The sequence below is a fragment of the Dermacentor variabilis genome, chromosome 2 (assembly GCF_050947875.1).
Source record: "Dermacentor variabilis isolate Ectoservices chromosome 2, ASM5094787v1, whole genome shotgun sequence".
NCBI lineage: Eukaryota > Metazoa > Arthropoda > Arachnida > Ixodida > Ixodidae > Dermacentor > Dermacentor variabilis.
This window is the reverse complement of record NC_134569.1, coordinates 243,336,817-243,388,088: the sequence shown is the minus strand read 5'-3', so window position 1 is coordinate 243,388,088 and position 51,272 is coordinate 243,336,817. Positions and strand designations below refer to the sequence as shown.

The following is a 51,272-nucleotide window of genomic DNA, read 5'->3' as shown; positions in this document are numbered from 1 at the left end:
TATATATATATATATATATATATATATATATATATATATATAAATATAGATATAGATAGATATATATATATGCAGATGCTATAGCTCATCCGTACGCATAATATAACGATTGGTTTGTGAAATAGCATATGGACATCGAATGCGTTACGGTAACAAAATTCTGCAAACGTTTCGCAATGTTTTGTAGAAGTTATTCGAAAAGTGATGCTTGAAAAAAGAAAGACGCGAAAACAACGTAAGACAACACAAATTCAATCAAAAGTATATCACGCGGTTTTTTAAACGTAGTGGAGAAATGTCGAGGCCACTATCCCTGAGCATTTGATTTAGCAATGAAGGTAAACAAAATTTGAGCTTTTCTTGGCGATAATTAATTCGGCGCGTATTAGCTTCCCGAAATTCAGATTGACGCACTTTGTAAACTAGGCTGCACTGCAGTAAGGAAGACAGTCTCAGTAACGTGCCGTTATTCTTAATTTTAGCCAGACCTATGCAATTGAAGAGGCTTACAGTTGAACAAAGAAGCGACTTTCATAACCGTCAGGCTTTATAGCAGAGGAGCTGGCTTGGAGAGATACGGTACTTTTGAGACGAACGTGTTGCTGCCGTCAATATATCCATGTTTTCAACTGAAGTCATCTCGCGACCAAGAAGTTAACAATGAGTTAGAACACAGAACATCGAATTATATAAAAGCGTGTAGTAACGGATGTTCAAATATAGCTACAGTGACGACGCATAGCACCATTATAGCTCTAGACAGTTTACTAAGTGACCAATATGGCAGTCTCCTTTCATAGTGTCTGAAATTATACAAGGAGTCACATTGAAGATGTAATTACTTCTATTTAAATATTACTTATATTTATATGAGACCAGTCCAATTTTTTGTTGCGATAGGGACATGAAACGACGCATTCATACATTCATACTCAAGTACACACAATAAAAAGTAAATATAATGTGTTTGGTTGAGGCCAGTGTCTATGAAGAAGGCGTTAAGTGACAAAGCGCCAAGGCTCCAGACATGAAGCGGATGAATCAGGGCTGAGAAGCATATGCAATATGCAAAGGCAATTCTGGTGCGCTTGACGTACATTCTACTGCAACACTTCTTTTTTCTATAAGGTAGCGAGCGCCTATAGCAAGTTCTAAACTTTTGTAAAAGCGAGACCACAGTCAAGACGGCACTGATTTGCCATCAAAGTGAAGCAGGGCACGTAGGTTCTCTCATGTTTTTCGCAGAACTACACCTACAGCAGCATCCATTCAACAGCATTCGCTGCTTTAAGTCGACCAAGCAGTTTTTATTAGTGTGTGGTCTGTGTAAGAGGAGTTATTGCAGCAGAACTTCCAAGGGGGACTGCCTGTGACCGACGATGCACACGGTACAAGGGTCATTGGCGCCTCTTCCCTAAGGAAAAAAAAAAAAAAACATTAAAGTGACTTGAAGAGCGTCCAGTGCTAATTGTTCGGTGATGATTTGGGCTTCTCTGTTTTGCCTTAGTTAACATGTTTGTGAAATTGTGGAGCTTAGTTTAGACTCCGACATGTTTGTAAGTGCTAAATACACGAACAACAGCTACGACACGGGCGCATTGCCACCAACCAATCAAGCGGATCGGTAGCTGAGCGTAATTTCATCATTGCTCTATTTTCGAGAAGCGCACGTTGTCGTAGTATCACTCGAGAAGCACCAAATAGAAGGTTATTTTTTTTTTCTGTAAAACGCTCATCAACGCTGCGGCAGCAGATGAGGCAGCGATGAAAAGGTTTACCTGCGCCGGGTGTTCTCCATTGCACCACTCACAGCATGAACCTTGACGCGAGGGAAGCGTGCATTGAGCTGTGCAGCGTGCTTTTTCCCTGTAAATATTTTATCGGGAAACGTGCCGAATCCGTAGGAAGTACTTCTGCATTGAAAAAAAAAAGAACGAAAAGAAATTAAGGGACATGTGCGCCTTTTGCCACAGCCTTCTCGAAAAGTGCCTCATGACATGCATTTTTAAATTATTTTTTGTACTGCGAGTGGCGTGGCTACTCCGTGTACTTGGAATTTACGGTTCCTTGCCTGGGCTTATAACACGCACAGAAACTAAAGTTAACTTTTTGTGGCCTTTCGGGAAAGCTTGCGGTGCAAAAAAAGAAAGAAACTGGTAACTCACGTGGATAACTGTTCGGAGTAAACATACAAATTGGGCCCAAATATGTGGCAATGCTGACGGCGTATAAGTGGAAGAATAGGTAGATTTTGTCAATCAGATATCGACGTTTATAGAATTCGTGGATTTGAAGAAAAAGAAAGCGCCTGCACGTATGTTTCGTAGCTGCAACGCTGCGCTAAACTGGGAGCGCCGAGTTGACTGTGGGAACTTCAGTTCCAAGGCAGTAGCAGCCCTAGCACATAGGCGCGCGAGGAGGCATCGTCCCCTCATCGGTCTAGACTCGGCACAGAAGCTTCTGCGGACATGAGGTTTCGCGTCGTCAATAAATAAGCCGATGGGCCTCCAGAGAGAATAGGGTGAGGCGAAATTTTACACGCACCAGCATACTCGCTTCGGGCTCAGTTCGGCTCGCCACGTAAGCGGGCGCATCGCTACCGGCGGTCAAGGCGGCTGCCGGACAGCGGCGCAATAACGAGCCGCGCCGCTTGATATCGAGGGTATACAAACAGCGAGCGCATTATGTTCCGCGTACGCGTACGTCCCCTCTGCAAACTACGTAACGCGCCAACGAGGTGCGTCACACTCTCCCAGACGGGCGGATGCCGGCGGTGGCGCGGGTCGGCTTGAGGTTTGAAAGGTCAATTACGACGGCGCTTGCAACAGGCCGCCGCAGCTGACCGCCGAGCTCGCGGCCACGTCCGAGCGGGCGGAGCTGCGCGAGGAGCGCTCGTGTTTCCCTCATTTCCATGGCAGGCGGCCAACGAGGCTCGCACGCTCTTTCTGGGCCCAAGGTCGGGGGGGTCACTCGCCGCTCTTTCGGCGGACCGCACGCGCGTACGTGGGAGGAGGGAAATCACACGCGAATGATCGAGCGAAACGAAAGCGAGAGTCTCGAAGGAATCGGGTTCCGTGTTTTGCACGGTCGCCTCATCGACGAGCGCACGCGCGCTGGAGAGTCGCACACGTAACCGCAAGATGGCTTTTATGCGAGCGCGAGCGAACTGCGCGTAACAAACACGCCCGGCCACTGGCTACTGCACGCCTGCTTTGAGCGGACGCAGCGCGTTTGGAACAATGCATTCGCGGGTGCGTGGAGCTCTGTGCGGGACCGAAATACGAAGGATAAATGACGGCGCGAGATTTTCGTGCGGAGCTGCACGTTTTTTTCTATATGGTGCTGGGATAACCTTTCGCCATTCGAAATATTTTCTTAATTTCTATTTTTTTTCCTGCATTGGCTGGCAAAAGAAATGAGAACCTTGCACCGGCTTTCTTAGAGCTGACAGAACATTATGCGGTGCCTGTGTCAATAGATTGGGGCGCACGTTTCTTGCATCTAATTATTAGGCGCCGCATTGACCAACACAAAACAAACTTCCTTTTGAAAAATCTAAACGTGGACTATCATCCGCTTAAGAAGAAGTACTGCTCTCGTTTCCCTGACTGTAACATAATAATACGAAGAAAAGTTGCACCAATTGCACAAAAATAATGAGCCATTCCACTCTCTTAGAGTGCATAACCAGCGAAGCTCTTTAACGAACAACACAGAGTTTTGAACAAAGGTGCGAACATATTTATTGCCCTCATCTGTTTCGACGGTATACATAGGCGCAAACATTTGCGTATCGCCTCTGCTAAAATAAATTATGGGCTTTTACGCCATTACTTGCTTATGAGGCACGCTATAGTGGGGGACTCCGGAATAATTTAGAATACCTGGGGTTCTTTAGCGTGGACCTGAATCCAAGTGCACGGGTGTTTTTGCATTTCGCCCCCATCGAAATGCGACCGCCGTGGCGCGGAATCGATCGATCCCGCCACTTCGTGCTTAGCAGCCGAACACCGTAGCCACTAAGCAACCACGGCGGGCACCGCTGTCATTTAACTGCGCACGTCACGTAAGGTAATGAACGGCTCATGCCCCCGTGAACGCGGCCTCCCCGTTACGACGACAGAAATGAAATTCAACGCCGGAACCACCGGTGGCAACGGAGCCAGCTGTGCAAGACGACGGAGGCGCTCGAGCCGTTCCTGGTGACGACAGTTTGGGCCACAGGTGTGACAAGAGTGTAGATAGTTCGAGGGCGCGTCACAGGCACCCGAGCTCACAAGGGTATGTGCCATTGAGCTTGGACCCTTTCTCGACCACTATACGAGGATCGACTCACATGATTAGTTTCTGCGCACAGACGCCACGAAACCCCACATCTTAGCCCTAGACAGTTACCCTGCAAAAATGATCCCGGTTAGAGAATTGAAACGCGTACTTTGACTTTACGCATGCGTTTGTTAGCTCTCGAAATGGCCACGAGCTGACTTGGCCATCTTTTCGCACTACTCCGGGACGCGCACCTGGGGATACGGTATCACCGCACGTCATTTAATAAAAAAGAAAGACGTAAATAAAGAGATGACCAGAAAACAGGCAGTTCACTGCGACTGGGCAAATTGCTTAGAATATGCAGCACCCAATGCTGGAACAATTAATAGCCTCTATTTAAATGCGCATTGTGTAGGTGTGTTGGGACAGCTGGATTGCGCGACGTGCGATAAAGTAGTTTACCAGCACATTAAAAACTTAAATTCTGGTCTTACGTGCAAAAATTACGATATAGTTATGAGGCGCACCGTGGGAGCGACTCCACATATCTTTTTTTTTTTTCGACCAGCTGCGGTTCTTAAACGCACAGCTAAATCTGAGTAAAGGAGCGCCTTTGCATTTTGCGCCCCCATCGAAATGCGGCCGGCGTGGACAGGATCGAATTCGCGACCTCTAGCTCGGCAGCGCAATACCATAAACTAGGGCTCTCCAAATGTTCGACATTGAAATTAGAATCGAACAATAATTGATGGAATAATTTGATTCGAATTATTCATAAGTTCTACTAATCTTCGAATTTACGGATTCGACGCGATGGATATCCAGAACGCTGCCAATAGCGACGCCGTTAGGGTGGCTAGAACTCACCCTAACATGGTTTTATAGGCCTTTGATAAAACCTTGACCGACATTCCGATTCAAAATCGCACACAATGTTTACCACAAAGAAGCTTATCTTTTTTTATTTGCACCCCTCATGGGCACACGATTTGGGTGCACCGAAAGCACGCGAAGTTTCTCTGTTGTTAATGGTCGGGGTACATAACGGCCGCCATATTGTGACGGCTGCCACTAACACGCTCGCTCAAAGCAAGCAGCATGCTGCATGTTTACTCGATTGTAATGCAGGTATATTTTCATAATGTTCGTTGCTTGAAGTCGACCATCTCGTCTCCCGGCTTTTTATCGTTACGTTGGCAACGTGAACTTTTCAATTCCGATCCAATCCATAGACAAGTCTATTGAAGTGAAAACCTTTTTTTAGACCGAAGCTGTATATAGCTACCCTACGGCGGTGGTTGATGTCCGTCTGTCTACGCGTCGCGGCGACGACACGAATAAATTTTCGTCCCCAATTGCTCGAGAATGCTCTGTATCTCTCAATCTAATGTCGGTATCTTGGAAAAAATTATACTGAAATTGGGCGCCTAGACGGCTCTATCATTACGCCGAGTTTCATTTACTTTTTCTTGTCATAATTAGTTTGCTCACACTGAAGTTGTAAACGTTACCGAATTCCCGTCTGCTGTCAATATATGGGGGTCTACGGAAGGAGAATGGTTAAAGAAAACGGCTGCAACCCTTGCATTATCCAGACTATACCAAAAGAAATTTATAAATATTAGCCGCTAAGACGATTCTAACGTTACGCCGAGTTTCACCTATTTTTCATAATTACGTAGTGCACAGTGAAGTTGTAAATGCAGGGCAATTCTCGTCGGCCATGTGGCGGTACTTGCACACGTACCTACGTCATAAAAGAATAAACCACTCCACAGTCAAAAGATGTATTCGTTGTCTGTTTCCAATAATAATAATAATAATAATAATAATAATAATAATAATAATAATAATAATAATAATAATAATAATAATAATAATAATAATAATAATAATGCCTATATGCATAAATATATATGCATCGATTGAACTAAAGACCACCACAGCTTCGCTGCTCGTCCTTCACAGAGTGGAAGGGCTGATGATATTTTTGCCATAATCGAAGTCATTTCGCTGTGTTTGTGGATAGTGTAACGGTTGAGGCGCCCAGTACCCTGCCACCTTTCGTGCTTTGACTCCATATGTTCGAGATATTATGGCGACGCAGCGACCTCGGTATGACGCCCGCTTCGAGAGACGAGACATTTTGATGGCAAAGAAGTTGGAAAACTCCGCCTCGCTCGGCGGCTCGACGTCGCCAAGTCGGCCATTCGTGGACGGTGGGGGCGGGCGCGAGAACTTCTTTAAATTCGAGGCCGATCGGAAAGGCACTGCGGACCTCGCCCTGGTCTGGTACGGCATCCCGAACGAAGTGGCTGGGATCGATCACAAATGAGCTAAACGGCACGGAAGATGACTTGATTGTCGAGCGATCCCTTTGACTGAGATGGACGACGAAGACAGTATTGCTTTCGTGAGAGACTGCCTATCTCGGCACCAAAGCGCTCGAAGCATGCGGCCGATAACGCGCTTGGCATTGTGCGAAGGTAGCCAGCTGGGCACAGCGTCAGAAACACTGTTGCGGTCGCGTTCGGTGCCGAGTCACGCGAAACTTCGTGAAAGTAAAACTCGCTCAGAAGTAAGAGTGGGAGAATATCGCCCAAGTGAAAATCTGCCTCAGACGACGACGATGACGAGTGAAGAGAACTCGTTTTCGATTTATGATTTCTTGAATAAGAGTATATATATATATATATATATATATATATATATATATATATATATATATATATTGTGCCGAAGAAGATCGGCAGGCTGAAAAGCCCCGTTGCCGCGTTGGTCGCTGCTTCTCTACGACTCGAATAAACCCCCTTTACAATTGGTGGAGCTGCTGGGTACAACCGAAATTCTGGAACTTCGCAACCGGACACTGCAGCCTGTCTTCATTATGCCGGAAGAAGGACATCCGCATCCACAACCACTGGGACGACACCAAAAAACTGAATTACGTATCGCTTTATTTGAGCTGTGTCGCCAGCATGTGGCACCGCAACCATGAACGTGATGTCACGACGTGGACAGCCTTCAAAACTAGCGTGACGGAAGTATTCGGGCGCCACGCCGTTCGCAAGCTTCGCGCCGAACAACGTTTGCCTGGCCGTGCGCAACAGTGCAGGGAGACATCTAAAAGTTATGTAGAATATGTTGTCCAACCTCTGCAACCGCGTTGACGTCACAATGGCTGATGCCGAGAACATCCGCCATATCTTAAAAGGCATTGAAGACGACGCCTTCCAGATGCTGTTGGCGAAAAATCCGGCGACATCTCTGAACTCGTCAGTCTCTGCCAAAGCTTCGACGAACTCCGCACACAACGCATAGCCACCCGTCAATCTCCTCCTCAGGCGACTTCAATGTCGCGCTTGGCTGTTTCCCCGGATAACACGTCGCTGGTGTTGCAGATCAAGGAGTTCGTCCGTGAAGAGGTGGCTCGTCAGCTTTCTCTGATTCCCCTTACACACGGCCAGTCGAATTCTCCGTTGGCGCCCGCTCTCCAATCTGTCATCAAGGAGCAGGTAGCCGACCACATTCCACCTTCTCTCCAGCAGACTCCGGTTGCCGCTCCCCAGACGGACGCCGAAGTCGCTTCAAGGCCTGCACCACAGACCTACGGTCACCTTCGCCCGCCTTTGCGCCCGCCCGTATCCGCTCCAGTCCGGCCACTGGTGCAGTATGCACGACCACAAGGTCATTGGCGCACGGAAGACAATCGCCCGGTTTCTTTTTTTATTGTGGCCGTACTGGACACGTAGCACGTCACTGTCGCCTGCTTACACCGAACGTCCCCAACAATGTGCGTCCATATGCGCCACGTTTCCAACAACGCCGCAACTATTCGGACGCCTTTGAATCTCCTCCATCGACACCGCATTCTCCGCCGCTCGCCGTTCACCTTCTCCTCGCCGCCGCTCGCTTTCCCCCATGCACCGACGTCGGAGCCCTTTGCGCCAGGAAAACTAAATATCGGAGTTCAGGAGGCGAGAACTACGGTACCAGCGAAATGTATAAGGCCTCACACTTCCCCGAAGAACGTTATTGAAGTCGAAATAGGAGGAACATTTACGCTAGCACTTGTCGACACTGGCGCTGCACTTTCAGCGATAGATGCCCGTATTTGCCGCAAGATAGGAAAAGTCACGACGCCGCTTTCTGGACTGTCTCTTCGAACTGCCAACGCGCAGCACGTCGAGCCATCCGGCGCCTGCACTGCTCGTGTCGTAATTCAGGACGCCCTCTATATCATAGAATTCATCGTGTTGCCATCATGTTCACACGACGTCATATTAGGTTGGGACTTTCTCTCCACACATCATGCGATCATTGACTGCGCCCGCGCCGAAATCGAGCTGTTTCAGTTTTCGACCGATATTATCACTGACCATAAGGACCATTGTCGCAAAATCTCTGTTTCAGAAGACACCGTTACACCTGCCTGGTCTTCCACTCTTGTCAGTATCTCTTGTGACTATGTAGAGGACGGCACAGTACTCTTCGCTCCGTTTGAACTCTTAGTTCGCCGCCGTTCACTACCACTGCCGTTCGCCGTCCTCGAGTTCAAAGCTGGCGCCTCTCTCATGTGTGTCTCAAGCTTATCGGCTGAACCAATAACTTTACGCCGCCGTGAAAGCCTTGGCAGAGCAGAGCCACTGACCTCATCTTCAATATTTGACACGATGGACGACTTCACTTATATTGCTGCTCTCGAGGCATCGCGTCCTCAGTCACTGCCGCGTTCTTTTACGCCAGTCATTGCCAGTAACCTTACGACGACGCAGCGCGACGAACTCCTTTGCTTGCTCCAAGGCTTCTCTTCCTCTTTTGATTGCCAAGCAACATCACTCGGCCGCACAACGACTGTTTCGCACACTATCGACACTGGGAGCCATGCACCAATTCGACAGCGTCCCTACCGAGTATCGGTGACTGAAAGACGCGTTATCAATGACCAAGTGAACGATATGCTCAATCGCGGTGTCATCCAGCCTTCTAGAAGTCCTTGGGCATCACCAGTCATCCTAGTTAAAAAAAAACACGGCACCATACGATTTTGCGTCGATTATCGAAGGCTTAACACGATTTCCCGAAAGGATGTATACCCGTTGCCACGTATTGACGACGCACTTGACTGTTTGCAAGGAGCGGAGTTTTTTTCCTCCTTAGATGTCCGCTCTGGCTACTGGCAGGTGCCCATGGCTGACGCCGACTGTTCTAAAACCGCGTTTGTAACACCAGATGGCTTGTATGAATTCACTGTAATGCCGGTCTGTGCAATGCGCCCGCCACTTTCGAACGCATGATGGACGGCATCCTACGTGGCCTGAAGTGGCATACTTGCCTCTGCTACCAAGATGACGTTGTCGTCTTTTTTGACCTGTCTCCGGAATGCTGGTCTCCAGCTTAACTTAAGAAAGTGCCGATTTGCAGCTCGAAAACTGGCTATATTAGGCCACGTTGTCTCCAAAGACGGCATTCTTTCTGATCCTGATAAACTTCGCGCCGTATCCGAATTTCCAAAGCCCACTAACTTGAAAGCACTATGCAGCTTCATTGGCCTATGCTCCCATTTTCGACGTTTCGTTCGCAATTTCACTACTCTGATCGCACCACTTAACTAAGTTCTCCAAGGCGACAATGAACTTTCTGCTTGGTCGGAAGCCTCTGATGATGCCTTTACGACTCTTTGTCACCTACTCACGTCTCCGCCAGTCTTGCGCCATTTTGCTCCAAGCACACCTACAGAACTTCACACTGACTCCAGTGGTGTCGGCCTTGGTGCCGTGTTCGCACAACGCAAGAACACTAATGCCGAATACGTTGTCGTTTATGCCAGTCGTGCCCTCACGAAACCTGAGGCCAATTACTCATTCACAGAATAAGAGTGCCTGGCTATCGTATCGGCTCTTCAAAAATTTCGTCGATATCTATACGGTGGACGTTTTGACTTGGTGACGGATCATCACACTCTCTGCTGATTGTCCAACCTAAAGGACCCGTCGGGCCGCCTCGCTTGATGGGCCCTCCGAATCCAGGAATATGATATCCGTGTCGTCTATCGTTCTGGACGCAAACACTCTGACGCCGATGCCCTCTCGCACTCTCCAGTTACTTCAGATAGCCGCACTTCTACCTATACACATGACATCTCACCACTTGACATCCTGGACATGGCATCGGAGCAACGAAAATACCCATGGATCGTCTTGATATTCGACTTTTTGTCAAATCCTCCGGCAAGTTCGGCACCTCGAGCGTTACGCCGACAGGCGCAGCATTTCGCAATCCGCCACGGACTTTTATACCGCCGCAACTACCACAGTGACAGCCGCAAATGACTCTTAGTAGTGCCTCGCCACCTACGACAAGATTTACGCTCCGCTTTTCATTCTGACCCGCAGTGTGGTCACGGCGGAGCGTCAAAAACATACAGATGGCTTTGCCTACGATATTATTGGCGAGGGATGTACACCTTCTTCCACAAATACGTACGCTCCTGCATTGCCTGCCAGCGACGCAAATTTGTCCCGCAACTCTCCACCGCCCCTCTCCAACCACTTCCTTGCCCAGCTCAGCCATTCGACCGTGTCGGCCTTGATATATACGGACCTCTTCCATCTACTGGCGCTGGCAACCAATGGATTGTTGTCGCCGTAGATCTTTTGACACGGTATGCTGAAACCGCCGCCTTGCCTGCCGCATCAGAAAAAGATATCGCCTCGTTAATTCTAAACAACTTCGTTCTTCGCCATGGCGCCCCTCGTGAACTGTTCGGGGGCCGCGTATTCCTCTCGGACGTCCTGCAGTCACTCCTATCTGAATGCCAAATTATTCACCGCACTACTACTGCTTATCATCCACAGACCGATGGCTTAACAGAACGATTCAACAGAACTCTTGGTCACATGCTATCAATGTATGTTGCATCTGACCACTCCAACTGGGATCTTGTACTTCTGTTCGTCACTTACGCATATAACACTGCCTCTCAAGCCACTACCGGATTCTCACCATTCTTTCTGCTTTACGGCCGCCATCCCTCCAGCACTATTGATACTGTTCTCCCGTACCGGCCGGACCCTGCTGAATGCTCACCTGTTTCTGCGATTGCTCAGCACGCGGAGAAATGCCGACAACTGGCCCGTTCTTTGACGTCTGCTCAACAGTGCCGCCAAAGAGAGCGCCATGACCTCAATCCTCCTCCTCACCTCTTCCCCGTCGACTCACTCGTGTGGCTTTGGGTCCCGCCTGTTGCTGCTCCTGTCCTTTCGTCCAAGCTCCTCCCGAAGTACCACGGGCCCTACCGCGTGGTTGCACAAACATCACCAGTGAACTACATGGTCGAACTCGTATCGCCATTGTTACGTTTCGCCTACAACGCGCGGTATAGCCGGCGCGGATGCAACGGACGCCGGGGCTTCGTTCAAAGCGGCGGACATTTTGGCCCGTTCGGCGCCGCTGCTACGCCTCCCCGCCAAGCGCGTCCAGGCATGTTCCAATGCCACGTGTCTTCGTGTGTGCGTGTGTGTGTGTGTGTGCATGTTGGTGCCCACGCTTGTCAAAGCGCGGCAGCCGGGGAGAGGAGCTCCCCCAACTGTGAAGCGAGAGGTCTGACCGGCGCAGGCCCGCGGATGCGTCACCTACTCGTCTCAACGTGCCCGAGCGCCGCATCACGTGCCCCTCTGACGAGGCGTTCCTTCTTGCCCTCAACTGCGAGAGTATAAAAGCAGCTTCCCCGGACGCCAAGAGAGAGGCTCCGATTTCTTCTGTTGAGTAACGTGCTCTCCCGTCTCTGCACTTCGGTCGACCTGACCGCCCGCTCTTTTGCGATGCTAGAATAAACAAGTTGTTCTGTTACCAGTCGACTCATGCTTTGCCGGGACCTTCGGATGCTTCCAGTTGTGCCCCAGGCCGCCAGGCCAACGCTACCCTTGGGGCTTGCGACCCAGGTGCAACAACGGGTGACAGCCCTGAGGTTCCAACAACTGTCTGCCAGCGGTGAGATCGCTACAACGGAGGCCAGCAGCGAAGATATCCAGTTGACTGTATGCTGAGCAGCACAACGACCATCCGGGAGCAGTGCAACGAGCCCTGTGTGATGACTGGTTGCCTGCAGCGGAACGACTGCGCTGAATTCTTGGCTGCGAGGTTTGGTGAGTGCGGGACTTTCTTCTTCTGAGTTTTGCCAGGCTTTTGTTAGTGTCAGAAACAGAGCTGGTAATTGTGGTTGGCGTTGCCGCCGGGTTAGTTTGCGGCAAGACAATAGTAGGCAGTAGAGAAAGCAGCATTCAGAGCAGCCATGGATTTGAAGTCGTTGCGCAAACCGATATTGCTGGAGCTTGCAAGAGAGTTGGGTCTGGATGTCTCAGACAAACTCAGAAAACCAGAACTGCTAAGGGCTATTCTTGAGTTAGAAGCTGAGGATGACGAGCTGTCGGAATGCCTTGAGACCATTGAGGAGAGGGAGACGGCAAAAAGACAGGAGCGCGAACGAAAAGAACAAAAAGAAAAAGAAAAAGAAGAGCGCGACCACGCTTTGGAAATGAAGCGTCTCGAGGTAGAGATGGAACGCGCTCGTAATGGAAGTCAGGCACACGGTGCAGGAGAACGAGTATCGTTCAAAATGACTGACCTGATGCGGCCGTTTAAGCTTGGAGAGGACATTGGTTTGTTCCTGGTTAACTTTGAGCGAACGTGCGAGAAGCAGGGGTTCTCTCGGGAAACGTGGCCACAGCGCATGCTCACTTTGTTACCCGGCGAGGCGGCCGACGTAGTCGCTCGCTTGAAGAGAGAGGAGGGAGAGGATTTCGACAAAGTGAAATCGAGTCTGCTAAAAAAGTACAGGCTGTCAGCGGAGGCGTTCCGTCGGAAGTTTCGGGAAAATGAGAAAGGCAGAAGTGAGTCATATACAGAGTTTGCCTACAGGCTTATGTCAAACATACAGGAGTGGCTCAAAGAAGAGAAAGCGTTTGGTGACCACGAGAAAGTTCTGCAGTGTTTCGGGCTGGAACAGTTTTATAGTCGGTTACCTGAGAACGTGCGGTACTGGGTCTTGGATAGGCCAGACGTTAGTACAGTGGCTAAAGCCGCTGAGCTAGCCGAGGAGTTTGTGACGCGTCGGGCTCGCGGAGCTAAGGACGGTCAAAAGGGTGAATATGGCTCCAAGTTTGAGAGGCCGAAGTTCACACCCATGAGAGCAAAGGGGAACACACTTAGTGCGGATGCGAGTGAAAGCAGTCCGACCGAACCTAAGGAGACGGCGGCAGCCGAAGCCGAACGCAGAAAGCGGTTCGAGACGAGGCAAGCGCGCGTGTGTTATACGTGCCAGAAGCCGGGTCACTTTTCGGCGCAGTGTCCGGAAACAAAAACAAAAGTCGTGTTTTTGTCATTATGCAGCACTGACGAGAACATGAAGCTTCTCGAGCCTTACATGCGAGACCTCCTCGTGAACGAGAAAGAGTGCCGAGTGCTTCGCGATTCCGCAGCTACAATGGATGTAGTTCACCCCTCTTACGTAGAACCCGATATGTTCACGGGCGAGTGTGCATGGATCAAGCAAGCCGTGGAAGCTCATAGCGTGTGTCTGCCCGTAGCAAAAGTGCTTATTGAAGGACCTTTCGGAGCGCTTGAGACGGAGGCGGCAGTGTCATCTATGCTGCCCCCGCAGTACCCGTACCTATTTTCGAACAGGTCCGATCACCTCCTGCGCGAGAAGGGGCTTTTGTTTGGTGAGGCTAGCGTTCAGGCCTTAACCAGATCGAAGGTTCGGGAGCTCGCTGCAAAGGCGGTAGTTGCGGGGCCGACGTTGTCGAACACTGAGAAAGGGTCAGAGGCGCAGCAAGCTGATATTGAGAGCACGCCCGAACTGTATAAAATTGAGCCTGTAGCGTTGAAGGCACCAGATACTGGAGAGGAAATGCCCGACACGGGAAAGTTGGAAGAGCTATCTGCAGATTTGCTCATCGCGCCTACGTCAGACGGACTTAATAGGTTGCTAAAAGTCAGTCGGTCGGCTGTGATAGCCGAGCAAAAAAAGGATGGCAGCCTAGAAAACATACGCCGCATTGTCAAGGAAGGTATCGCCAAGAAAAATGCTCGTTTTGTGGAAAGAGGTGGGGTCCTGTACCGGAAGTATCTAGACCGCAGGGGAGTGGAGTTCGATCAGCTGATCGTGCCTCAGTGCTACCGTCAGGATCTGTTGCGCTTGTCGCATGGAGGTTCGTGGTCCGGACACCTAGGAGTTAAGAAAACTAAGGACCGTCTCTTGCAAGAGTACTATTGGCCAGGGTGTTTTCGGGACGCAGACCACTTTGTGAAGACATGCGACACCTGTCAGCGGGTGGGCAAACCAGGGGACAAATCGAGGGCGCCGTTGAAATTGGTACCTATCATTACGGAGCCTTTTAGACGGCTCGTTATTGATACAGTGGGACCTCTGCCGGTAACAGCCACGGGGTACAGACACATTTTGACTATGATCTGCCCAGCGACAAAGTTCCCTGAAGCAGTGCCGCTTAAAGAACTCAGCTCAGTTGAGATAGTCAATGCACTACTGTCCATATTTGCGCGAGTTGGTTTTCCTGCGGAAATCCAATCAGATCAGGGCACATAGTTTACTAGCGCTTTGACGACAACTTTTCTCGAAAGGTGCGGGGTAAAGCTGTTACACAGCTCAGTGTACCACCCACAGTCGAATCCCGTTGAGAAGCTGCACTCCGTCATGATGCGCGTGTTGAGAGCAATGTGGTTTGAACGACAAACTGACTGGGAGCTGTTTCTGCCTGGGGTGATGTTTGCATTGAGGGCCGCGCCGCATGCGGCTACGGGGTTTTCGCCAGCTGAGCTAGTGTACGGTCGCTGGCTGCGATCTCCGCTTCGCATGCTCCGAGACGGATCACTGCCCTCTCCAATGGCTGCAGACTATCTCTTTCACAAATGGCCGCCTCCTGCGCTGGAGCCTCGCTTTGCAGCAATATTCCTTTGAGGTGCGTTACAAAAAGGGGAGTCTCAACGGTAACGCGGATGGCTTAAGTCGAAGCCCCTAACGTGGGAATCAGCCTCAAAATTGTTTGTTATTGATGTTTTTCTTCCTGAGGCAGGATTTTTAACATATTGCTTTTGTTTAGTGTTTCAAAGTGATGATGTGCTTTCTAGTGCAATTTTCCAATTTGTGGACGCGTTCTGAGTGCTCCTAGACTACTGTAAGGAACTAGGCAGTGGTATAAAAGGGGAAAGAGCCTGGCAGGGCTTAGTGAGGGTTGTGCCGTGCTTACTGACTGAGCGGTTGAATTTCGGCGTAGTTCTAACGCTAGCTGGGAACGAGAAACAAAAATGGCAACTCTCCCGAAGTCACTTTGCAGTGTCCTGTGTGAACCTGAACGTGAGAACGAGGCCTTCACGGTGCGCTGCGCTCAAGAAACGCCGAGGGACGACCGACTTCGGTTGCGAGCATCGTCGAGCGACATCCCTCCGGACAGCGGATGCAGTCCCCTGACCATCGGCATCTCCTTCCCCCGGCGGGGCGGTCTGTTACGTTTCGCCTACAACGCGCGGTATAGCCGGCGCGGATGCAACGGACGCCGGGGCTTCGTTCAAAGCGGCGGACATTTTGGCCCGTTCGGCGCCGCTGCTACGCCTCCCCGCCAAGCGCGTCCAGGCATGTTCCAATGCCACGTGTCTTCGTGTGTGCGTGTGTGTGTGTGTGTGCATGTTGGTGCCCACGCTTGTCAAAGCGCGGCAGCCGGGGAGAGGAGCTCCCCCAACTGTGAAGCGAGGAGATCTGTCCGGCGCCGGCCCGGCGGATGCGTCACCTACTCGTCTCAACGTGCCCGAGCGGCGCATCACGTGCCCCCCTGACGAGGCGTTCCTTCTTGCCCTCAACTGCGAGAGTATAAAAGCAGCTCCCCCGGACGCCAAGAGAGAGGCTCCGATTTCTTCTGTTGAGTAACGTGCTCTCCCGTCTCTCCACTTCGGTCGACCTGACCGCCCGCTCTTTTGCGATGCTAGAATAAACAAGTTGTTCTGTTACCAGTCGACTCATGCTTTGCCGGGACCTTCGGATGCTTCCAGTTGTGCCCCAGGCCGCCAGGCCAACGCTACCCTTGGGGCTTGCGACCCAGGTGCAACAACGGGTGACAGCCCTGAGGTTCCAACACCATCTCCCGATCTGCGTCGTCGGGGGCGAAAGACTGTGCACATTGACCGGCTGAAGCAGTATTACGATCCGCCCACCTCTTCCTAGGTCGCCAGGATGGCTACTCTTCAATTCCGGGGCTGATTGTGACGACGATCGGCAGGCTGAAAAGCCCCGTTGCCATCGCGTGGCTCGTACCCCGTTCGTTCGCTGGCTGCGCCCTACCTGCTGCTGTCGCGTTAGTCGCTGCTTCTCTAAGACCCGAATAAACCCCTTCTCCAATATATATATATATATATATATATATATATATATATATATATATATATATATATATATATATATATATATATATATATATATATATATATATATATATATATATATATATAGTTATGTATATATATATATAAGACATGCAATTATTTGAGAAATCAGCTCAATGCTCTGCAGCTTGCAAGCAACGCGGTTCGACCTTGAAGACACCATCAAGCATTACAATCCCGCTCGTGAATCATCTTACAGAATCAAGCGCCACGCGCAATACTTGCAACTTCAACAGTCATTTTAGGAAAGAAAGAAGCCTAAGTAACGAAGTCAGCGAACCTGGCTGACTCGGGAAAAGTCAGAGAGAGAGAGTAAAACTTTATTCAATGTAAATAAAATAAGGCACGATGGTTGGAGCCCCTATTCCAGGGCCCCACTGGCACGAGCGGCTCGCTGGGCTTGGTCCAGAAGAGCCAACTGGCTCTCCCGACCCTCGTCCGCAAGCCATGCCTCCCACTGCCTATTCCTCATTAGTGGATGTTGGTGTAATATGGGACTGTCTATGTGCGGAGGCCTCCTGGGGCATTCCCATGTGATGTGTTTTAGTGTGGGTGTGTCTGTGCACCACGGGCACTCGTCAGAGAACCTCGTGGGGTGTATTCTGTGTAGGTGGTGCAGGTTGGGGTATGTATTCGTCTGAATACGACGCCAGTCCCTCTCCTGTTCGCTGTTTAAATCGGAGTGAGGATGTCCAAAACGTCTCCGCTCCTGCCTTTGCTGTAGGAGGATGTCACGAGAATTCGGTGGAAGGACGTCGCTAGGCCATGCCGTTGCTCGGACGTTCAAACCTCGAACAATACGGTCTGCCCTAGCGTTTCCTGCCAGTCGCTCGTGTGCCGGACACCAGACGATAGTGTGGTGCCCCTCTAGTTGAGTGCCTAAAATTTTGATTCTTGATTTGGGTGCCGTTCCTTGTAAAAACAGGCGGCAAGCCGCTTGTGAGTCGGATAATATGACAGCCGAATTGGTTTGGCGCTCGGCGTACTGAATGGCCAAGGCAATGGCTGCAGCCTCTGCCACGCATGCCGAGGCGGTTTTGAAGGATGCCGTTGTTACGTTGTTGTTGCATGTAGATACTATGGTGAAAGTGTCTGAGCTGGCTCGACTGGCATCCGTATAATACACCCCCGGTCCCATGCCGAAACGTTTGTGAAGGGTCTTTGCCCTTGCTCTGCGTCGTCCGGGATGGTACTTGGGGTGCATGTTTTTGGGAATTGGGGCCACCGCGATGTGCGATCGAACATTGCGGTCTATCTGTGCCGTTTCCTCTCCGCAATACTGGGGTCTCAGGGGAAAGCCTAACCTCGCCAATACTTCCCTGCCCTGAGTTGAAGAACAAAGTCGTTCTTTCTGGGAATATAACGTCGCGACTGCGTACTCGTCAAAAGTATTGTGCAGGCCCAGTCCCTCGAATCTCTCTGTGCTAGTGCATTCGGGAAGACCAAGGGCGGCTTTGAAGGCTTTTCTTACTATTGCGTTTGCCTGTTTAATCTCTTGGTTTGTCAAGGCCTGATACGGAAGGGCGTATGTGAGTCGGCTAATTACGAATGCGTGAACCAGGCTGATTGTCTCTCCCTCAGTTAGGCCATCTCTGCTTCTTGCCACTCTCCTTATCATTCTGGCCACGTTTCCTGTGACCGCCTTTAGTTTTTGTAGGGTGTGAGATGTTCCAGCATTCTGCTGTATCCACATCCCCAATATTCTGAGTGTCTCCACTTCACGAATTGGCACCCCGTCGAGAGTCAGAGTGAGCGGCACCCAGTCCTTCTTTCTTACATACTTCGCACGCACCCGAATGAATTCCGATTTTTCGGGTGCGCATGCCATGTCCGCCGCCCTCGCGTATTCCACGACTGCTTCTATGGCCTTTTGAAGGGTTTCTTGCTTGTCCCCGTAGGACCCCTGGTGAGCCCAGAACGTGATATCATCGGCATATATCGCACAACCGAGATTCGGGTGTTTATCTAGCTCCAGGGCTAGCTTTCTTATCCCTACATTGAATAGCAGTGGAGAGAGTATAGCTCCCTGAGGGGTACCTCTGTCGGGACAGTTGAAGGTGTCGGACCTCGTGGAGCCTAATCCGATTGTGGCCGTGCGGTGGCTGAGGAATGAGCGCACGTAGTTATAAATTCGCGTTCCGCAGTTCACCGCTTCCAGTCCCTCCAGAATAGCGTGGTGGGACATGCTGTCGAAGGCCTTTTTGATGTCCAATGCCAGTACAAATTTATCTTCCGACCCTCTGTTGGGGTGCAGGACCTCGTGCTTTAGTAGTAGAAAAACGTCCTGCGCTGACACGTGGGGTCGGAAACCGAACATGTTGGAGGGGAACATGTTGTTTAGCCCTATGTGGTTCGAGAGCCGGACCTGCACAACCTTTTCAAAGAGTTTCCCCGCGCACGACGTTAAGGAGATGGGTCGAAGGTTCTTGATGTTACGAGGCTTACCTGGTTTTGGAATAAGAATAATTTTTGCTTCCTTCCATTCTTTTGGAAGGACGCCATCCTCTGTCCAGACCGTGTCGTTAAAGAATTTGGTCAAGCTCTTTAGCGTGTCGTCACTTAGATTGCGAATCATTGCGTTCGTGACCTGATCTACCCCTGGGGTGGTGTTTTTCTTGAAGGAGTGTGCCGCTGCGTAAACCTCTTCAAAGGTTATAGGGGCGTCCAGTTCCGGTTGGTCCTGACCTTCGTAAACGGGTTTGGTGGATTGCCCGGTCGGTACAGTTCCTACGTATATTTCTTTAATTTTGTCTATCATGTCAGCTTCCCGACCTTCAAACTCGTTTTCAAGCAGCTTAAGTGTGCGATTCGCGACTGTTTTTGTTCCTCCCGGGTCAATCATACTTCGAAGAATGCGCCATGTTTTCTTTGTAGTCAACGTGCCCCGAAGCGAGTCGCTGAACTGACGCCAATTGCTGTCGCTTAACTTTTGTGCGTATTCGTAAGCTTCCTGCGCTAGCTGAGCTATCCGTATCCTGAGTTTACGATTAAGCTTCTGCCTTTTCCACCTTTTTGTGAGGCCTCTCCGGGCTTCCCAGAGATGCAACAGGTGACGATCCACGGCTGGAGCCTCCGTTGTCGTTTCAATTGTTTTGGTGACCCTAGAGTGAATAACTCGGATCTGCTCGGCCCATTCTCCTACGTCTGTTATGCTGCCGATTGTTTTCTGTTTTTCACGAAATTTGGTCCAGTCGGATAGCCTTGCCTTGCCAATAGCTCTTCGAATCCTGGCTGCATTAACCGATATGCTTAAGATATAGTGATCACTTCCTAGGTTTTCACCGAGGTTCGTCCATCGCGTCTCACTTTCGTTGTTGGTGAACGTGAGGTCGGGGGAAGTGTCCTGGGACACGCTGTTCCCGATTCACGTTGGGAGATCCGGTTGAGTTAGCTGGAAAAGTCCGTAGCGCTCTACAACGTCTGCTAACAATATGCCCTTGGGATTGACTCTACTGTAGCCCCAGTTTGAGTGTTGAGCGTTAAAGTCGCCTAACAATATTAATTTGTCCCTACCTTGAGCGAGTCGCACCGCGGTGGCCACCACGTTTTCAAAATCCGCCTGTTTTTCTCTGGGAGAACTATAAACGTTGACAATAATTGTTTTAGGTTCGCCCCTTTTCTGCGGCCAAATCGTGATTATCTGGTGCTGAATAGGTTCCCGGAAAAAATAATTTACGCTAATCGCGACATCCTTCTTGGCAAAGGTGGCTACTTGAGGGTAGTCAGGGTGAGCATAAAGCTCGTACCCTTTGAGTTTTTGATTTTGTTTCCCTATTTCCTGAATACAGATAACGTCGGGAGGGATTGGCGCCGATTCTATGTAGTGCGTGAAATTAGCCAATTTAGTGCGTAGCGTGCAGCAATTCCATTGCCAGATTTCAATGTGTCCGGTCTTTGTGTTGTTTGCCATATTATCCATGGATATTACTGTCGCTATCAGTGTGCTCTATAGCTTTCGGTGTCCTGGTAGGAGCTCCCGGACTTTGACTGACCCTCTTTCGGGGGACGGTTGCGGCTTTTGTTTGCACATCCTCTACGATTCGTTTGAGTTTGTGTAGCTCTGCGAACATTAGTTGCATGTTTTGTGCTAACTGTTCCAGCATTAACGAATGAGTGCTGGAGGCGGTACTTTGTTGCAGTGATGTTTGTGGTGGTGATTTGGAAGTGTGGTCCGCAATTTGTATGGGTTGCTGTGATGTGCTGTTGTTTGCCATGCGCTTAAAAGCTTCAAACTCGGCTCGTAGCTCGGCTAAACTGTTTCGAAGTATTTTGTTTTCTTCTACTATTTTCTTGTACTCTGGGTTTTGTGTGATTGGTGTAGGTATATTCTTAGCATTGGCAGTGGGAGATGCGACTTGCGCCCAGCTCACCTGATTATTTTGCGGGGTGCTGCATGCCAGTAGGATCCCTGGTGACTTGCTTCTTGGGGCCTCCTTCTTTTTTGGCTGATCTTGCTGCTGAGGCACCTTGGGTCGGGATGCCGACCGTCTCCTCTGGCCCGGCTGCCCGGAACAAGATCGGCCCCGCGAAGGCGAGCGGGTTCTGGAGTGGCTGCGACGATCCATGGCCGGAAGGAACTCCAGCTCGGAGTCCTCGTCTTCAGTGGCGAACCACCGTAGCTGGGTCTTCGTTGGTTTCTTTGGCCGTGGTCTTGATACCTGCCTGACTGGCTTTAGTCTTTTGGGACATCGGCGGTCACCCGTTGGATGATCACTCCCACAAATGGCGCATTTGGGTGTGCACGTGTGTCCATCGGCAGGCTCCCGCACCCCGCACGAGCGGCACACCTGTACGTCGGGCTGTGGACATACGTCGGTGCGGTGTCCCACGGTGCCACAGGTACGGCAGAATTGAACCGCATTTCGGTAGGGTGTGCAGAGTTTCTCTCCCCCGAAGTAATAAACACACCTTGGCACTCGGCTGCCGTAGAAGGTGAGCAAGGCACTTTGTGAGTCGCCCATCATTCTTGCGTCGATCAACTCCAGTCCCTGCGTTTCGGATACGTAGGTTCGATCGCAGCTCGTCAGAAGGGGTGTGCTTCTATCCCGTGGATTACTCCCCGCGTCGTGTCTTCTCCTGCCGTAACGTACGCATTGACCGGGTGTTGTCGTCCGTTGATGTTCAAGGATTTAATGGCTTGCATGACCTTGGCGGTATCGCGATTCGGGGTGGATATCACTGCAATGTTCGAACCTGACTTGATTCTTAGAATAAAATTGTCGTCAGTGGTTCTGTCCTCGCACGCCTCCATGACGGCTCTTGCCAGTGCCTGACTGGTAACATTCTTGAGTGGTAGCCCTTGGTGTGGCCTGATGACCACCTTCAGGTCACTCTTCGGTAGCGGCGGAAGACGCTTGAGTCGTGGGTGCCCGCGATGCGCCATGGGTTTGGACGAGTTGGTAGTCGAACCTGATGGGAGTGCGCTTCCTTGCGCTGAGCGGCGCTGCTGAGCGAGATTTTTCTTTTCCTTCAGGGAAAGAACGCGCTCCCATCCGGCTTCTGCGGTCGTTTCGTTGACCACGGTAGCGCTTTGCATGTTGTTGTTGATCGTGGGTGCCTTGTTGCATTCGTGGCGAGGTGTTGCACCACCCACCTGAGATGCAGTGAAATCCATCTGTTCTTCAAGCCGCGACGTTGTAATAAGTCGCGGGTTCGATGTCGCAGCCGGAGTTCTTAAGGCCGCCATGTTCAAATGTGCGCTCGCCCGCCGGCGCCGCTCTCCTAACTGAAGTTAGGGTTAGCTGCTCGGCACGTTCTGAAGGTGGAAAATCGGCCGTAAAACGCCGAAATATGGTCCGACTGACCTGCAGTTGGTCTCCACAGGCGCCGGACCACTTCTTGGAGATGGTGGTGATCGTTTCGGGCCGGTCCCAGAAGGTGGTCCGCCCGAAAAACCAAACATGCGTAGCCCGATGTGAGCGCAGCCGTTTCGAACGGCGTCTTCCCGGGAAAAGTCAGCTGCCAGAGAGTACGAAAAAAGCAGACGACGTTCATCGCGCCTATGACCACTCTGGGTCTTCATCCATGTCAGCTTGCGGAAAACAAAGAATTTCAAGACTTCATTGACCACCTTCACGTGACTATATTTTCTCGGACAGTAATCCCTGAACTTTACCGAAGTACAGTGAATTCGCGCAAAGGCGGAAATCTCGTCGGACCTTGCAGGCGCATTAGTGTCGGTCACGTTCACTACCGAGATGTGGACCTCTAGAGCCAATCAAGAGTACATCTCTCTGACATGTGATTACATGACGCAATATTGCACAGTCAAGGCCTGGGCTCTGGCGTGCGCTCATTTGTAAGAAAGCCACACTGCAGGCAGCGTTCAGAGCTGCTGGTCTGAAATCATCAAGCAGTGGTCTACGGAAGTCGCGTGCCTGCGTGTGTGGTCACAGGCAATGGCCAGAATATCCGCGCAGCCATGCTTCAAATGGAATGGATCTCACTTTAGTGTTTGGGATATAGACTTCAACTGGCAATTAAGGATGTGAAAGAAGATATCCCTGCAGTGCCATTGCTTTGCAAGAAGGTACGAGCAATACTAGGGCACCATGAACACAGTGGTAAGGCAACTCCACGACTCAAGGACTGCCTCATGCACAAATAGCGTCCAAATGCAAGTCCCATTAAAGGTGCAGATACTAGGTGGCACGGTCAAATCACAATGTTAAGCCAGTTGGTACAGCGGGAAGATGCCATCTCACTTGAAATGGCAACGTCGGAAACCGCTGCCAGCTTCCTTTCGTTAAGTGAGCGCAATGTTGCAGAAAGCATGTTATAAGTCCTGCAGCCCATTGCAGATGTGGCTGCAAATATCTGTGGCCATAAGTATGGGACCCGGTCATCGGTAGTTCCATTTGTTCATGGGACAGAATAAATCCCCAAAAGACACTCTTCCACCGAAAATGAAGCAGCTGCGCAGGTCAAGAATCTGCTAAAAAACTTGACGCGTCGGTTCCCTCTTTTCTTGGAGCAAAGGTACTGATGCTTCCCACAATGTGTGACCCACGGTTTAAAGCCATTTTCTGCATGAGGCCGTTTCGTCATGCACAGGCTGTTGAGCTGCTGAAAGCCGAAATCGCCGATCGAAGTGGTCGCGTGAACTGTTCTCGCAGCAATTTCAAAGACAGAAGCATTACTCAAGCCATCTACCAGTCATGACTGCCGTAAAAGAAGCCAGGAAACAGTCTGGCGCGCTTGAACTGCTGGCATCACAAAAAAGCCAGGACAGTAACTAAACCCGGACATTACATTCAAGTGGTTCATAAATATTTGAATGAACCACTGATCCTAAGAAAGGATGACCCTCTGAAGTATTGGAAAGAGCACACAGTCACACACTCTATCCAGGTATTGCAAAAATTTATTTGCGATACGTTCCCATGCTTGTTAACGAGGTTCCCAGTGATGAGATTTTTCCAACGCAGGAATGACACCAAGGCGGGAGTGCCTCTTGTGCGGTCATGTTGAGCAGCATGTGTTTACGCACGATAATTGGTAGTTCGTTTACTAGCCGTGATTCGCTTATCACATTTGGTGTTCAAGGACACGAGCAAGTGTTTTTCAATATATCAACTACTTGTTTCTTTTAATTTCAAAGAAAAGCTTTGGTATTCAATATTCTATTCGATATTCGAAATTATTTTGACTACTATTGGGCTCTGTTCGAGTCTAATTCGATTTGAGATGAAATTTCTTTATTCGCACGCCCTTACCTAAGCATTGGGTTACCGCTACGGGTACAATCACACTCGAGATCATTTATTCTATTTACAGGAAATAGCACAAGCCGTTTTCCTCGAAAAATTTAGAAATCCCCTATGGTTCGTCAATGCTAATGAGCAGAGTGGCATATACATATAGCGACTACATATAATACCTATGCTTGCTCAGTTACGAAACCATGGATCCCAAAGTGTAAGCATTCAGGTTTGGTGGTTTCGCCGAGTCGCTTGTAAAACTCCTCAGTCGCTGGAGGCGGTGTTTTAAGCTTATCGACGTTGCAGGAATTGGTAATTCGGTGCAGATTTTGGCGCATTGTATAGTTGTTTCGTATGCCTGAATGACCTTGACTTGATCAGTCATTGAGATCGTTAACTCCAGCCGAAAAATATGGCCGAGTTAAGAGCTATAGACTACAAGTACAGTCAGTTAGATCAATGTATAGCTTTGTGATCAATCAGCACAACTGGTTTTAGCCTATCGGTATCAGTTTCCCTTCTTTGTTTTTTAGGTCGTGGTATCTCCTACAGCGTGTATGAAATGTGCAGGGTGCATATATTACATTAAAGGGGCGATATAAAGGGAAACGCTAAAACAGTTTAGACATCTAACAACGTATTCGCTCAAAACTATTTCCGTTAATTTCGCGGTTATACGTCAATTACTGAAACAGAAAATGCAGGCGAAACTTCCATTTGTGGACCTTCACACCGAAACCCCAGCGTCGATAGGTCAGCGCGCCGTCAATAATTTAAAAGTATATTGTCTTATTTTGGCCGTTGTGGCTGAGCAAAAGTTCTTGAGACTTGCGGAATGCAGTCTTTGGATCTCTTAAAATACAACGTAGTCAATTGTTAGAGATAGAAAACTAACTAGGCACGAGCAGACTCTGTCGAAACGCACGATCGTCACGACAAGTTGGTGCGGAGGCTCCAAGGTGGCGTCGCCACCCGTATTTCGGGCCTCGCGTCTTTTCTGGCGAGTCAAGTTTCCTCTAAATGTAAGGGACCTTTTTTTTTTTTGGGGGGGGGCGAGGGCTGTATTTTGTAAGGATAATTTCCGTTCATTGTATGTATCTTTTCAGTGCCCCTTTAAAGGAAATGGACAATAATATAGATGAGTTAGGCCATGTACTGCTTGTTCTTGGATACGTTCAGAGCCGTCGTGGGTCTGGAAGAGCGATATGCTTTCAAACCCGAATTTGTTACGTTAATCCAGTCATCAGCTATATCACATGAATTTCTGATGTTTTTTTCTATACGTATTGCTATCTTCCTTAGCTGTCGTCGATTGAGTCAAACGTGTACGGATAGGCCCTCCTATACAAATGTTGGCCAGCCTTCGTGAGGCACCTTATTGCTGTTTGTAACTTTCATACTGAAGTCTGCTACATCATCTGTCGGCCCGCTCCTTAATTTTAAAGCGTACATGCCAGTATTTCGTGCAGTACTGTAAATGTTTGCGCAGCTTGCGCCAGTCGAACGAAAGAAAAATGAAAAGGCCAGAGCAGACAGCATGCCATAATAGACATACATTGTGACAAGACAACACGTCTCAGGTTTGTGGGTTTTTGCCGAGAAGTAATTACTTGAAAAAAGCGCAAGCATCCGTTGATTCTGTGTTTATTAGGCAAACTGATGTTCATCTGTGGAGGGTAGAATCAAAGGCGAAACGCATCTTGACGGAATTCAGTCTTAGCACTCTTGCACAATCTGTAGACAGCAAGGAAGAGTTGACCCTTCGGTTGTTTTTCTCGGCAAAAACCCATAAACCTGAGACGCCTTTTCTTGATCTTATTTCGGAAAAAGGCCCGTGGCAATACTTCCCTTCCGGCTGCCTGCGGCGCCACCTTAAGAAACTTGAAATTAATGAACCGTTTCTGGTAAATGATCTTCCGACGTTGTACATTACCTTTCTTAACATTCTGACGTTCCATTCAAGGCGATGTCCCTAGATATTAAATACTTGTTTTATTCTATTCCGCATCAGGCACTCTTGGTTGTTATAGAAGCCATATTTAGTTTTGATGCTGTGGCGTTCCAAAATGAATTTGGTGCGTCTGTTTCAGATTTTATAAAATCGCTTCAGCTTTGCCTTTCTAAGAGCTTTCGCGAATCGAATGGGAACTTTTCTTTCAAAAAAGCAGGATATGTGCAGGGTCTTGTATCACTCCCTTGTCGAGCGATTTATTTTTGGCTTACCTAGACAGGAATGTCTAGTCGCGGTTGGGCGATACAAAAATCGGCAAAGCCTTTATTTTTGTTGATTATTTTATATTCTGTTTAAGTGTGAGGACGATCGTGTAGCGGCCTCCATTCATCAGAGGTTGGTTCTGTTTGAAGAATTCCCAGCTTCGCTCTCACTTCCACATGAGCTTCGGCAGAATGGATCTCTTAGGTTTGAAGCTATCCTTTGGTTGGCCACTTGTATGCTGGATGTACGAGCCGCGTGCCAGAAGGCTGTATTGTCCCATGTGTCCACCCAATTAAAACTGTTTAAGAGAGGTATTGTTCGTGCTTGCTTGCATAGTGCACTAACAAAATCTTGCTATCATTTGATAGAACCTAGTTTCGGTTCGCAGATCACTCTGTTGAAGGCGGCTGGGTAGCCTAGAAACCTTCTTGTCTCAGTCTCGGAGAAGTTGCGTAGTAGGTTAAGCATTGATCTTCACAGCATTCAGCCTCACGTACATGATCGAAGTAACAAAACAGCTGTTCTCCTGTACACACACGGGATATCTCCCAAACTTAAGGAAATTGGACAAATAGCAGGTGAACATGTTGTTTTCTCTGCGCCTAGAAAACTTGCACAGCTTCATGTTAGAACTAATTCTGTTTCTAAGGAACGTAGTTCTTGCAGCATCAATGACAGGGAAAAGTGGGCAGATTGTCCAAAAGGTGTAGTTTACAAGATACCCCTGAAATGCGGTTGGTCTTATCTAGGGAAAGCGGGTACACGTCCAAATCTTAGACTGCATAAACAAAGCAATAAAGTGCGCAAATGGTGACACGGGTTTCCAAGTGTCCATTACGCACAATGCGGCTGTATTCCGTTCTTTGAGAAGACCAGTATCTTAGCTAGGCATCCTAATAAAAACAGAGGCTTATCATTGAACCAACAGCGATCGCTGAAGGTGACTCGGTAATTAAGCCGTCCATTGCATTAACAGATGAAGAACTTGCTTTTTTTGAGATCGCACATTTGCGCTCGTTCGTCTTAAGGAGGCGGCCAGGGTTCGTTTGAATTCTGAATGCGTGCTGGCTTCGTGCTTTGGAGCGGGCGCTTTTGTCTTGGTATGCATGCTAGTTATTCGAGATAAAAAATCAGTTGGAAGTCCGCGCTTGTCTTTGTTCTTTGGGTCTCCTTGCCTATGTAGGCGCTGTAAGTGAAGCTTTCAACGTACACTACAGATCCTTGCTTGTCATACCAGAGTCCTACTTAAGGTCTGTAGCTTCGCTCATCGCCTTTTATGGCTAGTATCATATTTTGCAAGGTAACAGAAGGTCCCCAGTTGTCATAACTGACAACTGTTGCCGTTTGCGCGGTATCGCAACTGTTTTGGACGAAATTGCGGGAGTTGGAGGAATTCTTGCTGTCGTGGTAAATGTGTGCAGAGTCTAGTGAATTGCTTAAGCCTACTCACATTTGTGGCTATATCACACGTTATATGACACTTTATTGTGATGCACAAACTATAGCACCTATGCAGATTCGTCTTATAGCATTTTTTGTGCTTTACATGCCGATATGCAACGGGCTTGCGTCAAGCCGGCGACAGCGTTTCACGCTACAATCCCTCCAGCATATGATGAGCAGAAGATGGAGAGCGTGAGTAAGGGGAGGATGGAACCTTGCAAATGCACGCCAGTGATTGTCGAGCTTCTTATTTTAATAGGCGTGCAGCTAAACATACCGTAATTCTAAATGCGTTATGAGTAGAGAATTAATAATTGTTATTTTCCAGGAAGAAAAGAGGCGCACACAATGTTCGTTCGAAGCTCGTGCTCCAGATGCCGATGACCTAGCACGCACACTTCCTTTATGCAGAGCGTGAGCATAGCCTGCTTTTAGTGGCGCTAGTTTTGATAAGCACACACACACACACACACACACACACACACACACACACACACACACACACACACACACACACACACACACACACACACACACACACACACACACACACACACAGATATATATATATATATATATATATATATATACATATATATTGTATATTGTCGCAGTATAACGCGGACAGTAGACAGGGAGACGTTCAAGAGCCGCAGGACAACTTGTTCATATACAAAACAGGCCAGAGACACGTCTTCTTCGTGCTCGCCGAATCCTACTGACCCACTAGACGATGTCCGTTGATATCCCTATCTTCGTTGTTGTCTGCATAGAAGAATAGACGCGTCATTTGTCCTTCCCTAAGAGAGCATCGTCCCGATGCTAGACCAGAAGTGTCACTTGCGGAATTAAGGATCTCTCGCATAGTTATTCGCTCACACACGGCTTCATGCGGACAACGTGCACAAGTTCAGGACGGTGTGTGCGGCGCCGCGTACAATTGGGACTATCGGGGACGACCACGTACGTGGCATCACTGAGTCGGCGCAATACTCGATATGGTCCGAAGTATCGCCTTAACAGCTTCTCGGAGAGGCCTCGTTTTCGTATGGGTTTCCAAACCCACACTCTGTCGCTGACGTCATGGATTACTCTCAGACGGTGAAGATCATAGCGCCCTGCGTCGTAGTCTTGCTGCTGGCAGATCCGCAAGCGCGCGAGTTGCCGAGCCTCTTCTGCGCGTTGCGTAAACACAGCGGCGTCCGTATAATTGTCGCCAAAGTCATGTGGAAGCATCGCATCCAACATTGCTTGTACATCCCGCCCATGAACAAGGGTGAACGGAGTCATGCGCGTCATCTCTTGTTTCGCCGTGTTATATGCAAAGGTGATATACTGTAAGATGTCGTCCCAATTTTTATGTTCAACATCCACGTACATGGAGAGCTTGTCTTCAATTGTTTTGTTTTGGCGTTCTGTTAATCCGTTGGTTTGTGGATGGTAGGCGGTTGATTTTCGTTGCGCCGTTCCACTTAGCAGTAAGACGTGATCTAAAAGCGCCGCCGTGAATGTGGTTCCTCAGTCTATTATTACGACGGTGGGTGCGCCGTGTCGCAACACAATGTGCTCAATGAAAAAGCGCGCCACCTCTGCCGCTGTGCTTCTCTGGATTGCCTTTGTTTCAGCGTAACGTGTGAGATAGTCGGTTGCTACGATAACAAAGCGATTCCCTGCAGTAGAAGTAGGAAGCGGACCCAATATATCCATTCCGATTTGGTCAAATGGTATTCGAGGAACCTGGACGGGTTGCATGAGGCCGGCTGGTTTCGACGGGGGCGACTTGCGCCTCGGGCAGTCGAGGCAAGTGCGGACGTGATGTTTCACGGTGGTGTTAAGTCTCGGCCATTACTACCTCTGGTGCACTCTGGCCAACGTTCTCGTGTAGCCTAAGTGACCAGAAGTCACCTCGTTGTGACAGGCTTGAAGTGCTTCCGTACGAAGAGCTGCAGGAATGACGAGCAGATAAGGGGACCCGGTCGAAGGAAAGCTTCTTTTGTAGAGGACTATGGCCCGCAAACAAAACCACAACAGGCCTCTTGCGAAAACTCTAGGCGGTTTCGTAGATCTGCCCTCTAAGTAATTGATGAGCTCAAGCAACTCAGGGTCGTCCCGTTGTTGTTGAGCGATGGCGGATGTGTCCAGAACACAAAGAAATGCCGAGTCTTCTTCGGGTGGAGCAGACGACTCTATCGGCGATCGAGACACGCAGTCAGCATCTGTATGTCGTTTCCCCGACTTGTACTTGACAGTCATGTCAAACTCATGCAGCCGTAGGCTCCAATGCGCCAGTCGTCCCGAAGGGTCTTGAAGGTTTGTCAACCAACACAGTGAATGGTGGTCGCTGATAACTGTGAAATGGCGGCCATACAAATATGGGCGCAATTTCATAATAGCCCATACTACGGCGACGCATTCCTTCCCAGTTGTGGAGTAATTAGCCTCTGTGCGTGAGAGTGTTCTGTTTGCATAGGCAAGTACTCTTTCTGTGCCGTCCCGCCACTGCACAAGAACAGCTCCCAAGCCAACATTGCTGGCATCAGTGTCGAACAATGTAGGAGAGGTCTCATCAAAGTGAGCAAGCACTGGAGGTGTCTGGAGACGTTCCCGCAAGTCATTGAATGCACCTTGCTCTTCGTCGCCCCATACAAAAGCAACGTCGTCTCTCGTCAGGCGAGTTAACGGCGACGCAATGCGAGCAAAGTCCGCAATAAACCGCCGGTAATAGGCACAGAGGCCCAGAAAGCGCCTGAAAGCCTTTTTATCGGTTGGTACTGGAAACTGTGCTACGGCTGTAATTTTCTCAGGATCTGGGCGAACACCTGCGTGGCTGACGACGTGACCGAGAAACTGTAGTTCCCCGAAGCCAAAGTGACACTTCTCCAGCTTCAGGGTGAGGCCGGCGGACCGGATGGACTGCAGAACCGCTTCAAGCCGTTCGAGGTGTTCTTCAAAAGTTGCGGAGAACACGATGACGTCGTACAGGTACACTAAGCAGGTTTTCCACTTCAGACCCGAAAGCACAGTATCCATGAGGCGTTGGAATGTAGCAGGGGCCGAGCACAAGCCGAAAGGCAAGACTTTAAATTCGTATAGGCCGTCTGGCGTCACAAAAGCAGTTTTTTCACGGTCTCTCTGATCTACCTCGATTTGCCAATATCCGCTTTTTAAGTCCATTGAAGAGAAGTAACGCGCGTGACGAAGCCTGTCGAGTGAATCATCTATACGGGGAAGCGGGTACACGTCTTTGTTTGTCACTTGACTTAGTTTTCGGTAGTCCATGCAGAAACGCAAGCTGCCGTCTTTTTTCCTAACTAGGACTACAGGAGATGCCCAGGGACTCGTTGACGGTTGAATTACATCGTCTTCCAGCATTTTTGTCACTTGTTGTATGGCTTCACATTCTCTGGGAACCACACGATAAGGATTTTGGTGAATTGGTCTTGCCGTATCCTCTGTAATTATCCGATGCTTCGTTAGAGGCGTCCGTCCGACGCTGGACGTCGACGCAAAGCAGTCACTGAACTTCGACAATAGCGTGAGAAGCCGCTCTCGTTCGCGCCGCGACAAAGCAGTGCTGACGTCGAGTGCAGAAGCTGGGTCTTGCGTAGGTGCTTCTTCGAGTAGCGAACAGCAGCCTCGAACATCCGGAACACCATCAAAATAAGCCACAGCCATGCCCTTTGGAAGGTACGGTCGCTCTGTGCTAAAATTAGTAAGAAGTTAGTGCACCCGTCGGTGACATTTACGATTCCTCGTAAGATCGAGATACCGTGAGTAAGCAACAACGTGGTTATTTGGTCGGCAACTCCCTCGCAATCAAACGGTGCGTCACATGCTACCGTAATAAGGGTGCATGATCGAGGTGGGATGACGACGTCGTCTTCTGCTAGACGAAAGGAGTTGCGTTGCGGCGATAAGCAATTGACTAAACCAGGGCTCTTATAGAACGTCACCATGCGGTCCGAAATGTTAATTACGGCGCCGTATTCTTTCAGGAAATCCATTTCAATAATCAAATCTTTACAGCACACAGGAAGAACGATGAAAGTGGCCACGAAAGAAGAATCCCGAATGCTAATTCTAGCAGTACAGTCGTGATCAATTTGAAGGTGATCGCTCGAGCAGCGACCAAAACTAGGAGTAGCGTCACGTTACGTCATCACTGTCGGTCAAGAGGGAAACATCAGATAGCTACCCTCTCTCTCTTTCGGTGTTCCTTGAAAAGCTGTCACTCCCGTCACCGTTCACGGCATAACCTGCGAATTCATTTCGATTGCGTTATGATCTTTTGCACAGAGGCGTCATTGTTAGCCCAGATATGCATGAGGAAGTGACGCACACAGATCATTGCCACGAAATGGAAACAAACACAAAAATGTAGCGAGTTGAACTTGGGGGTGATGGTTGCAGCCTGGAAGAGCAAGATAGGGGAAGAAAGCAGCGCAATTTTTATCTCCGCAGTTCCGAAATCGGCCGTTATGCTGCTTGGAAGGCCCGCCGGTCGATGCTCGCGCGATAACCTTCAAATTGATCGCGACTGTACATCTTCCAATAGGCATCAGTAATTGCCCGCCTGCCGTCCTTATGTGGGATCCCGTCCATGGCGTCTTTACTTTCTTCAGGCGGAGGACGAGTTCCTGACTCCTTATAGAGAAGTCGGCACCAGTGTCGACTAACCCTGTCACCGGCTGTCCGTCCACCAAAATATCAATGTCAGCACTCACAATTTCTTCGGTGTCCGGGTTTATCGGCTTCACGTCGTTCTGCGGCGAGAGTGTCGGGGACTTTTTATTGTCTTGCGGTGTGCCTGCAACCTTACCCCCAGAGGTCGCCGCCTTGAGTTTCCCCGGCGTGGGCTGGGCGACCTTCGTCCTCGGAGGTCAGCAAAAGTACGTCCAGTAGGGGAAGGCATCTGACGTGGAGGGGTTGGAGAGCGCGACCGACGGCCGAAATCGGACTGAACATGCGGCACAGATTCGTCATTCGGGTGCGCTATTGGAGGTCCCTGAAAAGCAGTGTCGTCGCGGCGTAGCATGGAGTCGTCATTTGCACATCGACCATAGGGACACGGACGAAAAGGTCAAAATGATGTGTCACGATGCCAGCAATAACGCGAAATGCGGCCGGCGCCTCCGCAGTGAAAACAGAGTGGGCGCCTATCAACGATGCGCCATGCGTCGGTTCTCCGAAATTGCGGCCGTCCCGTAGTGTCGTTTTGCAACGTTGAAGAAGGCGCTGTGAACGGCGGCTGGTGATATGACTGTAGCTGCGTAACGGGTGCGCGCCTCGAAGCCTCCTCTTGCGGCGGCGACCAAGGAGCGACTGTCCGAGGCTGGTGGTACGGCGGTGTGGTTGTAACGGGTGGTGGACATCGGACAGCGGCTGCGTAGGTCATGGGACGCTGGTGATCTTGAAGATCGGCTGCCGGTAACGCCTGCCTTATTTCGTCACGCACCACTCCGGCGATTGACGCTACGGGTCTATCCACTGTCGGTGTCAGAATCTTTTAAGTTTCTTCTCTGACGAGTTCTCTGATCAACTCCAGCAAGGGGTTTTGATACTCGCCAGTCACTGCGGCGGCATTGATTGTGGTGCTGGTGGACAGTCGATTGTACTGTATGCATCTCTGATGAAGGGCCCGCTCAATAGCCGTAGCCTCTTTGATTAAGTCAGCGACGGTGACTGGTGGATTCCGCACAAGTCCCGCGAACAACTGCTCTTTTACACATTGCATGAGGTAGCGCAACTTTCTTTCTTCAGTCATGCTCGGGTCAGCTCTACGAAAGAGGCGGGCCATGTCCTCGGCGAACATTGTGACCGACTCATTAGGTTGTTGTACCCGTAGCTCCATCGTCTGATGGGCACGGTCGCGTCGGTCGGCACTCGCAAAAGTATCTGTGATTTTTTGACGAAAGTCATTCCATGTCGTTTGGCTTGCTTCGCGGTTTTCGTACCAAGTACGGTCGCTATCGTCAAGAAAGAAATAGACGTGGGAGAGCTTTTGCTGCTCAGTCCGCTTATTAATCTGTGCGACGCGTTCATATTTGGCAAGCCAGTCTTCAATGTCTTCGAAGACTGCTCCGCGATAGCGATCGGCAACCAGAGGATGCAGAACGGTTACTTGCTGTGGATTGGAAAACCGGCTGCTTTGGGGTGCTTGCGTTGGGCTGGTTTCGGCCATTGCGAGATGTGTGGAGCTCCTAGAGAGAGGTGGTTGAAGAGGGGAGAACTCCGGGGCAAGGCCTAGCAGTCGACTACTAAAGCGATGCATGGGTGTTGTAACTGGTGATAACGCGTCCGGGCGAGAGGAACGACTCCTAGAAGGACTCCCGAACATTAGGCGCGGTCAGTACCCAGCACCTCCACCAGTGTCGCAGTACAACGCGGACAGTAGACAGGGAGACGTTTAAGAGCCGCAGGACAACTTGTTCAAATACAAAACAGGCCAGAGACACGTCTTCTTCGTTCTAGCTGAATCCCACTGACCCACTAGACGAAGTTGTTGTTGTTGTTGTTGTTGTTGTAGCCTGTGGCACGTGTGGCTCCTACCCACGATGGGGGATTGGCCAAGAAATGGGTGGATTATACCAAAATAATATAGAGTATAAATTGCCTAATCTGTTAATGTCCCCATCTTCGTTGTCGTCTGCATAGTAGAATAGACGCGTCCATATATATATATATATATATATATATATATATATATATATATATATATATATATATATATATATATATATATATATATATAAGTTGTCACGTCAATATATATTGTGTCTGTAAATAAACGCCTTTCGTAATATATTTGCTGGAGGTGCTGGGCAAATCCTGGACGACCCAGCTCTACCAACCATCCGACGGAGTAGACGTGGCCGGTTTACGACCCCAAGCGGCGGACATGGCCGATTCCGGAGAAGGCAATGACGACCCCACCTGCGGTGAACCAGACAGCAGTCACGCAAGGCAGGCTGGCTACTGGGCACCGCTGCGAGAGCCACCCACCGTTTCGGGGTAAGTGGACGAAGACGTCGACAACTGGCTGAAGCACTACAAGACAATGAGTCGCCACAACCACTGGACCACTACGAAGCAGCTCGATAAGGTGTTTTTTTTCCCTCGCTGGAACCGCGCTCCTATAAAATCACGAGAAAGTTCTGAGAAGCTGAGATAATTTTGTAGAAGAATTCAACAAGTGCTCCATGGACCCGATCTCTAAGAAAAAGAAGGCTGAGTAGACGCTTTCCCGACGAGTTCAGTGACCTGGCGAAACTTGTACAACATACATAGGGGCTGTTTTAAAATTCTGCGGAATCGTCACCGCCACCATGCCAGACGAAGACAAAGTGGGACAATTGCTTAAAGGAATCGCTGAAGATGTTTATAATTTTCTTATAACCGAAGGAAGATTTTATACTCCTTCTGAATTGAACAAACATTGCCGGGCGTTTGAAGCGCTGAAAATGAGAAGGATTGGACCAAGGTTCGGACGCTTGGACAATGTCACCACTATTGCAAGTGTATCCGTCCCATTTCATTACGACATCTCCTCCGTGATTCGGCAAAAGTGGTTAAAGAAGAGCTTGAAAACCTTGAAGTTGTTAACGATGCTCATGTGTGCCATCAGTGTGCATTTGACGATCGCTCTCGAGTGTCACCGGCCACGTGGGCACGTCAGAGTTACTGAGAGCCTCGCAGGACCTATTCTGATCGTCCAGAGAGCAGCAAATTGCCACCGCAATGGACAAGTCTGGGGCGCCGGCAAGATGCACGACAACCATTTGTTCCGTGGCCTCCTCCCTCCTGCAACCAGCCTGAGAGTTTGTTTCTATCCTTGACGCCCATGTCACCGGTGTCATCCGTGACAAGCCGCGGCTCCCGCATTTGCTACAGCTGTCATGTGCATGGACACATTGCTGGGTAATGCCACCACCGCCAGCAGCGTGCTCCACGGTTTAATTCCTATACACCCCGCATGCCTACTGACGAGCCCTGGCCCTATCCCAGTTCGTTCCGATGGCTGCAGCAGGGACGTGAGAACCGCAGTGACTCCCCCGTATCCGAGCGCAGCCTTACACCGCCACCGACACGACAACGGCGCTCTCCGTTACCTCGTCTTCGCTCGTTGTCACCGCCGCCGCTGGGAAACTAGCTGGTGCGACGAAGGGGGGTGAAGCCGCAATATATTCATCTTCATCAAGACCCCCTTGTGCAAAATTGTTTAAAAACGAAGTGTGCGTTTCAGTTGACAATGTGAGTGCTTTTGCTTTAGTTGATACCGGGGCTGCAGTTTCTGTTATGAGCCTCTCCTTCAAAAATCATCTTGGACAAAAAGTCATGTTCGCTAGGGATCGGAACGCTACCTTTCGCGGAGTTGGCGGGGAAATGTTACACCCACTTGGGAACTGTTCTGTTTCAGTTATGATAAGGGACCAGACATTTCGAAGTGAATTTACTGTGCTTGCACGTACAACGCATGACATTATTTTAGGAATTGGTTTCTTGCGTGAGTGGGGGAATCTTTGGATTGTGGCACTGGCGCGATTTCTCTTCGCTGCGACGCGCGAACTTCAATGACAGATAACACCAGTGATGACGCGGGCGTTCTCTCCGTGTCGCAAGATGCGTGTTTGGCCCCTCAGACTACAGTGTTTGTGCCTGTCAACACCTAAAGGTAAGCCCGAGAAACACACCATTTGAACTGGAAACATCTCAATTTTGTTTTGTCCTAATGCAGTCACCACCTAGGACAAAAAAAGATCTGTCTGTCTGTCTAATAGACGACAAGCGAGCGCTCCGATGACGTGTTGCGCGCGCGGGGAAGCTACTCTCGCCGCGCAGGCTCACAGATGTTGTGAGGCGCCGCCTAACTGCGCTGGAAGTACAGAAAGCCATGCGCTACCGTGTTCACTCTCAAAAAGATAGCGACTGTACGCACGCGCTCCCCAGAGCTTTCTGGGCACTATTCTATCTTTATCATGTCAAAAAGATTTTTCAATCGCCCAAACTCTGTGTCGTGCCCAAGAAGCACGTCGACTGGCGCATCATAGGACGTTGTCCTCGCAAGGCAACAGAAAGATTCGCTACGAGGCGCGGCATATCCCCGTCAGCTTTACTCCAGCTGATTATGTTTGGTTGTTCTCACCTGTTCTCAAAAAGGGATTGTACCGCAAGTTTCTCGCCACTTACACGGGACCATTCGTTATACTCAGTCGCTTTAATGATGAGAACTATGTCGTCGCCAAAGTGACGGCAAGTAATTGGCGTTCATGTGCGACGCAATTTGTTCACGTGGCCAGACTCGAGAACTACCATTACAGGTTCCTTTATCTCGCTCAGCTAGCTTCGTCTGCCCTCGGGGAAAATGTCGCTGCACAGCGCGACTGAAAGAAAGAAAGAAAGAAGAAGAAGAGTAGAGAAAGAAGAAGTAGAGTGCGCGCGCGTTATCTCGGAGTACTCTGCGTTGGCTGGGCCGCGCCTGTGGCGTGGACCTCGTTTCACCCTGTAAACATACATCTTTCGTACCAATATATACATATATATATATATAACCCAGCCTCTTTTCCCTTCCAGATTGTCTTTGCGGAGGAGAGAGAGAGAGATAAAACTTTATTGTGTCCTTGATGGGGTTAAGGGGTGGCGGGGGTCGGGAGACTAACCCCCAATCCCCCCCTTCCTCAGACGGCGGCCAGTCCTTGCTTTCTGGCGGCGTCTTCGGCCATCCGGACGGCCCAGAGCTGCTCCTCTGGGTCCAAGCTGAGCAGCAATGTCTCCCACTGCTCGGCCGTAGTTATGCGTGTGTTAGTGCGGGAGGTGTTGGTGGGTGAGGCTTTGGGGCATTGCCAGATAATATGATCGAGGTCGGCGCGGGCCTTGCACGCTTTGCAGAGTGGTGAGTGTGCGTCGGGGTACATGCGGTTGTAAAGCACGGGGTTCGGAAAAGTTCGTGTCTGAAGGAGTCGCCAAGTGGTGGATTGATACTTATTCACTGTTTTGTGTGCTGGGGGGTAGCGTAACCGCTCTCTGCGGTAGTGCAGGAGAATTTCTCTGAACGTGACCATTCGGTCCCGCGCGTGACCGCGATGCAGAACAGAGGACTGATCGGGATCGGAAGACGCAGGAGAAGGATGATGCGCCCTGTGTGCGAGAGCTCGGGCGGCATCGTGGGCGGCTTCGTTTCCAGCCAGACCCGAGTGACCAGGGGCCCAGATGATCTGCACGCGGCGTTGCCTAGGGGGAGGAGTGCCAGAGAGAATCTTCTGCGCTTGGGGTGCTATCAGTCCTCTTGCGTCGTTACGAATGGCCGTTTTTGAATCGCTGATGATGCAGTGTGCATTGGTAGCTGCGTAGGCCAAAGCGATGGCCGTTTCTTCTCCTACTTCGGGTTGTGTGGCGAATATTGATGCGGCCGCAGAGAGATGGTACTGCGAACCCGCGACTGCGACGACTGCCATGGCGTTTTGGTTGGGGTACTCTGCTGCGTCCACGTAGGTTACGTCAGCGGCTTGGTCGTAGCACTTTTGTAGTTGTTTAGCTCTTTCAGCACGTCGCTCCGGATTGTGTTCAGGGTGCATATTGCGAGGTATGGGCGGGATAACTAGCTGATCACGAATGTTTGGAGGGATGGGTACTTTTGGTCCGAATTGGGTGGTGTAGGTTATGCCTAGGGTGCCTAGAATGTGCCTGCCCGTTGTGGAATTGGCAAGTCGTTCGTATTGGCTAATACGGTGCGCTTCAATGAGCTCGTCTATGGTGTTATGAATGCCTGGGGCGTCCAGTTTCTCGTTAGGGGTGGTGATGGGAAGATGTAGGGCTTGTTTATAGGCCCTCTTGATCATGGTATTGAGTTTGAGCTTGTCAGTTGCATTGAGGCTAAGGTACGGGGCGACATAGGTAATCCTGCCCAGGGCGTAGGCGGTTACCAGGCGTATAAGGTTGCTTTCCTTCATGCCGTGATGTCGATTTCCGATGCGTGCAATGAGGCGAGTGGTTTGGTGTACGTGATTATCTAATTGCTTGAGTATCCCCGTGTTTCTGCCGTTTTCTTGGATGCGTAAGCCAAGGATACGAATGCAAGGTACTGTAGGTATGCGTTGCTGGTGCACATGGAGTTCTATCTCGGGTGGGTGAGGGTCTGGACGTCGACCTCCCCAATTAGGCTTGTACAGAAGGAGCTCCGATTTCCGTGGGGAACACGCCAGGCCGCGCGGTTCTACGTATGCAACGACCTCGTTGATGGCTTGCTGCAGCGTGTCTTGGATGTCCCCGTCGCTGCCCCCGGTGAACCACAGGGTGATATCGTCTGCGTAGAGGCTATGCTTGAGGTTGGGGATGCTAGCTAATGCAGACGGTAGTCCGAGCAAGGCCACGTTAAACAGAAAAGGGGATAGAACCGATCCTTGCGGCGTGCCTTTGCTGCCGAAGTGAATAATTGGCGACTGCAACCCTCCGGTGGTAATGGTGGCCGTGCGACCTGTAAGAAAATTCTTCACGTAGTTATATGTTCGATGACCAACCTGGAGTTGTGCCAGTTGGTTCAGTATGGCCTCATGCGTGACGTTATCGAAGGCCTTGGTTAGGTCTAGCCCCAAGATGGCTCTGGTGTCCATCCTGGAGCTTTTGTCGCCATCGATAATTTGGTGCTTGAGCTGAATCATGATATCTTGAGCAGAAAGTTTCGGGCGGAAGCCAACCATGGTATCGGAGAAGAGGTCGTTGTCGTTCATATGTCTGTGTAAGCGTGTGAGGATGACGTGCTCGAGGACCTTTCCGACACATGAAGTCAGGGAGATAGGGCGGAGGTTTTCGAGTAGGAGGCGCTTCCCGGGTTTGGGAATCATAATAATTTTGGCTTCTTTCCATTGTGAGGGGAGGTTTCCAGTTTCCCAGTATGCGTTAAAATAAGCTGTGAGGGCTAGTATAGAATCCTCATCTAGGTTGCGAAGCATTTTTTTAGTAATGCCATCAGGTCCCGGGGCTGAGTTAGGGCGGAGTGCGAGGATGGCTCCACGTACTTCTGCTGCTTCTATGGACGCGTCCAGGTGGCCGTTATTGGTGCCTGTGTATGCTGGAGCGGGTGTAGTAGGTTGAGGTCCTATGTATCGGTCTATCAATTCTTGAAGAACTTGTGCGTCCGTGCCCGGATGGGTGTGAATAATTTTTTGCAAGTTGTGCTGTTGTGTGTTCTTGCTGTTAGCCGGATCGAGGAGGCAACGGAGGATATTCCACGTTTTGGGCAGGTTTGGTTGCCGCTCCATGCTGTCGCATGTTCTGTGCCAATTTTGGCGAGTAAGTTCTTGTGCATAGTCTTCGATTTGAAGGGCGAGAGTACTAATAGGTTTCCTGAGCGTTCGGTTGAGCTTGTTGTGTTGGTATCTGCATTGCAGACTGACGAGGGCTTCCCACATATGCAGTAACTTTCTATCTGCCTCCTGCAGATTGGCTTCCTCAGGCACCAATTTAGTGGCTTTGCTCGCGTCTTGCAGCAAGGATGCGACCCAATCTTCGAAAGGGGGTTGGGTACCCGAGAAAGAGGTGAGGGCTCTGGCCTGCGGGAAAGCGTCCCAGTTCGTTATGCGGAGTTCACGACCCTTAGGCTTTCGCGGGCCCGCTCGAACTGTTGTTTGGATTAAATAGTGGTCGCTGCCCAAGTTGTCTTGTGTGTTGATCCAGTCTGCTTGTGGAATTCGTTTTGCGAATGTCAAGTCCGGAGTAGTATCTCTGCTAACGCTGTTTCCCATACGAGTGGGAGAAGTTGGATCCGTGACAAGAGTAAGACCTAGATTCTGTCCGTCAAGCCATAGTTGTCTTCCCTTTCGGCGGTCCATTGGGTATCCCCATGCCACCGCAGGGGCGTTTAGGTCCCCTACGATGAGCAGGGGTGCTCCCCTAGCTACTTGATCTGCTTTGGTGAAAAGTCGTAGAAATCTGTGTTGTTCTCTGGGGCTGCTGTACACATTGAGGATGAAGAGGCTCTGTTGCTTGCGCCTTGCAGACGGGATGATCTCCAGAAAAATGTGGGCTGTTGTATCAATGGCTGTGTGATGCTGTATAACCGGAATGTTTCGCTTAACTAGTGTGGTTACTTGGGGCCTGCGGTTACCATTGCAAACTGCGCTGTATGCCGCGTATCCCGACAGCTTAGCCGCTTCTCCGGCCTCTTGTAAGGCGATAACATCGCGGGAAGTATGTGGTGCGAGAGAGGTAATGTATTGTGCTCGCTTTCGCCAGAAGCCCCGGCAGTTCCACTGCCAAATGCAGTAGGTAACACGTTCTGGATTACTCGCAGCCATCTTTGTCGGGACGCGAGTACGGCTTCTTTAGGGGACCTGCTCTGGGACGGAGTAGGGTGTTTTCCAATTCTGCCAAACGGGTGTTGTGATTTTGAGCCAAAGCCGCGACCATGTCTTGAAGCACTTTGCGCGTGTCGTCCATGTTTTCCTGTCGCTGTTGTTCTCTTGCCGCAAAGGCTTGCTCAATTCTGGGCAGTAGTAGCGTTTCTAGTTTCGCCGTAAGGAGGTTGTCCATTGCGCGTTCGAGAGCCTTTGCAATGGAGGCGTCGAGCAATGTGGCAAGCTTACAATCTAATGCTTCGTTGAGGTTGCGTTCTATCCGCTGTTGCAGCTCAGTGAGGGCCTCACAGTTGACATTTCCTTCTGAAGTGTATGCTGGTGTTGCCGCTGTTGAGATTGGTTCGAGAGCTTTGCGTTTGTGCGAGGTTGGTTGTTGGGTGGTTTGCGGGCAATCTATTGCAGGGACAGGAAGGATGTCTGCATTTGATGGTAAATGTTTGGGTTGTGTGTCTGCAAGTTGTGATTTGAGATTAGCGTTTTCTGTCTTGAGTTCTTGTATCTCAGCACGTAAGGATCGGAGCTCCTGCATGAAGCTGTGCATGGTAGCGTCCCTAACTGTGTTTACTGGGGTTGCTATAGGTTTTGTGGTGTGACCTGTGTGGGAGACAATGCTGGCCCAGCTTACCTTGGGGGGTGCGTCTTGCACTTTAACTGTGGTCGTTCTAAGGCTTGCGTTTCCTTGCTGCTGCGGCGGTGTTGAATCCGGTCCGCTCCGGGAGTGACTGCGTCCTTGTGACTGACTGCGACCTCGGGAGCGGCTGCGTCCACGAGACCGACTGCGTCCTCGTGAATTTCTGCGTTCGGGAGCCTGCGGTTGTAGTGTTGACTTCGGTGTTGGCAGAGCTGAGTCTCCATTTGCAGAAGTCGATGGCCCCGTCTTCTGGTCAGCTCCTTGTTGTCCCAGTCGTAGGCGTTCCCATCGTCGTTGGGGTAGGAGGTGTGATGTCTGGAAGCGGCGATGGCAGGACTTATCACCAGTCGGGTGGTCTTTGCCGCAGAGCGCGCAGCAAGGGTGACAGGGGTGATCAGCCGGCGGATTTACTGTGTCACAGCTCTTGCATTTCTTCTGGGTTGGAGTGGGGCATACATCGGCCCTGAGGCCGACGGTCCCGCACATGTCGCAGACCTCGATGCGCTTCTTATGTAGATAGCATTTGTATTCTGCTCCGCGGTAGTAGACATGGTACGGTACTTGCTTTCTGTCGAATACGATGAGCACTGAATTAGTATTACCCATGCGTCGGGCCTGCAGAATCGTAGGGTTCTTCTTGTAAACGAGACTGTTGGTAATGTCTTCTTCCGTGTCATATGAAGCGACGTTATGTATGACTCCTTTGGCTGTGTCTTCCGGTGGTGTGAGGTATGCTGTGGCAGCGTAGCGGACTGCTCCGATGGGGAGACTGCGCATGCGACAGTATTTTTCGGCGTTAGACATCATTGGAGTGCTAACTACAATGACGTTATTATCCGTGCATGAGCGGTAAATGTCGTCCTCTGCTTCTTTGGTTGTAATGCCCGTGATCTGTAGTATTGAGTAGCGTATCTGGGCGTTTCCTAGTTTGGACACGTTGAAACCGTCTCTTGAGCGTATGAAGATCTTGATATCATTCTTCGGAAGTCGTGGTTGAAGTGGTGCGCGTCGGCGTAGTGCGGACTGCTCGGTACTCTCGGTGCGTGCGCTTGCTGTTGCACGGAGGGATCCGTGTATGAGTAGGGATGATGCCTGCGTAGTCTGTCGTTGCTTACGGTGGCTGACAAGCCACCCTGCTTCAACGGTAACTTGTTCGGGGTCTATTTCCGTGCCTTCAACCTCTACTACCTCCATGACGAGGGGAGGGGCTGCACTTACTTGATCTCACGAGGTTGCGAGTCGTTGGGCGAAGTCCTCGGGAGCCGGGACTGCGACAGCGACGCCGCGCACCTTCGTAGCTGCGGCGCACCTGTCTCTCGGCCAGACGGAGCAGCTGAAGATGTTGTTAGGCTTAGCAATCTTGTGGTCGTAGAAACCCTTGTCCTGGGTGCCTGGCGTCGGGACTGGTCTTGATCGGTAGCGGACCACTTCCGGAAGCTGGTTCCGACATTAGTTTGGGTCCAGCGGTGATTGTTTGGCCACAAGAGTTTGAAATATGCAGAGCCCATACGAGGCGCGTACCGAGATAATGGTCGGCGCGTCCTATAGTTGATCTCCGTAACTGAACTCTAGATTCGGTCATCGAATCTTCAGCGATGGCTTGCGGTCCCAGATCTGGCGGCGATGACTGTGTGGTCCCTAACGGTGTTCCTGGATTCGCTGTCTCTGGTGGTGAGTCGTAGCTTTTCTCGTAGTGGTAGTGTTTGGTAGCTTCTGCGCTAGGTAACTCTGGCCGACGAGCTCTGTATTCTGCTCGGAGATTCTGGCGCCACTGCGAGTATCCGGTCGTAAAATTTGATATGGGCACCATGCCTCTGTCAAATAATTTCGTCTTCTGTTTGTACTTGTACAGTGACGCAGTTGCTGGCTTCATGACAGCTGCTGGCAACGACAAAGGACCATGCCTAATATTTGTTATGGATATCCGAAAACCAGGGCTTGGCAAGTTACGAGTGGATGCTCCTTTGGCTTGTTGCATTTTCTGTTGATGTTGCTTTCATGTCATGTTATTCCTGAGATAAGAGGCACATGCTTTTGAGAGGCGTACGGAATATCGGGCAAATAAATAGCTCTGCTGGAGACAAGCCTGTCATACTGTGAGGCGTTGTCCTGTACTGAAAAAGTAGCCTTGCAATCTTGGTTTCAATTCGTGTGGGGCTGACTTTTTCACCTTATTTTTTTCCTAGTTGAACTACAGGCTCTGCAGTGCCATGGGACGCAGGGTGTTAGGGTGGCACCCTGATGCCTCTGATGTCATCTCGGGATGACATCAGAAACTCTTGGGATGAATTTCTAACCACTTACCTTGCAAGCTGCGGTATTAAAACAAGCTAAAACACGGGGAAGGCGGGAGTTGGAAATTCAAGACGGTGAGCAAAGCGAGAACAAGGTGTAAGCAGGAATCAACGTTTCGACGAGTGGACTTGTGCCTTGTGTGAAGAAGACGAGTCCACTTGTCGAAGCGTTGGTTCCTGCTTTCACCTTGTTCTCGTTTTGCTCATGGCATTGAAACAAGGAAGACAGGTGCGTGATCGCGTCTACATGTACGTTACATGCATTCAGGTTGTCTCAAGTAACTTTTTTTGGAAGGAAACATTCCTGTGGTCGGTATGCTGTACTCCTTAAAGATTATATTGTGAGAAGGACACTGACCGAGGTCAACAGCAAAGTTGACTTAGAATTGTATGTTCTCCTTTAGCGCGTGGCCACTGTTGTTCTTGTTCATACAGAGAAAAAAAGCAGTACTCACTTGTCAAGAAAATGAAGGCCTAAATTACAACCTGCATGAATTTGGTACCCAAGGTTGAAGCAGTGGCGTGTTCGTGTTGCGCCACGCACTGTATTGGGCGTAGCTATTATTGGTGATTTTTCGGTTCTCACTCACTTTCTTCTTTCCTTTCTTTTGCAGGATATGTTGCAGTATATGCCCTGAAGTCGTCCCACCGAATTTATGTTTCTCTTTAATGCGATCATACGCATATCTGGTCCTTGTACGTGGTCTTTGTGTTACGACTAGTATATAATATGAACTTGGAAGTTTCATGAATGCTACATGATTTCAAAGATGAAATGAGAAATGAGTGGAAACAAATGAAAGAAGCGCTAGAGCGAAGCATCCGATCCGAAGAGAGAAACTTGTGCACTGAAATTGATGAAATGAAGAAAAGCATGGATTTCTTCAGCAAGAGCCTTGATGATACAAATGAAAAATTGATGGCAACGTTAAGTAAAAATAATGAGCTGAAGAAAGAAAACGAACTACTACAACATAAAGTTTCTACGCTGGAGAAGGACTTGGCACATTGCCAGTCGGGCCTCTTGCAGTCCGAGCAGTACTCGCGTAATCGAAATCTTGAAATTAAAGGAATAGTCGAGAAACGAAACGAGAATCTGGTTGAAGTGCTAAAGAAAATTGGTGAGGTGGTTCGTGAACCTATAGCACGCGAGGACATCGATGTTTGTCACAGAATTCGTACAAAGAAGGAAAATCAGACAAATATAATTGTTCAGTTTCAACGCCGTGACAAACGCAACGAAGTGCTTCAGAAGTCACTCAAGAAAAGGCTAACAAATGCATCCCTCGGCTTGCCCACTGAATCTCCTGTGTTTGTAAATGAACACCTTTGTCCCGAAGTGAAGAAAATGTTAGGGATGGCAATAGCACGCAAACGTGAACACAGCTGGAAATTTGTGTGGACGAAGAATGGCATTATTCTTGCACGTCGCACAGAGACTTCACCTGTCGTTCGCATCAGGCGTGAAAGCGACCTGAGCAAAATCACAAGCGTTTAACAAACATAAGCTTTGACACATTCGTACCTCCAGTAGAGATGGCGTCCTCAAGCTGTGTGATTCCCGAGGAAATCGTTAAGAGACACAAAATTAGCAGCGAAGCAAAGCTGCTAACATTCATGCATCTAAACGCAAGGTCAGTGCTGAACAAAAAAGATGAAGTAACTGTACTAATCAAATCCTGTAAGGTAAAATTTGACGTACTGATGTTTACCGAAACTTGGTACAATGATGACTCGGAACATTATATACCTCAAGGATACGAGCATTTCTTCGTGAACCGCAGGGGAAGCAGAGGTGGCGGCGTTGCAATTCTAGTTTCTCTAACAGGGTATGACATCCTCAGAGAATATAGCACAGCTACAGAAAATTATGAAGTCTTATGCATAAAGAAAGAAAAGACAGTATTCGCGGTTTTGTATCGACACCCTAATGCCAGCCACTCTGCTTTTTTTTAGTTTTTAGATAACCTTCTGTCATACGCAAATGAAAGCGGCTATCTGCTTATACAGGGCGGGGATTTAAACATTGATATGCTGACTAATTCAGCACCTACTGCGCAATTTTTATCTATGCTAGAGTGCAATGACTTCTGCAGCATCATCAGATCGCCGACACGTGTAACCGTCACTACATCATCATTACTAGACATAATAAACTGGACTATCGATAGCACGACATCGGGAGTCATAAGTTGTGATATCAGCGATCATATGCCTATATACCTTTTTCTAGAGCGTAAAGGCACCGTTAAAAGCACGTGCACTGAAAAGACAACGTACCGCAAGATATCGGCTCAAACACTCAATAAATTCAGAGAAGCAGTGCGCGAAATGAACTGGAGCGATATTTTTGCCATTGAAGATGCCAACGAGTCATATGATAAGTTTATGAGCAAACTCAAAACGCTGTACTTCAAATCATTCCCGCTTGAAAACTATCGGAGTCGAAGAAAGTCGCGCAAGCCATGGATTTCGAAAGAAATCATTAGGCAAATCAACCAAAAAAATAAGCTTTATCAGTCGTTCATCAAGTCGAAGGACTTGTCAAAGTGGAAAGAATATAAACAGTTTCGGAATAAATTGAACAAAGAAAAAGAAAAGGCGGAAAATGACTACTACAGCCATATATTTAGTAATGATTGCATGCACAGAAGTGACAAAGTATGGAAAAAAATAAACTAAACACTAAATCGGAAGTCAGTCGATACACGAACAGATACGTTGAACATTGATGGCACTTTTGTAGGTGGTACAGAGCTTGCGAACCATTTTAACAATTTTTTTTGTTAAAGTAGGATGCGTAGATCACGACATTCAAGATACAATGCATTCAGATTCATTAAGAGAATTTTTATTCCTAAAGCTTACTAGCATCCCTGAGGTGACTACAACATTTTTCATCCTTGAAAAATAGCCACAGTCGAGACGTAGATGATTTAGAAATTAGGTGAATTAAGTACGTCACAGACTTGCTTGCACCTGCAATAATGCACATTTTTAATATTTCCCTATCAACTGGAGTATTCCCGCGTAATATGCAGGTAGCGAGAGTAATCGTTGTTCACAAAGGAGGTGACAAAAATAATATTGGCAATTATAGGCCTGTATCTATACTTCCTGTGCTATCAAAGGGACTCGAAAAAATTGTCAACTTTCGTATTGATAATTTTTCGCGAAAACATAGCCTGCTAACCGACTTTCAACACGGGTTTAAGAAAAAGCTGTCTACGGAAACTGCTTTAAGCATAAAGAAGGAGCTTACTCTAGAGAACATCGAAAAAAAATATCTGACTTTAGGTTTATACTTAGACTTCAGCAAAGCCTTTGATAGTGTCAACCACAAATTGCTGCTGATAAAGCTGGAAAAATATGGCTTCCGTGGAATAACACTTGAACTTATCCGATCTTATTTAGAAAGCCGACATCAGTTTGTTGAAATTAATGAATACAGGTCGCAGATGAAACCTTTGACAGCGTGCGTGCCCCAGGTTAGCATCCTTGGCCCAATACTTTTCCTATATTACATTAATGATATTGTACATGTGAGCGATATGTGTAAATTTGTCGCGTATGCAGATGATTGCTCTGTTTTCTTTACCAGTAAAGATTTAAAAGAAATAACGCCTATAGCAAGCTCCGTTTGTTATGGACTTCGAGCATGGTCTAAGGCAAACGGCGTCATCCTCTATGAAACCAAAACAAAATGCGGTATTTTTCACGCTCCGGGAAGTTCTACTACATTGCCAGATAGTATTGTGTTGGGTCCGTATAAAATTAACATTTCGTCATCCATAAAAACCCTAGGTGTAATATTCACAGCGCATATGTCCTAAAATGAACGCGTCAGTCATGTTTGCTCAAAGGTACGAAAAGTTGTTGGTGTGTTAAATCCGAATCGAAGTACACTACCTTTTAAAGTTAAGCGTCTTATTTATCATGCTCTTTTCCATTCACACGTCAGTTACTGTTCACTTATATGGGGTAACACTACAGCGCAAAATATTCAAATGCTGGAAATACTTCAAAAGAAAGCAATTCGGGCGATAGCGAACGTTTCTTTTTTCGAGCATACGCAAGAGCTTTTCCAACAAAACAGAATAATCAGAGCCCGTGACATATATAAATTCAAAACGTTACTAAGCTATAGAAATGCTATGCTGGGAAAACTCGACTCATTCCTAACCCTGGCAACTCTACAACAAAATAGAAGTACATATTCATATCGTCACCAGGCACTATGGCAGATTCCTTTCTCACGTACTAATTATGGCTGCCAACGCCTTAAACATACACTACCTTCCCTACTTAACTATTTCAACCAACAAAATGTTGATGTGCTGTCTCTAAACAAAACTAAAATATTCGATTTGTTCTTATAGATGTGTATTGCTAATCTGCTCTAACAGTTCCGCAGAACTTATCATGTACTTTCGTTGCGTTTATACGTTCACACTTGTAACTATTATTCCTACAATCCAGGTTTTCCGCGGCAGTGATTGTGCCCGGACCTCGTGGCAGGGTTTGGGTTGTAAACTGGATGCTGTAAAGGGCGTCTTCGCGAAAAAAAAAATTCTAGGATGTGACGACGCCCTGGGCTACGTTGCCAAGGTGTCTGTCACGAAAGCAGCAGTGTGTATGCAGATTATCTTTTTTTTCTGTTTTTTTAACCTGGACGCACGTATGCATTTGCAAGTATGTAAACTAATTTCTAAAAAAGAAAGAACGTTTCCTGATGGTAACTTTTGTTTGTTGTACGCTTCCCTGAAATTTGTTATATATATATATATATATATATATATATATATATATATATATATATATATATATATATATATATGTACATATGTATGTATATGTATATATATATATATATATATATATATATTGCTTTTGCATTCTTATGATATGTGCGACTGCGTCTGTGTTAAATAATGATATGCAAGATAACAGATTGTAATTGTATACTGAGAGTTATTTGACACAACTGTATTATGACTAGTTTCTATGTAATAACACGAAAATGTCTACGTATTTCTGTTTAAAAATACTCTTATATCCACACTTTATGAGTCATTGTATTGCTACACCAGCCGCTACTGTGCCTATCTGGGAGACCGGAGCTTTGTCAAGCCGAAGAATTTTCGGCTTTTTTTCCGGCTCTCGCTTTTTCACCTTATATCGAGTGGTGAAAATAAAAAATCATGATGGTGATGATGATATCTTTCATTGTTCTAAATTGATGCCATCGGCTACATGTTCCCGTAATTTTTAACATCGCCCCAAGCAGCTACAAGAATTGGACTGCAGAGTCACTGCCCTAGATTTATATCAGGAAAAGTTTTGTGAAATTTTAAACATCTGGTAAAATAGAGCTTACCCATGTATGCTCGTTTTCTATACTCAGAAGCGCAATCCACCAAGTTAGCTTAACCTAACACTTCTTATTCAACCCGCCACTGAATTAAGATGACTGCGGCAACGATGGAAAATTGCGTGCGCCGGTACAAGGAAAACCAGACAATACTCGCCACCGCACTAGTCGCCGCGAAATTAGCTGTTAGTGGTTCTACGTTTGCAATAAGGTCACCGTTTTTCTTGAACCTGAATCGCTGGAAGCCGCGGGTAATCTATACGATGTCAAATGAGCCAACCCAACGAAGGGTTGTTTAATGAATGGCGAGTAACCAGGAATAAAATGTACGCTTACACGATGTCTCTCGCCAAGGAAAAGCAGAGACAAGCTTTCACTTGACCCAACTTGACCCAACTTCACCTTGCCGTGGCTAACAAGGACATTCATCCGCAATAACATTCCTTCTCCACTACCCATGCCACATAGGAACACTTTCGAGTGACTTCACAAGCGTTTACGAGTTTTACGTATCTTAAAAATGTGACAGTTTGGTGCGTGTCTAAAAAGCACACTGACATCACCGCAACTTTTTTCATCTTGTCTTTTGCGGACGTCAAAAATAACCACGTGGAAAAGTGTCGTGACGTTCAAGCGCAACACATCCAAGTTGACGTAACAGGTCTGGCTACTCTGAATGTCGGTTGCGTACCATTAGAATATTTGCCAATACGATTTCCAAGTTTCAGGAATGCATACATTTTTTGTTCGATTAACTTGGAGAATTGTAGAAATAAATAATATTTAGTGCGGTATCCTTGAATATTTTCACGGTATCCCTGAACAGGAAGTGTTGCTAAATCTTGTTTGATTTAGGATTGCGTTTAAGATGCTTCACATTTCAATTCCAGCTGACTATTCAAGCTGACGGCTTACGGCAAAAGGAACTATTACCTATGGAGCTCCTCTGCATCTATGTACACAGTAACCGCGCTGATATTGATTAGGTTTGCTAAGTTGATACCAGGAAAATGATATCTGTCGACTGTTGAAATATAACTAATTATTTAGATAATTATTTTTTGAAAGAAGTTCGAAATAAGTAAATTTCTATAGAAAATTCAAAGCGTCAAATTGGCAACTCTAACTAAAAGGTTAGAAGGGATATCAAAATTCAGTGACCTGCACCTATAGCGGGGGAACTAAAGTGGACGACATTCATACAATATGCAGCACTCGAAAGTGCACCGCTAATTTGTGAGCAGGACTTTCACAAAACCCATGTAAGCAAACATTCCACGTAAGCTTGAAGCGAATCCATCATATATGTCTGCTCTAGAAGAATAACAAAATTGTGATATCAGTCCTTTTTACCGAATTATGGGTCGTAAACTTGGCCGTACAGTATTTTCAATCTGCCAATTTTTATGACTATAAGTGTGAAAATTTGCGTGCTCTAAATGACAAGTGTACTTTTAGGAGAAAATAAAATTAAGCTTTCTGTTTTAAACAGAGATATTTAGGAACCTTCAGTGGGTTGTGTAATGAGAATTTCTGTGTTTCAAGGG

At 48.6% G+C, this 51,272-nt stretch overlaps 1 protein-coding gene across 1 annotated transcript; it reads right to left on the bottom strand.

Annotated features, from left to right (window-relative positions):
* Positions 1-21,096: 21,096 nt before the first annotated feature.
* On the bottom strand, positions 21,097-43,254 carry LOC142570740 (uncharacterized). Its single transcript, XM_075679083.1, has 2 exons — positions 42,055-43,254; positions 21,097-21,273 (listed from the first exon to the last, which is right to left on the bottom strand). Exons 1-2 carry the CDS (start codon positions 43,252-43,254, stop codon positions 21,097-21,099), a joined length of 1,377 nt encoding a protein of 458 aa, XP_075535198.1.
* Positions 43,255-51,272: the final 8,018 nt, after the last annotated feature.

Bases quoted from the DNA above. Each gene is read 5' to 3' on its own strand.
- LOC142570740 (XM_075679083.1), bottom strand. From the start codon at position 43,254: ATGGAGGTAGTAGAGGTTGAAGGCACGGAAATAGACCCCGAACAAGTT. The intron at 21,274-42,054 runs GTAAGCTGGGCC...GGATCGTCGCAG, and splicing joins TGCAAGACGCACCCCCCAAG to CCACTCCAGAACCCGCTCGC.